Source organism: Octopus bimaculoides, chromosome 5 (assembly GCF_046866305.1).
Source record: "Octopus bimaculoides isolate indiv1 chromosome 5, ASM4686630v1, whole genome shotgun sequence".
Lineage (NCBI taxonomy): Eukaryota > Metazoa > Mollusca > Cephalopoda > Octopoda > Octopodidae > Octopus > Octopus bimaculoides.
The window spans coordinates 19,021,626-19,091,625 of record NC_142932.1 but is presented as its reverse complement, the minus strand read 5'-3'; the positions used below and the strand labels follow the sequence as shown (position 1 = coordinate 19,091,625).

At 35.1% G+C, this 70,000-nt stretch overlaps 3 protein-coding genes across 4 annotated transcripts; all 3 read left to right on the top strand.

Annotated features, from left to right (window-relative positions):
* The first annotated feature begins 314 nt into the window (after positions 1 to 314).
* Positions 315 to 8,846, top strand: LOC106877284 (S-crystallin 3-like). The gene is made up of 6 exons (XM_089352023.1): positions 315 to 541; positions 3,509 to 3,604; positions 4,823 to 4,938; positions 5,823 to 5,852; positions 6,859 to 6,966; positions 8,176 to 8,846. The coding sequence occupies exons 1-6, from the start codon at positions 409 to 411 to the stop codon at positions 8,338 to 8,340; spliced, it is 648 nt and encodes a 215-aa protein (XP_089208149.1). The 5' UTR covers positions 315 to 408; the 3' UTR covers positions 8,341 to 8,846.
* Positions 8,847 to 22,665: 13,819 nt separating this feature from the next.
* LOC106869775 (S-crystallin 3) lies at positions 22,666 to 32,591 on the top strand. The gene is made up of 6 exons (XM_014915635.3): positions 22,666 to 22,887; positions 27,663 to 27,758; positions 28,607 to 28,722; positions 30,343 to 30,372; positions 31,547 to 31,654; positions 32,202 to 32,591. Exons 1-6 carry the CDS (start codon positions 22,755 to 22,757, stop codon positions 32,364 to 32,366), a joined length of 648 nt encoding a protein of 215 aa, XP_014771121.3. The 5' UTR covers positions 22,666 to 22,754; the 3' UTR covers positions 32,367 to 32,591.
* Positions 32,592 to 52,679: 20,088 nt separating this feature from the next.
* LOC106869780 (S-crystallin 3) lies at positions 52,680 to 64,193 on the top strand. 2 transcript variants are annotated; one of them, XM_014915642.3, is made up of 6 exons: positions 52,680 to 52,908; positions 56,885 to 56,980; positions 57,747 to 57,862; positions 59,088 to 59,117; positions 60,655 to 60,762; positions 63,802 to 64,193. In XM_014915642.3, the coding sequence occupies exons 1-6, from the start codon at positions 52,776 to 52,778 to the stop codon at positions 63,964 to 63,966; spliced, it is 648 nt and encodes a 215-aa protein (XP_014771128.1). In that variant the 5' UTR covers positions 52,680 to 52,775; the 3' UTR covers positions 63,967 to 64,193. The 2 variants fall into 2 exon arrangements, with proteins under 2 accessions (XP_014771128.1, XP_089207985.1); XM_089351859.1 differs by lacking the exon at positions 52,680 to 52,908 and adding an exon at positions 56,660 to 56,792.
* Positions 64,194 to 70,000: the final 5,807 nt, after the last annotated feature.

Here is a 70,000-nt window from a genome sequence, read left to right as displayed (position 1 = left end):
CATCGTACCCACTTCCACGCTATCCCTTCAGTAGCACCACCGATATCACAATCGCAATTACCATCATCACCACTGCCACCACTACCAGCCACTACAACCGTCACCATCACGACCATCACCACCTATACTATCGCTACCATCATTATCGCCTCTACCACCGTCACCATTACCATCATCGCCGCAGTTCAAACAATAAGGGCATCAAGGTATGTTGTTGTGGAGGTGGAGGTTCTGATGGTGTGTGATTATGGCCATTAATGTGTTTCTGTTAAGTATTCCTCCCTATATAAGCTCGGCTCTGAAGCGAGACCAGTGTCCAGTCTACAAGCAAAGTCATAGATAAGCTCTTAGCTTTGAACGTAACCAATTCTTGAACCAATATCTAAATACCAGCGACCAAAATCAACCATGCCTTCCTACACTCTCCACTACTTCAACCACCGTGGCCGTGCTGAGATCTGCCGTATGCTGTTCGCAGCTGCTGGTGTCCAGTACAATGACCGCAGGATCGAATACTCGGAATGGGACAACATGAGAAACAGTATGTAAAAGTTTACTATATTCTTTGCATCCATTCTTTCACACACATACATGCAGGCACACCCACTCACTCATACCCCCCACGCACACTCACACACACGCACACAAAGTCACTCACGCACACACACGCACGCACACAAACTCACTCACACACACACACACCCACTGTTCTCGTGTATATATTTAATATATGTATAGGCGCAGGCGTGGCTGTGTAGTAAGAAGCTAAGCTTCTCAAGTACATGGTTCCGAGTTCAGTCCCACTGCGTAGCAATCTGAGCGAGTGACTTCCAATATCACCTCGGGCCAACCAAAACCTTGTCAGTGGTTTTGGTAGACAGAATCTAAAAGAAGCCTGTCGTGGATATATATGTACATAATTATATGTGTGTGTTTATCTCCCAATTCATCACTTGACAACCAATATTGGTGTTTTTTTTCTTCCTGTAACTTAGCGGTTCATCAAAAGAGTCCAATAGAATAATTACTAAGCATACAGTTCTGGGGTAGATTTCTTCGAATCAAAAAAACCCTTCTAGGGCGATGCACCAGCATGGTTGCAGTCAAATGATTATAAAATTCTATCTGTCTATCTAAAAAAATTAGATTCAAAGTGAATATGGTACTTAAGTTTAGACACCAGAATTAAGTATGGAATTATCCATACAATTCCAAAGTAAGGTGAGTAAAATCAAAATAAGCAACAAGGATATCTATCTATCTATATATCTATCTATCTATCTATACATATATACACTTACATATATATATATATATATATATATATATATATATATATATATACATATATATATATATGTGTGTGTGTGTGTGTGTGGACATGTTGTATTGATGGCGAATATTAACGTAGAGACACGTGCTAAATTGTCCTCTTGTTTTCAGACAATCACAGTACGTTTTTGATAGATTGTAATTCAATCTTGAAAGAATTCTTGATTCCAGAAATAATCCCCCCATCTCTTTTGATGCTGTTCCCAATTCCCATCTAGCGATTCAACTAGCGTCACTGTAAGCGAAAGTAATTGCAGTAAGTCAAGAATATGTTTTATTGTATTTACTGTATCTTAATTCATCATTACTATTATTATAATGTGAACCACTAGCCGTTGCGTGTAATTTCTCTTGCATCATATACATATATATATATATATATATATATATATATATATATATATATATATATATATATATATATATATATATATATATATATATATCAAGATACGTGGCTTAGGGGTTAGACAATTTCTCTCACGCCCCTACGGTCTTGAGTCCAATATCTGACGGTGCGTTGTGTGTCCTTATGCAAGACACTTGGTTTCCCGTTGCTCCAATCTACTCACCTGGAAAAAGAATGACTAGTATCTGTATTTTAATCAGCCAGCCTTGTTAGAGTCTGTGTCATGCTGAATCTCCCTCAAAACTACGTTGAGAGGGTACACGTTTGTACAACATTTACAAAATGATTAAGAGAGGCATAAGAAAGTGAGAAATGTTAAAAAAATCAAAATGTCCATAGTAAGCAGAGGAGTAGGTTTGGGTTCAGTTCCACTGCACAGCACCTTGGTCTGCTATCTGCCGTTATAGTCCCAGCCATGTGAGTGGATGAAAAGTGAAAGAAGCTCACGCTATGTCTGTGTGTTTGTGTGTATACATATTACTCTTAGCATTTACTTGCTTCAATCATTAGATTAGAGCCATGCCGGGGCACCGTCTTGAATTTTTAACTGAATAAATCGACTCCAGAACTTATTTTTTTAAACCTGGTAATTAGCCTCCCCCCCCCTCTCTCTCTCTCTCTCTCTCTCTCTCTCTCTCTCTCTTTGTATGTATAAAAGATGAAATGGGATTAAAAAATCTTGGCATATAAATACGTATGTTTGTTTGTATATATATATATATATATATATATATATATATATATATATATATAGAGAGAGAGAGAGAGAGAGAGAGAGAGATAGAGAGAAATAAAGAAAGAGACATACACACACAACATATGTATATGTATATATATACATATATATATATACATATATATATATATATATATATATATATATTTAGCTATGTGAGTGTGTTGTTACTGGGTTGATTTGTTCGACTAAACCCTTCAAGGTCATGCCCTAGCTTGGCCGCGGTCCAGTGCCTGAAAGAAGTAAATGATAAACGGTAAAATATACAGTAGATGTTACCATCTACATGTGCTAGAAAATGTTTTGTTACATTTCCCTATTGTAACAAGCTGCAGAATTTGATTTACCCAACACTATCGAATAAAAAATGATGTGAAATAATACTACCCACTTTGTATGCTTTATAAATTATCGTAGGCAAAATCTGATAAATTATTTCTGATGCAGCATTCATTAATTTTTCAACCTCCCAATATTATTAGACAAGGATGTAGGAAGCCTTATATCATTCATGCATTTTCCAAGTTGCAAAAGTGCTTAGCCTTAGTCGGCTTCCTACATCCTTGTCTAATGATATTGGGAGATTGAAAAATTAATGACTCTTGTATCAAAAATACTTTATCAGATTTTGCCTTAGACAATATATATATATATATATATATATATATATATATATATATGTGCATGCGTACATACATACCTACATACGTACATACAAACAAACTTACATATAAATATGCATGTAAATATATCTATTCTATTAATTACACCCTCTTTCTCAATTACAATTAGCTAAAATATGATGAACGTATAAATGTTTCCTTCATCAATTGCATAATACATTACCTGTGACAGCATTACAATAGTTGATCGATCGTCCCGTCAGTAATGTAACACATTATCGATTTTTCGCAGCTGCAAGAATTGCCCATATTATTTTATTCGCTTAAAGTAGACATACACTTTCATAACACATAACTTTCAATCAAACAGCTAACCTGTCATATGTATCAATGTTATGTTTTTTACAGAGATGCCATGCAACATGATGCCAATGCTGGAATTGGACAACAGGACGCAGATTCCCCAGAGTATGGCTATGGCTAGATATTTGGCCAGAGAATTCGGTGAGTGTTCTATCATGTATTCTATAATTGTATAATTGCCTGTCTGTTTGCCTGTCTGCCTGTCTCTTTCCCTATCTTTATATGGAAGTGTGTATGTGTTACAGTATATATATATATATATATATATATATATATATATATATATATATATATATATATATATATATATATATATATATATATATAGGCGCAGGAGTGGCTGCGTGGTAAGTAGCTTGCTTACCAACCACATGGTTCCGAGTTCAGTCCCACTGCGTGACACCTTGGGAAAGTGTCTTCTACTATAGCCTCTGGCCTACCAAAGCTTTGTCAGTGGATTTGGTAGACGGAAACTGAAAGAAGCCCGTCGTATATATGTATACATAAATATATATATATATATATATATGCTGTGGTTTACGTATATATAAATAAACACAATTTTATATCATGAATGTGTGTGTGAGTAGAAGAAGAACATATGAAGAATGATATGAACATTCGGCTAAAAGATGTGAACACATTGCTGTGTCTTGAAATGACTAGATTTGAGAGAATTTGTAACTAAATCCCGTACAAATCGCACCAAGCTACTCGAAAATCTGTGAATGCACATTCCCACAATACACGGAATAGCTACCCATGTCATGGACGGCACAATCAGGTACAGACAATTTACTGGAGATAATTATTTCTTTATTATAATCACTCTGAAAGCAACTGATTTAGCTCATAGATCTGAAATCCTTCAATTTCCTCTTAAAGTTAGTTTTGTCACTATCATGGAAAACTTCAAGGGCAATTATCGTAAGTTGTTGACTAAACCGCGCTAATCTTGTCTTTTCCCATCGTCATCTTCTTTTTAGTTCAGTAAAAGTTTGATACTCTCACGTTGTTTTGTCCGCATAATACTACAGGATAGTGCTTCACCTGAGGGTTTGAAATGCACAAAGAAGTGACTAAGAGCAATGTTTTTCGGTAATTCGAAAATAAATGAATATATATTATTTTATGTGTAAAATGGATTGTAATATGTACCAAAACCTACACCTTATTGCATGGAGTGATTTTGATAGAATTGTCAGGAATCGCAGGGTAGGCTTACTAGTTTTTAATATGCTATCATCATCATCATCATCATCATCATCATCATCATCATCATCATCATCATCATCATCATCATCATCATCATCATCATCATCACTGTTGTAAACATCATTGTGGTTTTATCTGTCCCAGGTTTCCATGGCAGAAACAACATGGAGATGGCAAGAATTGACTTCATCTCAGAATGTTTCTATGACATCTTAGATGACTACATGAGGATGTACCAGGATAGTAACTGCAGAATGATGGTAAGTGAGGTCGTAAAAGATCATGGTTGTTCTTTACTACAATACACCAAGCTGTTATTAAATCATTATCATTGTTAGAAGCCTAGCATAAGGAATGTTGTCAGGTGATGACATATATCTACAAGAAGAACAACACTGTCGGTAATACATCGGATAAAATATTGATACGGGAAAAGTGCAATGACGCCTTCAGGTTGGATGTAGCAAGTGATGGAATGTCTGTTCTAAATGTCATTTAGGCCGCATTGATTTTAGCTTCGTGTCTCTAACTATTAGTTTAATAAATTCTCGGGGCATGAGTTTTGATTTTGATATACTTACTCAACACCTATTAGTTTCAATATAAATTGAAACAGATTTAAAAAACAGTATTTTCTTCGGATAAAAATATCTTACTCCTCTATCTAGTATATTTTGCGTATTGTCTTAACAGAAAAATCAAATGAAATAACTGTGTATACGGTATCGTGAAAATACAGTAGCGATACCTTTTGAGATCGAATCTATTCAATGTACTGGAGTAGATATTTACAGCAACTATAGGCATTTTCTATGTTTAATATTCGGTTTCAAATCTTGGCACAAACCAGCAACTTCATGAGGTGGGGATGAGCAGATTACATCGAGCTCAGTGCTCAAATGGTACGCATATACGCAGTATTATGTATTGAGTTATATTAGTTCTCTGTATCGGGTACTAAACATGGCAGAGTGGACATCAGCATAAATTGAACTTATAACCTAAAGTCGGACGAAATGCCGCGAAGTATTTTGCCAGGTCACCACTTTAATTTTCTAGGTTTCATATCAGTCTTGTTGACCATTATTCTATATCTTTCTTGGCTATTTAAACATTTTAAAAAGTTATTTTTCCATTATTTCAGTTCCAGAGATCCCGTGATTTTGGATGTTCTGTAAGTAATATGGTTTACTACACTGCTTTTTTCGTCCTTGCTATTTAGAACAAGGCATGGATATTTATTTTGTGCTTCTAAGACATTGTATCTTTGACCAAATCATTTTTGCATATTTCTGATTACATTGTTAAAATCAATATTCCAGCTTAAGGCAAGAGGATGTGATCTAAGTTTCCTTCCCTGCTGTTTCTAGCAGAACAAACGACAACGACGAGGGCCACCTAAATAATTTTGGTAAATTATTATGCGTGGGGGGGGGGGGTAATGAGCTTAATGTTATATATATATACACATATATAACATAAAGAGCGTGCGCACTTTTCCCCTACAGAGATGCATGTATTGCCGCTCAAGTGCCATAAGTGATTTACTGAAGATATATCTGCAGAATAATTGTATGTTATGTATGTGCATATATACACGCGCATACACACACACACACACACACACACACACACACACACACACACACAGAGGCACACAAAAGGCTCGTGTAGGATTGGTTTCCCCGCCATTTTCACCATCGAAACTGTTACCAGTTAATATTAAGGCCTGGCATTGCCTCCACCCTCAATACACTAGTTTCAGACAACCTATAATAACTAGAAATACAGGGCATTATTTTCTAAAGCCATGCACCTTTTATGAGTTTCTTGTAAAGGGCAGTGAATTGCTATTTTGTTATGTTTTAAACTCATGTTTAAACATTGTCAGGATCAGTTAATCCTCTTTTCTGGTCAATAAAAAAAATTAGTATGTTCCATGTGGAAGATGTTTACTATACATGCTTACACTATTTCAATCTTGGCTTAATATATATATATATATATATATATATATATATATATATATATATATAACGAAATATGCTGTCCTGTATTGCATTGAATTATATTAAGTGTAATATATTAAATATATGTAAATAGCGATAATGTATGAAATCTAGGAATACATGGGTTGTGAACAGAAAATGAAAATATATTATTGAAATTTTTCTTGCTAGTCTGAGAAACGTATGAGATTTGAAGAGACCTGCCGCAGAATTCTTCCATACATGGAAAGAACTTTGGATATGTACAATGGTGGAAACCAATACTTTATGGGAGACCAGGTAATTTTCTTGTTTTCTTATTTTATTTACTGTTAATGACAATATACAGAAACTAAGCTTTATGTCCGGGATTGTTTGCGACAAAAGTGAAGACTTCTGGTTCATATATAACTTCAAAACAGAAGCTGCTCTTAATTGTTCTTAATTAGAAATTAGGTAGAATGTTATCATTTCTACGTAACTAAATTCTCAGTAACTACTCTGCGAATTTGTCATTTATGCTTGCACTTTTAAATTTTCCGAGAATTCTATATAACACTCGGGAGAAAAACAGCCATTCACAATTCAATATATTCGCCAGAAATACTGTATGTTGATTGAATACAACCCCAAAAAGAACAGATAATATAACTAATTTCGCACTCGATCTTACACATTGCATAGCTTTACACCTTCTTCCGGAGTCTAAGGTAGTCTAATTAAGCTCAGTTTGTTTATTTACGCAAGAAGCTAAATTATCTCCCCATCGAAACTGTTACCAGTTAATATTAAGGCCTGGCATTGCCTCCACCCTCAATACACTAGTTTCAGACAACCTATAATAACTAGAAATACAGGGCATTATTTTCTAAAGCCATGCACCTTTTATGAGTTTCTTGTAAAGGGCAGTGAATTGCTATTTTGTTATGTTTTAAACTCATGTTTAAACATTGTCAGGATCAGTTAATCCTCTTTTCTGGTCAATAAAAAATTTAGTATGTTCCATGTGGAAGATGTTTACTATACATGCTTACACTATTTCAATCTTGGCTTAATAGTTTAAAACCCACTGAAAATTTCTGGAAGTTAAGGAGATGGTAAGATGTTCAGTGCACACTACTAAATAACTTTGCTATATAGTTACGTTGGTTTGGGGTTTGTTTTCACGTTATGCTGATATGAAATTTGATTATAGATTTCTAGTCTAGAACTGGATTCAATTTAACCCACTCTATTTCTTGCTCCAAGTTTTCTCTTTCAGTCTATGTTACAAATACCTGATTGGCAAAATAGTAGTGTTGTACACAATCCCTGTGCATATTTAGTCATATTTATTTACATTCTGAAAAAAAACAAAAAACATGTGTTTTTCCAGGACCGACAAAATAACGAATGAGTCCAGTGTGGTATCAATATAATGAATAGTACCCTTTCCTTTATAACTGTGATCTTCTACCTGATATATAAAATGATTATTTATTAATTATTGTTAATATTTCTTGTTCATAGATATCCATGGCAGATATGATGTGTTACTGCGCCCTTGAAAATCCAATGATGGAAAACTCATCTTTCCTGAGCAGCTACCCAAAACTGATGGCACTGAGAGAACGTGTGATGAGCCACTCTAAGTTGTCTAGTTACTTGCAAAGGAGGTGTCAAACTGATTTCTAAAACAGCTAAAGAAGATTTACAATACTAAAATCTCAACAGAAACAAAGCAATCGTTATCAATAACAGCAATTGGATTGTGAATATGAAAACAAACCATAAACTTCAACCATACCAAAACAACAAAGAAGAAGATATATATAGTTTTACAGAATAGTTTTACAAAATATGTCAAGAAAACAAAATTCCTTCAGTCTCTAAAAGAAAAAAATGTAAACGTAAAATGTATGAAAGAATAATCACATAATTCTGAGGATCTATTTGTGAAAATAATTTTGTCGACAGAAATTATCATCACTGATTTGTTAGAATAGCGTTGACAATTTGACCTGCTACATCACGTTGACGATTCAATTAATGGTATAGCATTGTGTCCGAATATTGATGATATGTTTAAAATATGTATGTAAGGATTAGACGTTAGACTGAAAAATTCTATATAATATAAAATGCTGTTTGAGAAAAATGAAAAGAAATCAGAATAATAAAACATAATTTACTAAAAAAAATGTATTTTGTCTCTCTTTTTCCCGTTTCCTCAAGGACCTTACACACATGCGTGCGCATGCACACACACACACATTCAACAGATGTGCATATATATATATATGATGAGTGTAAAGATACTAAACACTTACAGCCGTTTCAACCACGAGGCATCTAAATCTTCCTAGTTATCTTCATCACGTCAGTGTTATACAGGGATAAACAAACATTGGACAAGGCTTCTTCAGAGAGTTCAAATATTAGGAAACTAACATGTGGGAAAGTAAGTTAAAATAATAGAGTTGGGTAAAGTAAAATAAAATAAAATAAAATAAGGGAGTAGACACAGTAAGGAATGGTAAGAACTTCATTTTAAGGTGTTACTATAATCTATGGTATTCTATGATGTAGTAAGTAAATAAAGTCTCTCCCAGGAGAAATTTCCACTGGCTGCGGTTTACATCGTATTTCCAGAGGTTGTTGGGCCCAAATTCATGGATACAAGCTTGAAACCTATACGCTGATTTAACAATAAGTATTAAACACACAGACACAGACAAAGACACAGACACACACACACACAGACACACACACAGACACACACACACACACACACACACATCACACACACATCACACACACACTAGGACATACACGCACACACACACACACTCTCTCTCTCTCTCTCTCTCTCTCTCTCTCTCTCTCTCTCACAGAGGCACGCACGCACGCAAACACAGAATATCAATCTATAGAATATCAATCTATTAGAAGCACAAACGAGAAAATGTACTCATAGGATACGATAGACTATTTATTCAGGCGAAAGTGGTGCATTGCTTGTTATTTTTGATCATTGATTGGCTAATCATATTTGCCACACACTTTACTTAATAGTGCAGCTTTCATGCAGAAACTTGTTCCTCTGAGCAATTACTGGTGAAGGCTGTATGAACGAAGCTTGAAATTTCAGGGTGAATATTTTTATATACGACTGCAAAGAGAAACCATTTTCTATATCCTCTTAAGCACCACAGATACTAGATGTCTGTATTAATTGAAACTGTTTGACCAAAAGAAAGTGGATTTCGGTGATCCTTTACTGAATACTACATTTTGTAGTTCATCGATTCCACCATACTTTAGCATAGAGACGCCGTGGATTAACGACGTAGAATTGATTCTTTTAAGGGACCTAAACGAACATGATAGTCGTGTTTATTTAGATATGCGTTCATAAAATAATTTCAGATAAATAGGGGAAATGACTAACCTATTATCTGATATCGATTTATTCAAGCAAGCTGTAATGGCCTGCTATAACGACCCAGTATGAAAACTAACTTTACATTAAAGCTAGTGTATACGGAGCAACCCATACAAAATAACTAAACTAGAAAGTGACATATTATTCATAACAACAGTGTAATAACTAAAGCTTCAGATGTTTTGAAATTGAACTGTTTTGGAATTGAACTGCGATATTATCATCCGACATTAACGGTTGTATAATTTCTAAAATGTCTTGGAATGAACGTAACCAGTTACTGTGTTACTCGTTACACAATTAACAACTATAAACAATTTATCTTTAATGGTGTAGACAATGAAGTATTATTGCGACAGTCATAAAGGCTAGGACACAAGGATCCCTTGTATTGCTAATTATATGTCAGTCAGATTTCTTTATATATTGTAATGTAATTAATATACCATCAGGAATTGATATTCTGGCATCAACAAACAGTTACATATACACATTTTTGTGTTATTTCGGATTTGAAGAGAATTTAATCTAAACAGTAAAGAAGATAGAGAATAGAAAAAAAGCTCCCATACAAAGCGTTTAGTTTCAATAGACATTCTAGTGTTTGAACTTAAGACGGACATTACTACTATACACAGAGTGTCAAATAACAATTGAATGGGACAATATCGATTATCAGTAATTTTATTCTGTTGAACTTCTGTTGTACTGTGTACATATATTGTTTACGCATAGAGAGAGTTTACTATCAGATAATGGGAGAGAGAGGGAGGAGAAGAGGAAAGGAGATAGAGAGAGATGGAGGGTCTGCATATCGGCTTGTTATCTAGAGACTGTGTTTACACTAGAAGTGCCTATAAAGAAATAATGTCTGCACACACTTTCTTTAAAATATGTTGACAACGCACACGGAGTGTCTACTTACAATTATTGTCCATACAAAAAGTGCTTCTACATAATTTGTGTAAATCATAGAGTCTCTATACAGCAAAGTGAATACATAAGGTCAACTAAGATTTATTGTCAGCATATAAGGTTTAAAAGCAAAACATATTTTAGCAAATTAAATGTTTAAATGATTATAATACTTCTAGTTTGTATCTACACATATAATCTCTATTTACAGGAAATTTATAAAGACATATTAAATGCTCCCACCAAAATTTCATTTCCATATATTCTCTGATGGAAACCTATAGACATAGTTTCGGATCTTTTTTAAAACGGGGGCCACATTTTTCATTAACGAAACACTTTGAAACTTGGAACACTGGTAGAATGTGTCATATAAAACATCTTTTTCTCTTAGTCTTCTTTAAAAAAAAAGAAATCCCTAAGTTATTCCATGTGAAAGTTGTCGTATTTCTGTAATTTCAACCAATCACTGACGTCCATTCAGCCGATATACATTAAGTGCCGACTACATAAACAAACGATTCTGAAACAATTAACCCTAACCCTAACCCTAACCCTAACCCTAGGGTTAGGGTTAGGGTTAGGGTTAGGGTTAGGGCTAGGGTTAGGGTTAAAGCAAATTTAAAATGGAAAAAGCAAATAAAACGAAGGTATGGAGATTAAATACGCTTTACATCGCTTAATCAGCCAAAGGAGTAAATGTAAACAACTGAATACTTGTCAGTGATTGGTTGAAATTATCGAAATAAGACAATTTTTTACATGAAATAAATTCGAATACAAAAATATTTTTCTGTTCTATAACACAAAATAGATAAGTATACGAAGTTTGAAAGTCTTTCCGTACCAAAAACACTACGTAAAACATTAATGAAAAATGTGGCCCCCGTTTTAAAATAGATCCATAGTTTCTATAAATAATATCAAAGCACCACACGAGAGAGATCGCAATTAAATAACGCCACACAACTGGTAACTATTGAATGTATTCCCTAACCATTCAAGGGGCTGAACCCGGAACGATGTGGCTGAGAGGCAAGCTTCTCAACACACAGCTACGTTTGCACCTATAGTAACAACAATATCGACAAAAACAAGGACAAGAGAGACGACAGTAGCAACATAGCAAAGAAGACAACAACAACGACAACTGCAATACAACTACAATAACAACAACCATAACAACGACAACGACACGAAAAGCCAATGACGTATCAGAAATAGCTGGGAAGCTGGACTGAAATCGTACTCTACACAATCAAAAGTGAAAGAACACTTTAGATAATGTAATCCTCGATATATAATATCTGGAAAAAAATGTCTGATAAAGCCGAGCTCTTCTTTAATGGCGCATCGATTATACTGCAGAATACCCGACCTAAATAAGGAAAAATAATGTCGTGGATGGCGCCGGGGAAATAGGAGTTTGTCCCTCTCTTTTAACCCAGCAAGTAAAAGAAAAACATATATAAAGAATGCATTGTTACTGTTTTGTTTCGCTTTATATAATGCAAGTATTGTGAACAATAAAAATTGTAGCATTGCAGTAATGTTTTTTTATAATTCACAGAGCTATTCTTTTTCAATCTTTTAATCATATGATGATCTCTGTTCTGTTGATAATAAGTTTGCCTTGCAACTACCTGGTTCCCGGTTCAGTGCCACAGTGAGACACATTGGGGAGGTGACTACTTTTGTGAGTAAAGTTGGTAGAGATAAATTACGTGGAAGATTGTCGTAGGTGCTTTACAACCACATGGCTCCGGGACACCTGATGCCAATGTCTTCTACTATAGACTCGACCAAAGTCTTTTGAGCAGATTTGGTAGACGGATATGTATATAACTTTCTATATGTGTCTGTGTCTGTGTTTGTCCCCGCTTCATCACTTGACAAACGGTGTTGGTGTATTTACGTCCCCTTAAACTAGCAATTCAGTAAAAGATAGAATAAGTACAAGGCTTCAAACAAATCCTGGGATCGATGTGTTCGACTAAAATCCTTCAAGGCGGAGATCCAGCATGGTCGCAATCAAATGATTGAAACAGTTAGAAGAATAAAAGAATAAAGAATAGACACACGCACATATATATACATACACATAGATTACAAATATGTATAGACTATATGTATATATACACATATATATAACGTACTTGTATATATGTCGATTTGTTTGACGAATCGATATGTATATGTATCGTGGTCGATTTGTTTGACTAATCCCTTCAAAGTGATGCCTTAGTATGGACGTAGTCCAATGCGAGTGAAAGCCTAAATGAATAAAAGAATGAAAAAATGTCCGTACTTGTAAATTCAGGAACAGGGGAAGATATACACGTGTTGTACAATGTATAACGTATTCTATAACGTATATCACACAAATGTGATTCAAAACTCTGTAACGTGTGCTATATAAAAAATTGCTTTCAAATTTTAGCAGAGAGCCAGTAATTTCTGGTGAGTGGTCAACTCGATTACACCGACCCCAGACCTAAGCTAGTATTTATTTTATCGACATCGAAAGGATAAAAGGCAAAGTGAACCTCAGTAAACTCGACTCGGTGGAATTCGAACTTAGAACATAAAAACGGACGAAAAGCTGTTAAGCATTTTCCTCTGGCGTGCTAACGCTTCTGCCAGCAAGCCGCTTCGAGCTTTATAAAATATTAATATTGAATGTTCTGAGTTATCACAAGTGTCACAGTGTTAAAGGTGAAACAAATCTGAAAAACCAAGATTTGCCATATAAAACACAATAGATATGTAATTGCATAAGTGTATAAACATATGTAATTACAATATAACCGAACGGCTTACAAGTTCACTTTGTAACCATGGTATTCTAATTTCCTTAAAGCTGCGTATCATCTCGGGTATTATGATATTTTTGCTTATTGCTTCGAGATGACCCATACCTTGGAAGAAAAACTGGGCAGACAGAAAATGTATGTTAAGTTACTTGGATGGAATTACTCTATAATTTAAAGGTTTGGACTAGTCAAACAATGTTACTGTGACAGTTGCGTTAAACATAACACTATCTCAGGAAGATTCGGCCGTTAACGTTCTAATTGAATGAACCTGGTAGTTCTGTTGAACAAGCAAAACACTTCATCCAAGCATATGTCATACAAGTAATGTATGGCCGAATAACTATGTAGTTCACCTTACAATCATGAAATTCTGGTTTCCATATCGCCGCGTGTCATCCGGGAAAGAGACATTTTTTTTTATTGCATCAGGTCGACTCGTATCTTAGAAGCATAACTGGGCAGACAGAAACTAATTACTAATTTTTCTAATTATCATCTAACTGTTAGAATAATCTAACTGTTAGAAGAATCTTTTTTGTCTAAATATGCATATGCTCCTCTGCGTTTGGGAATACTTATGAGTTTCCATATGCGTTTAAAAATGTACATGTGTTGACATTACATGAGAAAAACAGTGTATCAGATGTTTTGTTACGCATATTGTAAATTCTGATGATCGTAATCAGGAAAGATGAAACATTAGAAACAAGTTGAAATAGCCTAATAAACTATATTGCATCATAAATTCCAATTTACCGGAAGAAAGAAAGAAAGAAAGAAAGAAAGAAAGAAAGAAAGAAAGAACTGATTGAAGTTAGTAAAAATTTTGTTTTACAGGTTAGGTAAATCTTTAATTTATGGTTTAAGTTTTAATACTATTTTATGTTTCCTCCTCCATAATCTCACACTCATCTGATTAAAAATCAAAGAAAATAAATCCTAGTAACACGAACATATTATGTTAAGAGATTACACTTGTGGTTTATTAATGGCATTCTTAAGTTTTATCAATGTTCAGGCAAATGCAGGACATTGACCGACAATTTGTAAACATGTTTCTTTTAATCCTAATTTGCATTTTCATTACAAGCCGTGCAGATAATTTTTCTACATATATTTATCAAAATGTTTATAGAATCTCATCCTCGGATCTTAAAAATTATTGATCTTCTGTGATTTTGTACATGTGCTTAGGAATATATGTTTGTCCGTATGTGTTTAAATTTGTATGTGCGTGCTTCTCTGAGAATTGTTTCCTGAGAATTAAATGGTATTTTATCATTAAAATATATCACTTGTGTAGTTCTTAGACAAATCATGCAAAAACTAATTCCAATTAACTAAAATTAAGATTATCAATTAAAAATACACAAATTAGAAATTTAATTGCACAATTTATTGTTTATAAATGAAAATTGCCTTTTTTCATTGCCAAAATTTTCTGTCAAGCAAGAAGCGTAACTAGAACACCATCGGCGATGAAGGTTCCAGTTGAGCCGATCAGCGGAACAGCCTGCTCGTGAAATTAACGTGCAAGTGGCTGATCACTACACAGACATGAGTACTCTTAACTTAGGGAATCTCAGGAAGATTCAGCGTGATACAAAATGTGACAAGGCTGGTCCTTTAAAATACAAGTACAGCTTATTTTTAACAGCTGAGTGTACTGGAGCACCACGAAATAAAATGTTTCAATCAAGGACAGATCACGCCGCCGGGTATCGAACTCAGAATATCATGATTCTTGAGCCGAATACCCTAACCATTATGCCACACACTTTCATTATTGCAAGTCAAACAGAAAAAAGAAAAAAGCAAGAACGATGCAATATATTTTGAAGTTTAATATATCGTACACTCCACAGAAATTCGCTTCGTGTAACAATGTGTAACAATGAATTGAAATTCATAAATATAGACGAAACATTTGTTCGGTTTCTTTCTGTAGAATTGAAATGAAAGACAGCTTTTGCAGTCTGTAAGACATGAAACTGTTTAGTTAAATTACTAGCTATAATCTATTGGCCATTTATGTATCAAATATTCTTTAAGATATACTTAGACGAAATAACATTGACATCTGGCTACCGGCTGATTTTGCCCGTGGCTATTGAACAGCTCCAGTTACACCTGTCTCATTGTAAATAGAAAAAACTTACAAGATACCGCTCATAAATTTAATTAGCAGAAATACTGCATATTCAGTAGGATTTCTTTTTTCTTTCTTTTAGTAACGAAACGAAGGGAGATCTGACGGCTATTTGAAAGATATGATACAATGAACTCAACTCTGAATGGATGTATGACTTATATCTAATTAGTTACTACCAGACTGAGTTGTCATTATATTCTCCGAAGGACAAAAGAAGATTTGAGTTGAACATTTCATATAACATATTACTAGTTATTTACACAGCCCACACGCTTCCTTCAGCTGTAAAGTGCATCTATTTCAGATACTTGTTTAAGTAATGTAAAGTAAGTTAGCATGGTTCATTATTTTACTCACATACTGTTCATTTCTTGTGATGAGTTAGCTTCTACCAACCCTTGTACTGATAGCCCGATAGTCTGTAAACACGACCCACAACACCTCTCTCGAGACATGAATTATTAAACACGGCAAACAATAAATACAGCAAAAAGAGAACAAACTGTCCATTGATAATAATTATGCATTTATTAATCGAGCTGTTATTTGTATTTCATTCAAAATTGCTTATGCGTGTTTTCGAGTCCCTACATTAAGTATGTTAACGAGCACTTAACTCTATGTAGTGAAACATGTCTCGTATAGTAGCGGTAAAGACAGTATCATAAAATGGAAATGAGGAGAGTGTTGTAAAAAAGTGTAGTGTCGAAGTAATGCGATTAAAGCAGAGCAGGTTAAAGAGTATTGTAAAGATTGGTGTATATGGCATCGTAAAGAAAAATGAAATTAAATGTAAAGAACAGACAGACTTCAGGCTATAACATCAACAAACGCAACACCATGAACGATTTCCAGCTACGAGCCAACAACAGTTTGTATGAGCTAATACATACCTGCTAGAGATGGCAGCTTTAAAATTACAAAGTAATAGGTTAATGCCTAAAACGAAAATTGCATAATTATAGTTTCAGTACAACTTAAATCAAAATTTTACTTGATCATAACCGGCCTGAAAACAAACAATAACAAGAACAATAGCGACAACAACAACAACAACTATAACAATAACAACTACAAACATTAAACACAAATTTTAAGATAAACATATTGAATCTAAACAAAAGTTTTGGAAATAGATACGAGAAAAATCTCTCTAGCACAAATGTTAATTTGCCATTACAATCAATTTTTCATATTTCATTCCATTTTTGTAACCAAATGAAAACACTATAAAGGTAGCACATAAGTCTTTAATCAATATTCCAGTTATTTTATAAACCACAGGCTGTTAGCTTGTCAACAAAGTAATTATCTTTCCTAATCTGATGTCTGCTTAGTGTTACACAATGCTGCTCTTTTGCTATTGTTAAATTTTCTTGATTGTTTTAATCTCTGTAAATTTCTCTGTAAATTTTCGCTGCGGTGATGGTTTTCGGTCAACACATTCAAATTATTCATCCATATTGTATATTGTTACTCGTTGCTATAACAATAGAATTTATTGATTACTTTGATGTTAGTTATATATTCATTTGCGAAGTGTGGGCTTCAGCTGAAAATTAAATGTTGATTCAATTAAAATTACATTCGTAACGGGAGGATAATTCTTGTAAAGAAGAAAAACGGGAGACAATAATGAAACTATGTACTCCAAAATTGTTAAAAATTGAACGTATGCATGCAGTGAGTGAGTCGCATCTTTAGTAAGAGGAACGAAATCTTTGGACATGTTTCGGTATTACAAAACCTCTTCGGCGAAGTATATACTTAATCATACTCCAGCATATTTTAGTGGGCACCAGATTGGCTCTTGGGACAAAAATACTGATTGAAAACATTCACGTAATAATAGTTTAAAATGATAGGGTTGGAGGAAGAATGTTACAGGATATTTGACTGTTACATTTATCAAAGATTTATATGATGTGTTTGTAGACTTTTCGTTTGGTTACAAAAAGTGAATGAAACATTGGTTTCAAATTTTGGTAGAAGGCCAGAAATTTCGGAGAATGAGTTAAGTCGATTACTTTGACCCCAGTGCTTAACTGATACTTAATTTATCGACCCCGAAATGATGGAAAGCTAAGTCGACCGTGGCGGAATTTGGACTCAGAACATAAAAACGGACGGAATTTCGCTAAGCATTTTCCCTGGGGTGCTAACGAACCTGCTAGATCTAAGTGAAATATTAAAAATTGAATGTAATGAAAAAATATTGTAGAGATTTTGAGGAATTTGTAACAAGCAGTAGTATCACCAGTAACAATTTTCTCTACGACATTCTACGCAACTTAATTTACGGTATGTCTTAGCTCTAATAATAACTGCATTCTTTCTCTCAAGATGCCTGATATTTGACTGTTCAAAGATGACTAATAGGACTGCTCTTGAAAATCGACAAAATTTGGCATCGTGGTGTTATCAATTACCAGCAGCAAAAAGGGCTTAGTCTCCGGTGACATTTATTTTGACACGATCGCCACATCAGGGAGTGATACTCCAGGTTTATGAACCGCCCAAAGTCAGCAGGGAGAGTTACAAAGAGTGGACATCTTGTAGATCATCTTCATGGATTCATTTCTTTAGGCGATATAACATTAATGGATCTTTAACAGAATGTTGTTTATCCATTCTTACTCAATCAACGCCCATAATCAACATTTGCACTGGTCAAAAAGGATGAACATCCCTCTGTTAAACATCCATTAAGGTTATATCGTCTGAAGAAATGAACCCATGAAGATAATCTTCCTGCTGCCCACGGATACTACGGACTACACTTTAATCATCCCAAGAATATGGACTGTTATACTAAGAGACATGCAAATTGTGGAAACGCGCGTAGCAATGCATTAAACGTCAATAAATTCCATCCTCAAATTATTTTATTACACATACAAACACACACACACACACACACACACACACACACACACACACACACACGCACACACACACAGGCGCACACACACACACACACACACACATATATAAGTGTGTGTGTGTGTCTGTGTGTACAAACATACATCATACATACATGTGTCTATATGAACCATTCACTTTTCCATGTCTGCATGAATCTGACGGAATTTGTTGCAGAAAATTTTGTGTGGCTGGGTGCTTTTCCCGTCGCCAACCCTCATCTATTCCCAAGTGAATTTATATTTATACATGCGCAGACATCTGTTGCACGGAAGATTGGAAACGAAGGGCACCGAATGACTGAGAATGGCTGTAGCTTACAACTACCACACGATGTGAAATTATGAAGAGAATAAACCACACACAATCACACACAATATTGGGCGCCGGTATAAACATATTGGCCTCAACTGAGATTACAAAGCGCTGTGATATGCTTGGTATCTAGGCTAGTTCATATAACACCAGATTGGACTCCCATTTGAGAAGAACTGATGAGGAATATATGCATGTCAAATTTAGAAGAAATTAAAGACATCACCATACTTTAGGATTCTATATCCAAACCGATCGATGTCTCATACCAATAGAATAGACATAGTGGTGAGAATTCACATTGGTTATAGATCAGTCAATATGCAGCAGACTGCAACACCTCTGTAAGAACATTTGGCTACATTCCATAGAAGTCTCTTGGTTAGCCTGCCAACTTTGCAGCCCAACCTCGTATATACATATATACTACGGAATTGCACGCAGTTTCCATCTACAAAATTCCTTCACAAGGCATCGATCCGCCCAAGGCTATACTAGAAGACAGTTGCCCAAAGAGCGGCGCAGTGTATCTGAACACGAAACTATTTGGTTGGAAAACGAGCTTTCTAACCACAGAACAATGCTTACATATTAATGCTAGATTGAATAGGCTGACTGGGATAAAGTGTCTCAGACATAAGTAATCTAATGACATGAGAGGAACAACTGAATCAGCAGATAAAAGTATCAGTTTGTTATCAGGTGTTCTCTCGCCTCGTCTGTTCACAGTTTTCCTCAGTAGACTGAACTATAATTGAAATAATACCAGGAAATATTAGATGTCAATGGTAGAGTTGCACAAGATACTTTTCTATTGTAATGATATGAATTATAACTAACAATCCCCAGCGTTGCCCGAACAGGCATCAAATACACATAGATGTGAAACATAGGTACGCATATGAATGTATATACATATCAACATATTTACTCTCTGCATACAGGTAAACACTAGCACACACCCATTTATGTGTATGCGTATATGAATACTCTCCATTTCTTTCTCATTACATACATATATGATTATATTAAACACTACTTATTTACATACATACATACATACATACAGATAGATAGAAATGAATAGAAAAATACCGAAAAAAGGTTGAAAATGTGTCAAAATTTTCTTTTCTTTCTAATATACGTATATTCTATATGTGTTTATATGTATGAAAAAATATATAAAGATTCACTTTCACAGAATAAATGTTTTCGTTGAACAGTTTAACTAAAAATACCGGGTACTCGTGCTAGATTTAACGATTGTTTATTTCTAATTTATTTACAAACAGCTTGATGTATTAATGAACAGTTAACGACTTCGGGAAGTATAAACATTAAAGTTATTGTCGAGAGAAAGTTAGATGATATGGAAGAGCGGAAGTTATATTTCGGTAGAGAGTTAGCTGCATCATGATGATTTGCGCCGAGTATTAAAATGTTGGCATCATGAGTGCTGCTCAGTACTCTGTAGGGCTATACCACGTGATATGGATAGCTACAACGGACACTTTGAAATCGTGGCCATCGGAAATTGGCATAGCAGGCAAAACGAATGAACCAGTACAGTGGAATTTGTCCCCACGTCTTTGAGCAGGGCATTAGGCTCAATTCAGACGGCTATATGAATGTGTGAAAGACTGTGGTCAAACCCTAGCAAGAGAGGGTTGCTGCTGGAAGGCTATATGCATCGCAGCAGGATTCGGTCCTGTAAAGAGTCAGATGTGGTGATCGGAGAATTTCTACGACTTCACTAGTCCCGTGTTATGGCCTTCAAATACCTCCGATTCTAATCTCATGGATTACTATGCGGGGAAACACTGTTCAGAGACACAAACCACCAATGCTGAGCTTGTGGGAAAGATAAAGGAGATGTTCGAAGAACTTCTTCCCAGGGTTACAGTGTACAACGCTTGCGCCAGGTCCGCTATATGTCTTGAAGCCATGAAAGAATTTGAAGATGACTAATTTGAGTTAAATTTTTTCGCCGAGCCATAATCTAAATTATAGCTTTTGAAATTTAAAAATATATATATATGTTTTTTAATGTGATATTTTGTATTCTTTACGTTTTTTTGCAAACTGTCAAATTGCGACCAAACATCCTGAATGTTGGTGTACGCAGTCATAATATGAGTTTGACATATATCACATACATGTACATAAGAAATACTGGAGGAAGGAAAGAGAGAATTCAGGAATCACGTCATTTCGAGTGTTCTCAAGAGAATCAAGATTTCGTGTATACATTTTTGTATGTGTTTTACAGCTAAAAAGGCTGACCCTTTGAATTACAGGCACAACAGAAACAGGAAGTAAGAGTGAGAGAAAGTTGTGGTGAAAGAGTACAGCAGGGTTCGCCACCATCCCCTGCCGGAGCCACGTGGAGCTTTAGGTGTTTTCGCTCAATAAACACTCACAACGCCCGATCTGGGAATCGAAACGGCGATCCTATGACCGCAAGTCCCCTGCCTTAACCACTGGGCCATTGCGCCTCCACAACCGATAAATATATAAGCAACAAAACCAATACCAAAAGTAATTATTATGTGTTGGCCCATTCATACACACAATGAATTTTAAGTTGGGATATATTATAATTAGTTAGAGAAATAAAATATTTATATTGACTGCTCACTCATTCACCTCTTATTTCAGCATCCTCATTTGGTTTAATACTTAAAATATACTCGAAATTTGTTCTTAATTAATCTGCAAATATTAACCTGTAAATATTTATCTTAGTTTGTTTTATGTTTACTATTCCCCATATATAAAACCAGTAGAAAAAAAGGGCTCGGTTTTAAGAAACTTCTGAAACTATGGTAGGAGTAATATGGTCGAGAAGATAAGCTTAAGAACAGTAAACGATAGGTCAAAAACTCGAATCTACTATAACATTGTTACTTGAAATAATAAAAAAAATTAAATGATTAATTAAATATATTATCCGGCATAATCCTATATACGTAACAATCCTATAAAAAGGATTTTAACTGATATGCGTAGTCTAAGGGACCTGGATGTAACAAAAGATTCAATTAGAAGGAAATGACATCTTTGTTTCACGAAAATTATACCGTAAAGGAATGGAGACAAAATTTTCCAAAGTGCTAATTTTGTTTTTTAAACGTACTCTCTTTTTCAATACACTACCTTCTCGAAAGAAAGAGTGAAGGAATAGAAACGCACCCGGAGACTATAATTTGCTTAAAATTGATACAAGTTGAAAATTGAATTAGACGGAGTCAATTTGATCATGTCCATGGCAAGAAAAGAACTACCATTACATGTAGCTGCTATTGTTACAGGTATAATTATGACTTAATTCTGTAGCTATCATCAGAAATTCTTTATTCAACGATAATGATAATACATCTAACATTAGGACATTTAGTCATCGCTTGTAATTTCTCACCTCAGCTATATAAACGGCAGTTTTTAAACGAGCAAGCAACAGTCCGGTTCTCAAGCAACAAGACTCTTCACCTCCAATTTCTCTGATCGTTCCAGTGTCGATTAACACTAAAAACCAACATCAATCATGCCTTCCTACACACTCCACTACTTCAACCACCGTGGCCGTGCTGAGATCTGCCGTATGCTGTTCGCAGCTGCTGGTGTCCAGTACAATGACCGCAGAATCGAATCTTCCGAATGGGACAGCATGAGAAACAGTATGTAACACGTATTTCTTTCCTTTCTTAATGTTTTGTCTTCACCATTCGGTGGCAGATAGTCAACTAACAATTGATACAACTCGTTCTCTTGCTACAAATGTACTCTGCTTTCAAGTGTCGTTACTCAACGGCACTGTCATGCAGCTCTATGTACATGCTTCATGGTGGAATATTTCAAACGTGTAAGCAACGGTAGAATCGAGTATTTTATTAGTGTATTTTTCTACATTCTTCCGTTACTAGATAGACTTCCAATACATTAGTGCATGTATATGTACTGAATATTATTAGTAATATATGTAAACGAGGTCCCTCTAGGGAACTCTAAATCTAGAACGATTTTAGGTTTAAAAGACGCATACAGCTTAATTGCATCTTACAAATTCAGGTCAACGACACCCTTATTACAATTCCTATGATAAACAGCATAAAGCAAATCTAGATAACTCTTCGATTTCAGCCCAAATCAAGATTTCTATTATTTACTTTCATGGTTAATAAACCTTCAAAAGACATAAATATCGCAGATTCAGGTTACTACAAGCTCTAAAATATTAGGCGTTGTAATACTGTTGTCTCTGTCATTATTGTTGTCGACGATGTTGCTATTGTTATATTATTCAAGAAATAATTGCTGCATTCAATTAAATCGATTACTCGGTCAATGTTTCACAACCGGCCAACCATCAGACCATATTATATTGAAATTTCAACAAAAGCCGGAAGCTGACTGAACTGTGTCGGAGAAAATAAAGTTAGTGATATTTTTTCAGAACTCTTACATTCTGAGTTCAAATCCCGTCAAAGTCAACTTTCCATTTCATTCTTTCGAAATCGATTAAATACAGTATCAGTCAAGCAATCGAATTATGCTTCCTCTGTAATTACTAGTCTTGTGCCAAAATTAGAATGTAAGAATATTACAATCTCAACTGTGTAGCGTATAACGCTATTTTCGTGAACTGTCTGGCTAGAATACTGCTCCCACTATTGAGCGGTTTTCATAACCCTTGTACCGTAGGGGTTTGCAGTTAGCAACGTTACAGTACCACTGTGAAGTGGAAGAATATTTATTCACTCAAAGCACCAGGTTTGAATCATACACTGTATTGCTTTGTATGGCAAACATAATTCCAGTTATAACAATATAACTCCAGAGTAAACACAAAATTTTAATGGCCGCTTAATTAGATACTGCTTTATTATCTTCTAATTTTACCAATATTTTGATTGCTGAAATCCTTCTTTCAGAAAAAGTGGTGATAAACATCCCTTAGTATTTGTCAACGTCAGTAGACCATGAAACATATATGTCCCAACAGATTTCTCTTAGCGGTTAGTTTCTCTTACAAATATAAATAAACTATACAAGGCGCATTCCAGATATTTTGAGAGTTTTGCAGGAGAGATATTTATTAATTTCAAAGAAATACCAAACTTTAAACACTTTCAACATAGGATGCTCTGACGTCAATGCCACTAGTTGTAGCGTTGTAGCCACAACCTGAATCCTCCATAGAAGTCTAGGACCCTTGTCACAAGGTCTTTCATATTTTCCTTCAGCTTAGGGAACAAGCAAAAGTCACAGGGAGCAAGGTCTGAACTGTAGGGAGAGTGAGAGACAGTTTGAAGCCCATCTCTGTCAAGTAGTTGCTTATCAGGAGGAATGCAAGTGCCAAAGGCCAGAGCACCTGCATTGTCCTGGTGCGGGTGCTACAGACCTTTGCGGCGAAATCTTTTTCTGAAACCCCTGAAAACCTCCACAAAGTACTCTTTGAAGAATGTCTGGACAGAGGGTCAAAGAAAGGAACACCATGAGCTCTCTGGTGGACTTGTTTGCTTGGTTTCCTGTGCCAGCGATAAACAAATGCCTGACTCTTCCGAGTATTTTCGTTAGCAAACTGAAGCATTTCATAAGTTTCTGTAGGTTTTTAGCTCTATTTAACACAAAATTTTATGGTATAGCGAGCTATCAATTCGTCTTCACGTTCCAATATGAAACTACGAAGCGTTTTATTCTGATGTGAAACCAGGTAGCATTGTAAACAACTCGACATTCAAATATGTAAAATTAAAATATCATGTAGTTGTATTATTGGAGCAGTTCTTAAAGGGAGCATGAATTCTATTGCATGAATTTTGTACTCTATTTGAGGGTACTTTTAACCCTCACCATTGCGCAGCTAATTTAAGTTAGTATCAAATATTGTGCGTCCTCCCCAGTCGGAGTGTGCTTCCCATCGAAATACTAGATGTTATGATGGCGAAGCTAAACCTTAAGCTAAAATGTTTATTAGACACAAGAGTTTTCTCAAAATAGTTAAATAGCATCACAAAAAATACTCTCCCTACCAACTTAGATGTACTTTAACAGAATCACTAGAAATGAAAGCGTAAATGAACCACATTGAAGATCTGTTGCAAGCACCACCACTACCACCACCATAAAATAAACAATTTAACATTAATAATTCTTTTTAACTTTTGGCATGAAAACCGGCGGTTTTGAGGGTAAGGTCCAGTTGATTTCATCGACACCAGTACTCGACTGGTACTTACTTATTTAATCGACCTCGAAAGGATGAAATACGAGCTCGACGTCAGCGGCATTTGAACTCCGAAGTGTGCTAACGATTCTGCCAACTCGGAGGTTTTAGTTTGAAATTAATAATAATGCTGCAACAGTAAGTGATATACTAGTTGTCAATGTGTGTGTATATATATATATATATATATATATACATATATATATATATATATATATATATATATATATATATATATATATATATATATATATATATGCGTATATAGGTGTGTGTGTGCGTGTGTGTGAAGTATTCTAGATGTGAACCAGTTATAAAGAAATCCCTGTCGCATTGATTTCCGTAGCAAAAGTTGGTTTGAACAGAGATTTACTTAAAACTGAGTTTTTCATTTACATTAGATAGATGTTGTCTCGTTAGTGACAATCATTCTCTTATCAAATACCAAGAAAACACCTGCGTTTTGGGCAGTCAGCTTAGAAAACTACCGTTAATTATACTATAGCAGAACTTCTCACTGTATACTTACTACTGTATCGTACACATTTACTACTTACTATGTGATTGTGTAATTTGGGCATTAAATGTTGTCAAACAAAAAAGACCCTTCACTGGCTTACACCTCGCACTCTACTTTTAATCCAACTGATATTATTTCCTCATCTGCATTGTATATATGAAGAGACAGGTGATATTAGTGGAGGGGGGATATAAATTAATGTAAATTCTGGAAACAATTCCGTATCATATTCTCATAATAAAGCACACACAAATACATACAAACATATTTACACACAAAGACATACATACCCAACTATCTATCTATCTATCTATCTATCTATCTATCTATCTATCTATGTGTCTGTCTGTCTGTCTGTCTGTCTGTGTATCTACATATATATCTTGTATATACGTATGTATACATACATGCATATATGTATATGCAAGCATGTATGTATATATTATACATATATGTACAAATCATGCATTTCTGTCTCTCAGTTTCTCACTCACTCTCTCTCTCTTTCTATCCATCTCTCTCCATGGTTATCTATTTATTTATTTTTTTGCCAAATAAACCCACGCACTATATATTTGACCATTCCGAAATACAACAACATCTGTTTCAACACCCGATTTCATATCATTAATCTTGCAACAAAAATTGATAAACTTATATGAATATATATATATATATATATAAATATATATATATATATATATATATATATATATATATATATATATATATATATATATATATATATATATATATAAATGTATATATATATATATATATATATATATATATATATATATATATATATATATATATATATATATATATATATATATATACATATATATATATATATATATATATATATATATATATATATATATATATATATATATATATATATATATATATATATATATATATATACAAAATTAACACAAACTTTAATCTTCGTAATTTTTAGATATACTAAGCCACTGGTTTTAATTGATGAATATCCAAATTCTACCCTTATTATTTAATTTTATGTAGAGGAGCAATGGCCCAGTGGTTAGGGCAGAGGACTCGTGATCATAGGATCGTGGTTTCGATTCCCAGACCGGGCGTTGTAAGTGTTTATTGAGCGAAAACACCTAAAGATGCACGAGGCTCCGGCAGGGGATGGTGGCGAACCCTGCTGTTCTCTTTCACCACAACTTTCTCTTACTTCCTGTTTCTGTTGTGCCTGTAATTCAAAGGGTCAGCCTTGTCACACTGTGTCACGCTGAATATCCCCCGAGAACTACGTTAAGGGTACACGTGTCTGTGGAGTGCTCAGCCATTTGCACGTTAATTTCACGAGCAGGCTGTTCCATTGATCGGATCAACTGGAACCCTCGACGTCGTAAGCGATGGAGTGCCACCAACAACATTTAATTTTATATGTATATATACATACATTCATACGTACATACATATACATATATATATATATATATATATATATATATATATATATATGTATATATATACTTATAAACACACGCACGCGAGCACACACACAAACTCACATTTAGAAGCTAATGAGGTAATAAAGACAGTCGTTAAGTTTGTCAGTGGACATCGTTTCTTTAGCCATAACTGGTTTGACGTTTCATCACGTTTTCAATTAGGATTCTTCAGGAGCTTCAATTTGAGGTTGATATTCTATTTCTTAACTTTTTCAGAGATGCCATGTCACATGATGCCAATGTTGGAATTGGACAACAGAACTCAAATTCCCCAGAGTATGGCTATGGCCAGATATTTGGCCAGGGAATTCGGTAAGTCTACTCACGTCGTTTAACATATTATTCTCCCTTTCTCTTGTTGTCTGTCTCGATACCAATAATTTCAACTATGAATTATATCCATACATCTTTGACGGGAAGTATTATTTACTTTGTCTCCAACTATTTCAATATTTCTCTTTCCAAGTTTCAGTCTGCCTGCTTCTATTCCTCTCATTTGCTCTATCTATCTATCTATCTATCTATCTATCTATCTATCTATCTATCTATCTATCTATCTATCTATCTATCTATCTAATCTATCTATCTATCTAATCTATCTATCTATCTATCAGTCTGTCTGTCTTTCTGCCTACCTGCCTGTCTGTCTGTATATATATACAAATATACGTGGAGATGCAATGGCCCAGTGTTTAGAGCAGCGAATTCGCAGTCATAGGATTGCAGCTTCGATTACCAAACCGGGCGTTGTGAGTGTTTACTGAGCGAAAACACATACATCTCCACAAGGCTCCGGCAGTGGGTGATGACGAGCCCTGAAGTACTTTTCAGCACAACTTTCTCTCACTCTTTCTTCCTGTTTCTGTTGTGCCTGTATTTCAAAGGGCCAGCCTTGTCACACCTTTGTGTCACGCAGAATCTACCCGAGAAATACGCTAAGGGTACCCGTGTGTGTGGAGTGCTCAGCCACTTGCATGCCAATTTCACAAGCAGGCTGTACCGTAGTAATATACATACATACATGCATATATAATGTTCTACGCATATGTTAACGTACAAACTTTATATATATTCTCTTGTATGTAAAGATCAATTTGTATTTCACTGAAGAATCCAGTTTGTTTCGAGATATATTTACTTGGTACCCTATTCTTGTGTAGGTTTCCATGGCAGAAACAACATGGAGATGGCCAGAATTGATTTCATCTCAGACTGCTTCTATGACATCTTGGACGACTACATGAGAATGTACCAAGACGGTAACTGCAGAATGATGGTAAGTGATAAGTTAATCATCGACTATTAATTACTCCTATATCTTTAATGAAATTAAAACTATAAAACCATGGGAAGTCGTGTCCCAATATTCACATGCTATTATTTTTAGATTTATGCGATGTCTCAAGAACCAATGTTCGAATAAAGAACTATCTAACTTTGGAATGTTTTTCACACACACACACACACACACACGCACACACACACACGCACGCACGCACACGCACATACACACATTTATATATACAGGGCTGGCCAAAAGTCACCTGATAGTAAATCAAAACTATTTAATTCTAAGATATATTAACGTTTAACAACTGAATGAATTTAATAAAAGCATCTAAATATGAAACCTCATGAAAATAGTTCAAACTGAAGTCCTTGAGTGACACATTTTTTAATTCTCATCAATACAAAAGTACAGATAATATTTATGGAATGTTGATTTACTGTCGGGCGACTTTTGGCCAACCCGGTATAAGTTGATAGAACATCTAATGAGAGAATGAACGTATTGCCATGTATGTGTCGTAAATGAACAAGCTTCAGTTTTCGATTATAATGAAAATAGATTCTGATTTGAATACACTGCAGCAAGTCTGAGACAGCGGCAAATTTATAGGTCGTGAGACCGCAACAAACTTTTAGGTCGGCAGATGCCATCAATTCTAGTACTTGTATGGAGCTCCAGAAAAGATGAAGTGTAAAGTTGAAATCGGGGTGGATTCGTACTCAGAATGTTAAAAGATAGAAGAGATACCCCTAAGAATTTTTCACGACGTTCTAACGATCCTGCAAGTTTGCTACTCTTGAATTACGAGAACAATTAGAACTGGAAGAAGCGTATATTTTATTTTTGGAATATCATTCTTGTATATAAAAAAAGTTAACTTTACATAGGAAATTAAACCAGCTTATGATGGATTTATATTACTGGGATTAATACGAATCTTACATTACAATGATCTACTGGGATTAATACGAATCTTACATTACAATGATCTACTGGTAACTTATTTCATTGTGATTCCATACAATCGATTTACAGAGCTGTAATGCAGTTTACAATAAGACTTGTTTCAACTATCACTCATACTACAGATCAGTCTTAAATTAAAACGTGAAAGAAATACATGACATGATTATGCCTAGTTTATATCATATTTAAGTTTCTATTATTCATAGTATGTACTCAAATGTGTCAGATTCTTCTATGTATTTCTGTTGCAATTTAATATATAACCACATTAGTAAGTGTTTCACAAGCATATTTTATGTCATAATCAGTATTTTGTTTCGGTAACCTCATTCTCCTCAAACGAGAAATAAAGTCAGGATAATTTGATGCCATTCGGATCAGGCTTTAGAAACTCACTTTGCCTTGCCCAATGTAAAAAGCATTTCTCTCAGGTCACCTTTATTTGTCCCTCGTCAAAATTTGTTGCATACTCTTGTCTTAGTTTATTAAATATTATTGTATATGATATAGTTAATGGCACAGATATAATTCCAAATTATGTTATGACAGCGTATACTAAGTATAATATAATTTATGCCAAAACACACACTCTTCTGTACTCACATATAACATAAAGGATTCTCTTAATTTATATTTCAGTTCCAGCGATCCAGAGATATGAGCAGCTCTGTAAGTACACAATCGATTACCAATGAGTTTGTATATATCCCTGCGTGTATGTATGTATGTATGTATGGGTAGATAGATGGATGTACTAGAAAAGGCATGTATTTTTATACAGCATATTTAGTACTTATTTAGTACTATTTCCTACCGTTTTTTTTTAAGGCACTAAGATGTAATTTGGAGATTTAAAAATTCTTTCAGGCATATTGGGCGTAATTTGTTCCAACAAGTTCATTGATGTAGGTAGTCTCATCGAAAGAATTACAGAATCAAATTATCTCTGAGTATTTTTCGTTTACTATCTTCAGTATACTTAATCATTGAATTGCTAGATCCGATCGGATTTATTGATATACACACTTAACTTCCGTTAAAGTTCAGTCACATTTACACATGTTGCAAAAATTAAGACAACCTTTATTTTCTCTAAAAAAGAAGAATTTTAAAGACATACCTCTTTAGATTTTTCTGAGAAAATGTGAATCCTCAGCAGAATCTATGAAATAAAAGATAAGTGCCAGTGCTTTTTTTTTTTAAAGTTGGCTGAATCACCCAGGGTAAATTAGATCTAATGAAATCTTTCGAGATTAATATTGTCTTTTTTTTTATCACAAGAAAGAGATAAAAGTATTTGTAAATGCCATCATTCAAAATGGTAGAAAGTTATACTTGGTGTTATTGAATGGAGTTAATTATCTCCCCTACAAACATGTGATCTCGACGCAGATATAGTAACCAATACTTACCTAAGTGTTTTAACACAATAATAACTTTTAAAAAATGAAATACTGCCAAATGGTGAGGAACTGGTAGAAACGGAAATTTGTTTAACAAAATTACCTTCCCTGTGTAGTTGCACTCATTCCGGTTATAGTTTAAGATAGCACTGGAAAAACCTGAATCAATTGTGTCCAATACAAATCGCGCACGAATATGTGTTCATGTTAAATGTTACAATTTTCTAGCGTTCCTTAACTTATCTATTTAAATATCACTCTGTGGGAACTCGGGAATATAAAGCATAATGGAAATATCCCCCGCAGACATAAGGATCTCACATGACTGACTTGAAGTTATGAAAGAAATCATAGAAAATATTATCGTTTATTATAGAATGATATTGCCTAGAATGTAATTATTTCACAGTAAATACGATATCATTTTTTTGATATTTTAGTCTGAGAAGCGTATGCGATTCCAAGAGACTTGCCGCAGAATCCTGCCATTCATGGAGAGGACTTTGGAAATGTACAGCGGTGGTAGCCAATATTTCATGGGTGACCAGGTAAGTGTTGGCTCTTTTGTACCAAAGTTTAACTCATCTGATTTATAACTATACATCCAATGGAACATCCATCACTTCAAATGTTATATTCATATTCAGACAGAAACAAAACTATACACCTGAAGGTGTGTAATCTAGTTAGTTGAAGTCTTGGATATAAACTTTTAAAGGTTGACTCTATTGTGAGCAATATAAATGAAATAACTTCCAAAATCTGCTCTAATAATAATAATAATAATAATAATAATAATAATGATGATGATGATGATGATGATGATGATGATGATGATAATGATGTCGTGCACATATGGTTGTGATGCATGTGCCTGGTGTACCCTTATCAGATGGGTAGTCATGATGTGTATAATGGGCTTCGTATATTTTACCCCAGTGTCACTTTGATGGCATGGACTGCTCTCTCAATCAATCAATCAATCAATAATAATAATAATAATATTAATAGCTAAATATTGTTGTATACATTGGTTTTATGAGCCAAAGTGTCATTGAATTTCTAATTCTAATTTCCAAACTATATTTCTTCCAGATGACCATGGCTGACATGATGTGCTACTGCGCTCTCGAGAACCCACTGATGGAAGAACCATCAATGCTCAGCAGCTACCCCAAACTGATGGCACTGAGAAACCGTGTTATGAACCACTCTAAGATGTCCAGCTACCTCCAGAGAAGAAGTCGTACTGAATTCTAAAGCAACAAGTTACAGGCCCATTGTCTTGAACTTACTCAAGAAATACAGCTATATATTGAGTTCACTAATCGAAGAACATTTACTTGACAAGTCACGAAGTGTCATGCCAGATGTTGCATCGATTATGTCAACATATTTACCGATAAATCTTTTTGTGAATATTATTATCATGTGATATGAAAATAAATAAGAATGAATGTTTAACATTTGCTCATTTGCGATATATTTCTTCGTTTGTTTTTTTTGAGATTTTTGTTAATGTTGTTTGTTAATGCAGTGTATGTGTTGTTGTTGTGGCTTTCGAAATCTGCTGTGTTTGTTGTTGTTTCTGCTTTCGATATTTGCTGTGTTTGTTTTTGTCGTCGCTGTTATTTAAATTTTGTTCTTCGCTGCTTCTTTAGTTGTTGCTATTCATGTATTGCTGTTCGTTGTTGTTATTGTCGTTGCTGTTGATATTTTGCTATATTTGCTTCGAATGACTTAACAAGGGAGCATCTATGCAATTACTCGATGTGCTAAAGTTAGAAATCAAATCTTCCTCTAACTAAATCCTACCGTCTTTCAAAAGAACATCTAAACCATCTCTGTCGTCAGACTAGATAACATATTTTTAATTATTTGTTGCGCTGTTGTGTAAGCTGGATTGTTCCGCGTGGAAGAGAGTTTAGTGTTGTTTCTGTTGTTCTTCAGTCTCAAGTCTCTTCAAATGTGGTCGATCTGTGGTTAATAGCAAACCATATATGATCATCCTGTGATTTTGTATATCAAGAATATCATCGTTCAACATAACTCTTCTGCTTTATAATAATAGAATTTGATTTGACAGAGTGGTAGATATCGTAAACATCGTGGGGTTGATAAGATTTGCTGTTATGAAAATTGTGGCAGTATGTAAATCGACTTGGTTATTAATCAAACAGTGTTAATTGTGCTGATATTGGACAAACTTTTTCTAATAAATCAGCCAACAAGAGATGATTTCGTTAACTTGAAAACAAACTGCTAGTTATCCCGTCCATGATGTTAACACTGTATTATTTGATTCATGAAAAGGATGCATAGTAAATCAGCTGAAACACTAGTATATCGGATAGAACTCCATTTGGTATCCTTCCGGTGCTCGGTTCTCTGGTTTCAAATCCCACCGTTCTCAGATTTGCGTTACTTGCCCATTACTAGGGATCCATACCACTCTCTGTATGGTACTCTCTGTGATGTACCTGTAATCCAAATATCCACCGTTTTCAGACTGTGTTAAGAGTTTTCGAGCTGAGTAGTCTGTTAAGAGAATTTTGTCTGTGGAATACTCAGCCGCTTTGATCTTCATTTGACGTGCAGAATTTCAGTTGAGTGAAAATCAAATATTCATCGGCAGGACCGACGAAGAATATGCTCAATAAACTTATCGATATTCTAACAAGTTTATTACTTTGATTTTGTTAGTCTGTCATAAACGAGTATTTTTCGATCAATAAGAATTGATTTCCTTCAATTTAGAATTTGGAAATTATTTATTTATAGATGGAGAATCCTTAGATTTTCTTTTTACAAAAACAAACTAATATTTATTCCATATCATTTCAATTAACCTATTGTTTTATCACTAACCATATCCGTGGAGGCGCAATGGCCCAGTGGTTAGGGCAACGGGCTCGCGGTCATAGGATCGCGGTTTCTATTCCCAGAACGGGCGTTGTGAGTGTTTATTGAGCGAAAACACCTAAAGCTCCACGAGGCTCCGGCAGGGGATGGTGGCGAACTCTGCTGTACACTTTCACCACAACCTTCACTCTTAGTTCTTGTTTCTGTTGTGCCTGTAATTTAAAGGGTCAGCCTTGTCACACTGTGTCAGGTTGAATATCACCGAGAACTACGTTAAGGGTACACGTGTCTGTGGAGTGCTCAGCCACTTGCACGTTAATTTCACGAGCAGACTGTTCCGTTGATCGGATCAACTGGAACCCTCGACGTCGTAAGCGACGGAGTGCCAACAACAAAACCATATCCATAGCACCCTTATAATAATCACAAATATTATCAAATTCATGGTGTTTACTACAATCGCAACCAAATAATAAAATTATGACGATGACAATCTAAATAATTACAAAAAGCAAGACTGTTACCATTAACAGTACTAGAACCATTATTTCGAGCATCACAATAATTACTAACAGAACCACTGAGTTGACAGTTATAGTTGGCAGTGCCCTCCTCTACATCGTCATCATCTCCATCATCATCTTAATTATGAAACCCACAACAGTCTTGTTCAAGTAGGTAATACAATGAAGAGCAATTACCAGTTTTGCGACGATCGCTCAAAATCTATAGCCCAGCGAGCGGCTATAGGTTAAGGACCTAACAATACTTCTCTGAGTTTCCCTTCGCCATGATACTGTGTTTGTATTGTGAATTAACGTGGTAGTATCTTTGTCTCTCATTTCATAGGTAACCGTTGACTTATATATGAGAGCTTGTTTTTACCATTTTTGTAGGTTTAATTCCGACTACTAATTAACTCAAAGTATTCTCCTCACATAAATAGGTGAGGTTGGCCTGTTGAGTCACCCTTCAAATGGCTGTGAGACAGGTTGTACAGAGTTACGTGGCTCCAGTAGCATATAGAACCTGAAGTGTCCATGATAGTAATGGGTCCCAGGGCAGTGTGCTTAGTTAATTGTTGTTTGTCCAGTATTCTTAACAATAAGTAGATAACATTATGTGATATAGGCGTCACTAGTCGATGCACTTTAATATATTGACTATGTCTCTAGAAGGGGCTTTTAACAAAGGACATCCACATCTACCAGGCTTTTAGTAGACTATAAAGTATATATAGTTTAACGGTACTGTGTGCTTCAACAAGTTACATAATTACCAACAGTCATATTTGCCTATAGTTTTTTATGGCGCGTGTTAATTCATAATGAAATAAATTTGACCAGAACCCTTATATGATGCCCCAAAATTTGTCACAAAAGCCTGGGTGGACCAACTCACACAAATCTCAGAGTGTGGTAATGTTCATCGTATAAGTTTTACATTGCAAGGTGTCTAACTCTAATTGAAAAATTCAGTTCCAGTATCTATAGGTAGGCACAATAATGTGAAATCCCTGCTGTAACAACAAGATTATTATTTGATTACAATTTATAGTTGATTCGTTAATACAAACTATTGAGATTTGTAAATTCACTCAGTTTCAGTCATAATTGAGCTCATGCTATTACAATCTATCGTAATCAAAGGAAATGATATCCTTCATATTAATACAATTTCAGTGTAGATTAGAGAATGAATAAGCCTAAATATGAACGTAACGATTCAAATTAAAATTCCCTGTGCGTAGTGGTGAAAATCATTGTTCCTTAATCCCATATGATTCTTGATCAAACTGGGCTTTTGGGAGGTTTATCTGAGAAATGATGAGAACCTTACCATCTTAAATGACTTATTAGAAACATAATTCAGCCCACTCAAAACAGATCTTACCTGAACTGAATTATGTACGCCTGTATATGTATGTATGTATGTATGTATGTATGTATGTATGTATGTATGTAGGTATGATTCTATTGTTAATTTAGTCCCAAATCAGACATGATGAAACAGATATTTTTCAAAAAGCGTTCCCGTCAGAGTAGTCTCGTCTTTTTGTTTTAAATTTTGCTCTTCTATTTTTTCAAGATAGAAGATTGTGCTCTAGATGAAGCTTTAACTGCTGTTTCGAGCAGGCTGATATACCACGTCATTGGTTTCTGATGAGCGTGAGTGATACTACTGATGTTGTTTAGCCTCTGTTTGTTCTGTGCCGGTACATCTTATGATCAAATGCGTTCCAACAGTGAGCATCTAGGACTATATTATCAGATGCATCTAGGACTATATTATCCAATAATTTCTTCAATTTTAAAGCTATTAGACTATAAGTTGGTGAAATTTTGGCTGATATTTCTAGGAGGCCCAGCAAATGCCAAGTTACCTTCTCTTTGTCGTTTGCGTACATGTCTATTTGTGTATGTTCGTGTGTATGCGTATTTGTATTTGTTTGTGCGTGTGTGCGAGCGCTTCAGTTTGATATTTACTTCAGATGTTTGGTACCTTTCGCGCTTATACTTTTATACTTAAAGCAACTGTACAACTTTTTACGTTCTATGTTTAAATCACACGGGCAAGTTCGTTTTTTATCCATTCAGTGCTGATAGAATGACGTACCAGTTAAGTACGGGGTCCGATGGCATCGACTAACTCTCAGCGCTCAAACATTACTTTGCCTTTTAGACTAACATAAAATCTGTGAATCAATGAAGACATCAGAAACAATTATTTCTAGTATTGAAGAGAAAGAGGTTTGGATGAGAATCAACGCACAATGTTACCAGAAAAAAAACAAAAACAAACTCAAAGTATATAATCAAAAACCTGGGATTCTGCAACACAACAATCCTAATAATGATTTCAGATTTTATCCAAGTCCAACAAATGTGAGGGGAAGGGAAGACGATTATATCGACCCGAGTACTAGGCTGGTTCCTATTTCGACCTTGAGTGGATGAAGAGTAGAGTTAACCATCGAGGCATTTGAACACATAACGTAAAAAGCTAGAAAAAATGCTGCCCAACATTTTTGTCCTGCGAGCTAAGGATTTAACCAATCCACCACCATAACTGTGCTAATAATCTTTATTATTATAAGTACAAGGCCTAGAATTTGTAGGCAGAGTCTAGTCGATTACAGCGACTCCGGTGTTTAACTTTCATCAAAGTCGATCTTGGCGGAATTTGAACACTGAACGTAAATACAAACGAAATGCTGCGAAACATTTTGTCCGCCATGCATACTATTCCGCCACCTCGCTGCCTTAGCAGACTTAATGATAATTAAATACGTGTTTGTATGTTCATATGCTGTGAGAAGAATAAAAGTCTCATGATTCAGAATGATTGCTTCATCCATTTTGTTTTCTCAGTTTACACATCTATTGCAAAGAAGACAATCTCGTCAACGACAAATTTAGTAAATTCAACTACAGTAGTACATGGCACTAGGAAATTAACTTAGTAGCAACGTACCAGATGTTGATAAAAATGCTGCTCTTTGAACGATGTCCTTTGCACCGAGTCACAGTCTCTAACTTGCTACCGACGCCGTCAGAACTGCAGTGAAGTGGTGATTGCTCTGTTGGACACCTGTAATCAACGATGCTATTCTCCGAAAATTGGCGTGTAAAACAAGTAAATCAAATAGCAGAAGGCATCGTATCATATCATTAATACACGAAACAAATAATGAAATTAAAAAAAAACGTTTCTCTCCCGTTACCTTTACTAAGTACACTAATAGTTATTAGTACTCTGTTTTTAAAATTCTTAACATAAAGAGTACTTGATGGCTAATTGGAAAAATGGCTAATTGGAAAGATGGCTAATTGGAAAGATGGCTAATTGGAAAGATGCATATTAGAATTGATGGTTTTTCTCCTGATATGAGAACTTGACATAATTTTTGTATAATTCAATGTGGAGCATTTTTACACTATTCAGATAACAACGTTAGCCATCATATCTCTATATAACCATTATATCTTATCTTTTCTAATAAATCTATATAAGACCTATCCAATGTTAACATTCTCTCTTTTTGAGTTGGCATGTTATTATCTGAGGGAATGTCGTTTCTAATCTATTTCTAGTTAGAGTGTTAACCTGATGACGTTATCTTCTTGAACCTGGTTAAGTTCGGATCATAGCTCGTAAATATTTCAGTTACGAAAAATCGTTTTCGAAAACAAGTAAATTAACTACATAGGCTGAAATATCTTCTAACAAGATACATTCGAGGTAGCGGCCCTATGTTACGATAGTGCTTTAGAAAATATCGTCAAAGACTTACGTGTATATGTATTCAGTCTTCACTCTTAGGAACATAAATCCCGCAGTATTAACTGATTTACATGTCTTTAATTGTTAAACATAAATCAGCAAAACTTCCCGACATGAACAAGTAAATATTTTCTGAATATTACTACAGTAAAAATATAATTTACACTAGAAGCCATATGAGACAAGCTATTGTTGTACTCCAAATAAAAATGAGCCCTCTAACACACAAAATATGAAGACCAACGTATATTTTTAATACATATGCAAAGACAGCCAAGTAAGAATGTTCATCCAGTAGTGCAACTGCAGATCTAAGCTTGTTGAATCTGATCAGTCTGCGTAATATAGGAATGGAAGAGAGTATAAGTAATATGTAATCTACAATGTCAATTTGAGGTATATTGACAAAAACTATATGAAACCATTGTCTATTGGTATTTGGTGGTCGAAAGGGTGCAACATCAACTGTAAAATACAACGTGGAATACTAAGTTGTTACAGATAAGACAATGATGATGATGATGATGATGAAGATGATAATAATAATAATAATAATAATAATAATAATAAGAAGAAGAATGATAATAATCATAATAAGAGGACTACATGGGGGAAGTTTAACACGTGAGAACGATAAATCACTGCTCCGAAACTTATCCAAAAACATCGGAAATAAAGATATCGCATTGAGCCAAAAAATAGCTGACAAAGGGTTGGACTATATCCGAGTAAGAAATACTCATTGAAATGTATTTCTATCTTTCCAAATATAATGATGTATTTTAACTTGATACCTCCACTACCCGCACAGCGATCGTAAACACACGTGTTACATCAAAATCAAACCATCTTCGAACCCCAAAACACCATGTACAAAAAAATTACAAACAGATTAAATAACACCGGTATTATTACACCCAAGAATAACAACCGAGAAGTGCGTACTGTAAGCTTGTTACGAAAAAAATACGAAGATCTGAACGTGCAAAACAATCTGACAACAGAAATAAACGAACCGGTACCCTACGAAAACGATGACCGTCAAAATAAAGGACCGGACGTTGTTCCTCATGTCCCGCAAACAAAACCAAAACGGCATAAATGGACACGTGAGGAATACATTTCGATACTATACGCCTATTTCACAGCAGTGCTCTACCCAAAAAACGAAAACGCAACAACACATACATATAAAATATGGAAGAAAAATAATGTAAATAAAGACCTCGATAAAACAATGAACCCTAACAAACTAGCTAACATAAGAAGATATATTCTAAAAGCAAAAAAAATATCAGAAATAGAAGTAGAACAATTGAAAGGAAAAATACAACAAGAAAATCTATATACTAGTCACACAGCAATGCCAAATAATAATATAAACACTGAGATAGCAAAACACGAGGACAAACGTAACATTTCCTGCAAAACGAAGTAAACAAAAATCAACAAACCCAGACCGTAGAGATGTATAATAGTGTACAAAAAGCACCAATCCAGAACACCACAGACAAACATATGAATGAAAAGGAAGGCAAAACAAATCTAAAGCCTGGGAATAACGAAGGGAAACCTAATAATTACGATACTATGAAAATGAGAATAACCAAAGAACTGAAATCCACAGATCTTAGAATGGACCACAGATTATATCTCCCAAAAATCAAAATAGACAATAAAACAACATCAATAATAAATAGCATAAACCTGGCCATCACGGAACTAACAACCACAGAAACAACAGGCAATATCACTGAGCTAAATGACATAATATATGCGGCAGCCACTGCAGCCACAAAAGAAGCAGGATACTCACTCAAACCCATCCGAACAGGAGTTCTACCACCCAAACAGACCTTGTGGATAAATAACATCCAGAACAAAATAAAAAAAAGAGAAAATATTTATCGATTCTCAACGAAATTAGTAAACAATCAACACAACTAAGTAACAAGAAGAAAACAAAAATACTGTACAAATACAGCATCACAGAAAAAGACTTACCTGAGGCAAAAGAAAAACTAAAGCAAGGCATCCTTTCCAAAGCACAAAGGATCCGCCGGTATGAGAAACGCCAACGTTTCTTTGAACAAAACAAACAGTTCAAATCCAACCCCAAAAAACTCTACCAAGAACTGGGTAAAAATAAAATAGACATTACTGCAGCACCAACAGCAGAAGAACTAGAGAAATTCTGCAAACAAATATGGTCGGTGAAGCAACAACCCCAGAAAAGACCATTAAAACAACGAACTTAGCACCTGAGCAACTCTGGGCCCCTATAACAACTGAAGAGGTCACCCAGACACTGCAAAAACTAAGCAACTGGAAGGCACCTGGACACCACAAGATCCCCAATTTCTGGTTAAAACACCTGCCAGGAATGCATAAAAAGCTGGCAGAAAACTTTAACAACATACTAGCAGAGCCAGAGACAATGCCTGAATGGCTCACAAAAGGGAAAACCATCTTAATCCCCAAATCCACGGAAACGGAGAAACCACAAAACTATAGACCTATAACCTGTCTCCCTACGATCTACAAAGCCTTTACTGCAATACTATCGCAGAGATTGAGTAAACACCTGGAAAATAACAACCTGTTTCCAGAAGAGCAGAAGGGATGCTGCAAGGGCTCATACGGCTGTAAAGATCAATTATTGATCAATAAAGCCATAACTGAAGACAGCCGCAGAAAGAAGAAAGGCCTCAGTATGGCCTGGGTGGACTACCAAAAGGCCTTCGACAGTGTTCCCCACACGTGGATTCTGGAAACGCTAGCCATAAACAAGGTGGCACCAATCATTATAAAATACATAGGGCACTCAATGAACAAATGGCAAACAGTGCTACAGCTCGAAACAAAAGAGGGACTTGTGAAAACGAAGGCCATCCCCATTAGAAGAGGAATATTCCAGGGAGACACGCTCTCTCCACTCCTGTTCTGCCTGGCACTCACACCTTTAACAGAATTGCTAAATAGAACTGGATGCGGTTACAAATGCTACGGAAAAACAGTCAGCCACCTTCTATATATGGATGACCTAAAATTAAATGCTAAAAACGACAAAGAGCTAGAAACACTACTACAGACAATACACGGCTTTACCAAGGAAATCGATATGAAATTCGGATTAGAAAAATGTGCCAAAGCAACCCTGAAAAGAGGAAAATTAGTTAAAAGCAGCAATATAACACTAGATAAAGCCAATGAAATAAGAGAACTAGACGAAAGCCAACCATACAAGTATTTAGGAGTCAATGAACTTGATAGGATACAACATACACAAATGAAAGAAAAAATAAAGAAAGAGTACTATAGACGACTTAGATCAATACTAAAAACAGAGCTCAATGCTAAAAACAAGATAATGGGTATCAACACTTTAGCTGTCCCAGTTATAAGCTACAGCTACAACATCCTTAACTGGACACTAAACGAACTATGTAAAATAGACAGGAAAACAAGAAAAATAATGACAGGATATAGGATGCACCACCCAAAATATGACATAGAAAGGCTATATAAACAACGCACAGAAGGTGGCAGGGGTCTTATACAGCTAGAAAACTATTATAAAATAACCACCATAGGACTGCAAAAATGCCTACTCCAAAAGCAAGGGAAACTAATACAAACAGCCACAAAACACGAGCAAAGCAAAAAGCTGTTTTCAGTATTTAAGGAAGCTGACAAATACAAACAAGAAATCAATCTACCTAACAAATACGAAGAAGAAGAAGAAGAAACAACAAAAGCTATAAAACAAATGAAATCCAAACTAAAACTAGAACAGCAACGAACCATGATAAAACGATGGCAAGAAAAGCCCCTACATGGTAAATACTGGGCTAAACTAAATGCGAAAGAAATAGACAGAGAAAAATACCAGCAATGGCTGGGAAGCTCAGGACTCAAAGCAGAGACTGAAGGATTTTTAATTGCTGCACAAGACCAAAGCCTCCCCACCAGAAATTACCAAAAACACATAATGAAAAGAAATATAACAAGTAACTGTAGAATATGTGGAGATGGACAAGAAACAATAAATCATATTATCTCTGGCTGCCCAGTCCTGGCTAAGAAGGAATATATTCACAGACACGACAGAGCTGGGACCTATATACACTAGAAGCTATGCCAACACTATGGAATAACAACAGAAAAAAGATGGTATAAACACACGCCAGAAAAACTCACAGAAAACGAGAAAGCAACCATACTCTGGGATATGTCAATACAAACAGATAGAGAAATTAAGGCAAAAAGACCAGATATAGTTGTCAAAGATCATGAAGAAAAGAAATGCTTTCTAATTGATGTATCAATACCAGCAGATGACAACGTTTCTCTAAAAGAAATGGAAAAACTTTCAAAATACAAAGACCTGGAAATAGAGATAACTCGAATGTGGAATCTAAAAACAGAAACAATTCCTATCATAGTAGGTGCCTTAGGTATAATAAAAAAAATATTCAGACAAATACATAACAAAAACACCAGGACTTACAAATATATGTAACATACAGAAAATTGCACTACTGGGTACTGCACACATTCTACGCAAAACACTTTCAATACAGTAAACATAAGAGCACCACAGCAAACCACAGCACATACCCAAGGCGCACAGCGCTGCGCTCGGTAGTGAAGTGAAAGCACGTTATAAAAATAAAACTACTGAACAATAATAATAATAATAATAATAATAATAATAATAATAATAATAATAATAATAATAATAATAATAATAATAATGAACTAAAGAAATGTTATTAATGAACGACGGAAAAGTCAGTTCAAAGCTCACCGAAATATTTTGAATATAATATAAAAGTTTGTTGGTAGATATGACCGTTTTGAAAGTTGCACGTTAACAATTTGGAAACAAGACTTCCCTTTTGAATAAAACAAGTGGATGGAAACATTTCGTATGTTCGATGAGTATGTCCGTTTCTGACTCTTGTAGTCACAGAAAACGCAAGCTTACATGGAGCATTGCCTACTACCAATGTTGTAGCTTTAAATCTTAATGAGTTCGCCTTCTTCCATCTATCTTCACTCTCTTTGCAATTGTTACTTACTTTTTGAGAAATTAGACTTTTTTCCACTAATAGCAGTTTTACTGATAATATTGGTTAGCTATGAAATATATCACGTAGCTACCCAAGGGAAGCAACCTAAAAGCTCAAAAGTACATACTCTCCCGACATTATAATGCATACTCTTTTACTCTTTTACTTGTGTCAGTCATTTGACTGTGGCCATGCTGGAGCACCGCCTGTATAGTCGAGCAAATCGACCCCAGAGCTTATTCTTTGTAAGCCTAGTACTTATTCTATCGGTCTCTTTTGCCGAACCGCTAAGTTACGGTGACGTAAACACACCAGCATCGGTTGTCAACCGATGCTGGGAGGACAGACACACAAACACACACACACATACATACATACACACACACACACACACACACACACACACACATATATATATATATATATATATATACATATACGACGGGTTTCCTCTAGTTTCCGTTTACGAAATCCAAGGCTTTGATCGGCCCGAAGCTATAGTAGAAGACACTTGCCCAAGATGCCACGCAGTGGGACTGAACGCGAGACCATGTGGTTGGTAAGCAGGCTACTTACCACACAGCCACTCGAAATAGCAATTTCCAAACACCACCAATTAAATGTTTACACTTGTGCAGTTATTGAGTACTCGATGGTCCCAGCTAATATGCATAACTAAATACCTACATACATATATACATACATACATACATACATACATACATACATACATACATACATGCATACATACATACATACATAACAAAAATCTCTGCCAGATGTTATGGGATAATTTGGTAAAACTCCAAACTAGTGAGCTGTAAACCACGGGTGAAATTATTTGGCAAACCTATGTATAATGAAAATGGATTTCAAGAGAACTGAGCGGAAGAGAAACAAGCGCAAATTTGAAAGCAGCCTTATAAGTTTTCGAAAGCTACGTTCAACCAAGTTTAACTACCTGCGAATGTTATTGATGAAAGGATCATACACTTCTTTATGCAAACAGGTCGTAAAGTCTTTTGTGAAAGCTAGGTATAAGTGGGAATCTAGTAGCGGATGAAGTGTTCTAAAAGAAAATGCCAAGTCATCTTTAAAGTTTCTCTAAGACTATTAAATCCTAGAATCAATATTTCTGAAACCTCATTAGCAACATTTTAGCCTTATCATAACTGTCTCATTGTTAGCACACCTGATCCAAGTCGAAAAATGTTACTATTTTATATGTGTGGTGTGCGTATTTTAAAAAATACATTTGGTATTTGGGGCTTACATTTGGAATATTAAATTACCAAACATATACTCAAATACCTCAGTCAACTTGCAAATATAGGCATGCATGCATATATACACACACACACACGCACACACATATTTGTATGTATGTATGTATGTATGCATGCGTGCGTATATTTGCAAGTTGCAAGAGGTATTTGAGGATATGTTTGGTAATTTAATAAACCAAATGTAAGCCCCCAAATACCAAATGTATTTTTTAAAATTTGCGCATAATCTTTGAATATGCCTTCAGCTTGAACCTCTGCTTCAATGCAGACCGGAATCGTTTACATGCCTGCACTAAACTGGCATCGTCTGGAAAGTGGTGGTCTTCTTTGTAATGGTATAGTTAGTTGTAGTTCATGCCTCTTCTGCTGTCATTCTTATCGATCTACTATTTTTCCTACATTTTCTATCCATAGGGACTTGTGGGTTGCTATTTCTAGCGATTCCCGTGCCCTGTCGTATGGAGGTAGAGGACTGTGATGAAATTGCTGGTCCCTCCAGTATTACCATTCCTCACTACATTGTGCGTCATACTTGAGTTAGTGTTCGAGTCTCTTCGATTATTAAACTATTCCTGTTCTGTCTATTCTAGTCAATATTCCCGTTAATGGGGTCGTTTGTCCTGTCTAGACAACTATCTTCGTCGGTCTTCTCGCGGTGTGTACTGCTACGATTAATTCTAGGTTACGTGCCAGACATTGTGCAGATTCTTTTCTACTCTAGGCACAAGGCCTGAAATTTTTGGGGAGGGGGCCAGTCGATGAGATCAACCCCAGTATGCTTAATTTATCGACCCCGAAAGGATGAAAGGCGAAGTCAACCTCGGCGGAATTTGAACTCAGAACGTAAACAGACGAAATACCTATTTCTTTACTGCCCACAAGGGGCTACACACAGAGGGGACAAACAAGGACAGGCAAACGGATTAAGTCGATTATATCGACCCCAGTGCGTAACTGGTACTTAATTTATCGACCCCGAAAGGATGAAAGGCAAAGTCGACCTCGGCGGAATTTGAACTCAGAACGCAGTGGCAGACGAAATACCGCTAAGCATTTCCTCCAGCGTGCTAACGTTTCTGCCAGCTCACCGCCTCGACATTGTGTATATCGACTATTCTATGGTATTTGCTTGACTTGAGGGAGTGTTTCTCGATCGCAGTGTAAAACTGCATTGGAAATTATTTATTCCCCGAATCCAGCATTGTACCACAGAGTAGTCCTGGAATTTCCATTACTTTAGGCGTTATTATGTTTGGTATAGTTGGTAATGTTAGGGCCTTTCCTTCCTCAGTGGTTGCTATCATCTTGTCCGAGACTCTTGTTATCATGTTTATAATGTTGTGCATATCTGTACGCCAGGGGTAGTTTTTTTCACTTCTAAAGTTCAGCATACTATCGATTCTGTCATTATTCTTACTAGGTAGTTCCAGCCACGATTCCTTCGAATTTCTATCGTTTTCACTACTGTCCGAGTTGCATATTTATTTGGGTGTATCCTATATATTTTTCCCTCTCTTTTCTTTTCTTATTGTTTTCTCTATACTGTTATTGGGTTTTATCTGGTAGTTATGGTTATTTTTTCTAGTGTAATTTGTTATTCTTCGTGTTACCTTATACTTATATATTTTAGTTTGGTTCACTGGGTTGTACACTAATTTATCTTTCTATCCTGCTTCCTCTAACGCTCTGTTATAGCATTTCTCGTTTAGTTTAAACATCTCTTCATTAACCGAGAGTCTATATATGCAGGCAGAAATGTGTCTAACTATGGACTCAGTTATGCACTTGCTGTAATTACTATTGAAGTTTATGTATTTTAGATTGTCGTTGGGTTCGTGGTATTGTTTGAATAAGCCGGTACTTAAATCTAATGAAACATCTCAGAAGTTGACTACAGTATGTTCATCCTCCATTGAGATGGGTAGCCTTATACCTTTGAAGAACTTGAATAATTTTTTTTCCACGGCACAGAGTATGAGCATTTGCATATGCAATCGGGCATACTTTTCTGTGTAGATTCGTTCTGGGTGTTTCAACCAGCTTGTTTCGAAGTGAACTCAAGTGAGTTATTTGTCTATTGGCTAGCGTTCAGGAGGAAGCGAGGGGAAGTTAGTTTGAATCTGAAATCCGATCTGGTTGGAAAATTGCATGGTTGGCCTCAGCTTCACACCCATTGTCTACCGAATTCAGGATTCTATCTAATTAGGTCAAAGATTATTTTTATCGTTTTAACAGGCTTATTTGTGTATTGTAATAAGGGTGAGTGTTTTTATATATATATATATATATATATATATATATATATATATATGTTTGTGTGTATGTATGTATGTATGTATGTATGTAATGTATATATATGTACGTATGGTTATGGGTAAAGACACCCTCGGTCATGAATGTCCATGGGATTGCCCCTAGAATGTTACCCTCCGAGGAACAAGTTCGAGCAAGGTTGTTTTATGGAAGGCCAGCAATCACCCATGCATACCATCTCCCCTCTCCAGGCCACTGATGATATCCAAGGGAAAAGCAAAGGCCGATACAGCCTGGCACCAGTGACGTTGCAACTCATTTCTACAATGCATATATACATACATGTGCGTGTGTTTGTTACCAACCATTTGGCAACCGATGATGTTTTGTTTACTTTACCTTCTCGTAACTTAGTGGTTCGTCAGAAGAAAGTGCCAGACTTAAGAATTTCCTATTGGGGTCGATTTCTCCGACTAATCTCTTCAAGATGGTGCCCTAGCCTGACCACCGACCAATGACTAACACAAGTAAAAGATAAAAGATTGTGTCACATATCTGACGTTCATATATTTATATACGTGTCCTGCAAATGCTGATGTGTCAGTAAACGAAAACCACAATAGATTTTATAGGGAAGGTCATTATATAATAATCACGCAATATGTATGCACCTAACTTATATTGAATAAACCTTGTATACTGTGATTTATGTTTTATCGTTACAACTCTAATACCATAATAATATTAATATTGTATGTGTATATAATGCTTACTGCAATATATTCTGAAAAAATACACAACGAACTTGGATCAGAAACTACTCAGGCAATGTATGTTGTAACACATATATTAATTTACTGCATCTATGTTAATTTATTGCATCTCATGGGGTTCAGTTGCAGGTTATTTATATTCAAAATGCTATCCTTTTAGACGGTACTGACACTGTGGTATATACATGTATACATGCTTCTATACATGTGTGTGTACATTTATGCGTGTGTTTCTGACTGTTTATTAAAACAAAAGTTGACAGTGTACTCCGAGTTTCATCCCATGCTACTGTTCAGATCTGATTATACATTTTAACTGGCCAATGAAAGTCTATATCAGACAATGTTTGAACTATGAAACATTTTTTTTTACATGTTTTCTAACTCTTATATTACCACACACACACACACTCGCATACATTTTGAACTTGTCGATCGATTTCCCACGACTTCGAAGATAATGTAAAATGTAAATTTCTTCAAGCTATTGTTTTGAATTTACTTATAGAATGTTGTTACATTTCTTCGGTAAAATAATCTCAAGGGTCAAAGCATATGAAAAAGGTTGATTAATTTGGCATGAAATTTATAGACGCTGGTATCAAATTCATTTGAAAACTTATTCAAAATAATTGCTTTCTTCGAAGCTGTAAAGACAAACATAAAATAGAATGTTACATACGTAGATTTAGAATGGAACCAAGTTCTCCTGCTAAAACTAATCAGAGAATAGGTCAAAAGATTATAGTATTTATCTGGAAATACAGAAAGACGCAGAATAGTCGAAATGTGTCTTACTACATGTAGAGAGTTCGAGAGATCGTATCTTTCTGAAAGCAATGAGTTGTTGTAATGTATGTATAGAGTAAAAACCAACTGCAAGATTCACAATGTATGTATATGCTATTAGAATTTAAATTTCTTTAAAATTGAGTTTCTTCAAATTTAAATTTTAAGTTCAGTTTTAATTACGACCAAAAATTATTCCTTATCATATACTAGATCGTTTTCAGATTTGAAAAGATCTATATTTGTCTTTTCATGAAAAAAATAATCTCTTTATAATCTGGAACATAAAAGCGGTGATAAACTTGCCAGAAATAATATCGTAATATAAATATATAACACTTCTCAAAGACAAAATGACGACAATGGACTAAATTAAATGTATGGACCGTTGGATTTAAGAATATGTTTCAATTATATAAAATATGAAAAAAAGAATCAGAACTGAAGAGCCATTTTCCATTGGTACCAAAAATAGTTTATCTGAAATGGTAAGGTATATAATAAAGTGTGCCATTTGTACAGAGAAAAACACTTCAGATGCAAAAATTGAAATTTGCTTTTAATAATGGCATCATATATAGGGTGTTACCCTCTACCAGAAAGTAATAAGAACAACAGAGGAATAATATACTAATATATAACACGTGTACTGGTTTGAGTATATTCACTTTCGTTGACACGGGCACTCGCACACATCGAGAAAGTCTATATGAACACCATCATTTTCGTGGCACAAAATGATGCGGCCCCATATCCTGTGTGATAATTTACGAAACTGTGCTTTGGTGATTGTTGCAAAGGCTAAAAAAACAGCGTCTTTCAACTGTTAGCTATTGTGGTATCGCTCTTGCGAAACTTACTCCTTGATAATAGAAAATTAAAACAATATTTACAGGTGGTGACAAGACATATCGAACCACTCTGTAGTTTAAATTGATTCAAATACTATTTTGTTAATTATATCCTGTCATGTAACTCTATCGTGACATCATCAAACATCACAAGGCAGATTATATTATCGTATATATATGTAGTACTTTGAAAATTTGCAAAAAAGATACCTTAAAGTATCGATATATTTTGCCATCGATTTTTTGCAGATGTCACTCACGCGATATTTGATTAACGGTTCCATTCATACATAGCTAATGGATGCAAATGCAAACCTTCCGTTTAACTATTCAGTGCATTCGTGTTTTGACTAGTGAGCTCTACACCAAGACAGTCCTTGTTTTCTTATATAATTTATGCTATAGGGTCAGATCACTGTTCCATTAACTATAGATGTTCAAACAAACTTTAAATGAATCAGTATCGTAAATTCGTGAGGGCCTGCTTAGAAAGATTTTCATTCTGCCCTTCATTTCACTAGCTCACTAAAGAATTCCTGAGAATAAAATCTAAGATAATTTCAATTTAATAGATTCTACGCCTATAGTATCGACTGTGATACGATTTCCCCTAGGGCTGCTCATATCAATCCAGTTCATATAAAATATGAAAAGGAGAAGGGACAATGTGACCTCTTCCTCCATTCCAGCATGCACTTTGAAACGTATTTCGTGATTCAAATACAAAACCAGCTTGATGCTTTGTACAAATACGACCCCCTACCAAAGTATGCAATATGAAAGGGTTTCAAATTTGTCGCATGTGTTGATAAAGAGCGCATTCAGATCTGAGAGGGATCTGTTTGAAATATATATTGCATTCTCTACCCGATGATGAGATACAACCAACAATAAACCTGCTACTTGTTCCAAGAGGCGAGGTATGGGATCACAGAAGATTTAAATTAACATGATTATCTTTTCTGCTGCGTACTAGTATTGTAGTTTTCTCTATCTGAGTCTATGATAAAGCACTTCATTGCGCATCATTCGGAAAGAAGGGAATATCTTTAATATTGTTTACTTATGATCAATTTTCTTCCTACATTTGTTTACCGCATGAATAGTTCTCTGCATTGAGAGATTACAGCTACAGTAATACGGATATGTTGGAATGCTGCTTGGAAGAATCGCAAGACGGATTCCACAGCGGAGTCGATCGGCGGAAGAACTAGGGCTAGACCAAGAGCGAGGTAGGTGGATAATATACTTAGTCAAAAATGGCAATTCTGTCAGAAATCCTAATGATGGTTTCTTCTCAAAGAATCCTACGCAGGTGTTGCCTGAGACTCTAACACCACGAACATCTCAAACACACTGTGGATGAATAGTTTAAATACAATCTTTGAGACGCTTTGCCTTGTTTGATAGAATGGAAAAAAGGAGAGGGTTTCTCATTTGGGAATCATTTGCAATTGGGCACAAAAACAAGAAAAGTGAAGGAAAGATTAACCAAAGCGTCTCTTCGTGGTTTGTTGAGTTGTAAGTAATAAAATGGAAAATGAATGATAGAAAGTTTGACACATGCGTCAGTAGAAGTACCACTCTACCAGCCTGCATTCACAATAATGATATGGAGGGATTTCCGAAGTTTAAGAAGTACCAAGTGGCAAGAATCAACAAAGTTCTTTAGCAATTTCCGAAAGAATGAAGCTTGCAGCGAAAAAGGCTACTGTCGTAACATTTTTCAGGGGTTGATTGGAATTGTAGCCAAATGCCGTTACATGAGGGTGAGTACATACACATGCACACGTATATAACCATATATATATTATTTTACAAGAAAAGTAATTTAACAGTGACATCGAAGTCACTTTCTATATTTTTGTTTATAGTATGCTAAATATCTATTGTCTCTCGAGAGTTTATCATATATATATTGCATTTCCTGTCTGAGTTTCCAAAGGGGCCAGTTTTCATTCTACTAGAGGGGGTGCAGTTAATAAATGTGTGCCAGTACTTCGACTAGAAGCTACCCTAGAATGAATGATTGCACACACACACACACACACACACACACACACACACATATATATATATATGCAATCATTCATTCTAGGGTAGCTTCTAGTCGGAGTACTGGCACACATTTATTAACTGCACCCCTTCTAGTAGAATGAAAACTGGCCCCTTTGGAAACTCAGACAGGAAATTCAAGATGAGATTGAATTTTGAAGCAAGTTTAGTCTGTCACTCTATTTTTGCCAACTGTCTGCTGCTAATGATGATAGCAGTGACATTCTTGGTTAGAATAATGATGATGATAATGTTAATGATGATGACGATGATTATAATGACAATGAGTATGACGATGTCTGCCATAATGAAAGAGACACTGCTCTCCGGGTTGTCAGACACGTAATGCAGTGCCATTCCGGTACACTAATCTGCCAAAATCTGAACAAAAGCTGAACCATACTGGCATCAAATCAGAAATGCTCCATTGTTCACCAGTAGTCTACACTGAAACAAATTACCTCAAAATACGGACATGCATAGAAATAGCACCCACCCCACTGCCATACACACACACATACATTAGCACATGTGCATAGAACCCCCCTCCCCATAGACACACACAGGCACACACTCATACGCACTCACACGCATACACACACACATATGCACATGCAGACATAGAGAGAAAGACTAAGAGCGGGAGACAGATAAATCGGTATCTTGCTATGTATTCATATATGCATTTGCGTAATTTGCGTGCGTGTTTATGTGTGTGTGTGTGTGTTGCTACTCAGGCCAGACTGAAATTGTCTTCAATTAGAAGGACACAGTCACAGACACCCTCGAACATGCACACGCATTCACTGTGCACATATACATGTATGCGTTTAGTGTAATATATACGTAGCGTATATATATATATATATATATATATATATATATATATATATATATATATATATGTGTGTGTGTGTGTGTGTGTGTGTGTGTGTGTGTGTGTGTGCACATAAAGAAAAAGAGAAAGAAAGAACAAGAGAGGGGTAGGAGAGGTTAGTACAAATGGACAGACAATTTTTTTTAACGTTTTTGCTTGTCATTGTTTTTGTTGTAGTTGTTCTGGGTGGCACCAATTGTTAGAATGTTTCATTAAATTAGGAATTAGCAGTTATTTATTTCTTGTTACACCTGTAATGAGCGGCAGTTGAGTTAGGCATGTGTCTATGTCAGAGAGAATAAGAGACAAGAGAAGGAGTGAGAGTGATCGAGAAAGAAAAAAGCGGGAAATATAGAGAGGGAGGGAGAACTTTAAACAGTTCAAAGAGAGTAAATAGTTGAGGACATTTAATTACTGCGAGTAATTGCAGTTTTTCCTATATAAGAGGAATCTGCAGTTCTAAGCAGCACCACTAACATTCATTTGATCTTAGCTTGTGGCTCTACACGGCTCTCCAGTTAAGTACACCGTTGAATTTACAACATCATCCAACAAACATCAAACATGCCTTCCTACACTCTCCACTACTTCAACCACCGTGGCCGTGCCGAGATCTGCCGTATGCTGTTCGCAGCTGCAGGTGTGCAGTACAATGACCGAAGGATCGAGTCTTCAGAATGGGACAATATGAGAAGCAGTAAGTGCTTATTTGTTTTCTTTCATTCTTCTTCCCCTACTCGGTCATGCCAAAAGCGAGTGTGTGAGCAATCTCTGATCTATTAATTTCAATTGCTCATCTCTCAAATAACATTTTATTAGCTTAAGAAAATAAAGACACATTAGTGCATTATGTCTGGGAACAGACGAGATGGTCATGGCTGGAATAATTTTGAGTATAGATCTGCTCAGTGAAAACTCATCTGCATTTAAGAAACTGTCTTAACTTTTAATTATTTTTATCTTACTACTGGAGAGTTGGAAAGGCTTTGTAGTAGCTTCCGTACTTACTCTACGGTTTTGAATAACACAGAGACGATTCAAGACCAACATGAACAAAAATACATAAATATATGCCCGGAGCGTGTTGGAAATGTCCGTGTCAAATAACGACGGAGTCAAGCTCGATTTAGTCTGACCTGAAGATGAATAAATGAATACATATCTGAAGAATGCCTTAGCAAAGTTGAAATTTTTGTGTAGAAAATTTACTATTTAGTTGTAAACTGATCTATCGTAGGTTTATATTGTAAAGTAGCTGTCTGATATCTCATCGTATATCTGCTTAAATACCACCGTCTCTTTCTTTTTGTAAGTTAGCCCAGGCAGAAGTGAAATGTTCTTGACATTTGCATCCTTTGAGAGAACAAACAATACCACTATCTATGCAATTGGAAAATATTGATGTCCATCTCCTGACATGCATCATGTGCTATAATGTGAGACAGTATCACTTCATTTTGGTTTTAAGTTGCGCAAGTCCAGATTTGCAAATCAAATGCAACCAACTTCTTCATGTCAATCTTCTACAAATTTAAAAATAGTTCAAGTCTTATAAGCATAACCATAAATAAATTAGTCTTCCCTTTAAACAGGGCGATAGTCTGACTCCCGATCGCTTATCGCCATTGAAACCTAAATCAAACTAGCCTTCGTTTATTTCCCTTAGAATTTTAGAAAAGGAAAAGAAAGGCAAAGAAATGAGATTAAATATAAATAGTGGTTCCCTATAACGTGTTGCTTAAAATCAAAAATTAAAGAAAGAATTGGAGCGATGGTTTTGAATGCAAAGTGCATGATGCCTGAATGTCCTTTAATGTTACGCAATATATATATGTATATATATATATATATATATATATATATATATATATATATATATATATATATATATATATATATATATATATATATATTTATATATATATACATATATATATATATATGTTGTGAACTTCTAGCATGGAAATAATCTCTCTGATCCCACCTAAATTGTATGGAACTGGGGCGGTCATTATTTGGAAAATTGCCGCCATATTCGTCGCTCAAACTCCGTATAAGTTGATCTTGTTTTTGATAAACTATGATTGACTGAATTGACTATAATTTTCTCAGAAGAAGTATATGGTCTGAGCTAGTTGAAAGTTGTTACCATAATATTTATAGTATTGGGAAAAATATGCTACGTGTAGTTTAATTTTTCACTAATAATTTATTTTTTAGGGAAGCGAGGCAGCTGAATGATTCTGGTAAGCGCCAAGATATTTATAGGCTGGGATATCAAATCCGTTGAATATGTCTCATTGTATTTTGATCCCTAAGGCTTCCATAGGTTAGGTTTGACATATATGTACACTTAAATACACAGGTCTGGGGAAGTTGTTTTTTTTTAATACTGGCAAGTGCACATGCGAGCAAGCTTTTCTCTTCCATAGCCCCGATGTTATTCAACATAAAAGCCTGAGTCTTCGAGCTATTACACTAATGCCAGTGTCGTTGCTGCAGGCTTTGCCAGCAGAACTAACACAGTCGGATAGAGCAAGTAATGTAAATATTTTTTTCCGATGCTCTTATGTTGCTGCCAATCCAGTGCCTTGAATTGCTGTATTTTTAGCTATCCCAAAAGGACGAAAGGATGACACGGCATAATGTGTATTCAGACTGAAGAGTGTCAGAACAAATAAGACGTAGGATTCTACCCAACAATCTAATGACTCTGCCAATACACCGTTACCATGTATTCTTAGCAAAACACATTAAGACTAACATATTCTCAGCTATGTCTACCAGCTCGCTTTGGGATATTATTTGCATTAAACTCACAGGCCACTAATGTCTATTCAAGGTGTCACAGACACCAAACACCCTAGCTGAGGCATGATCAGATGTTATTTTAACTCCTGTATCTGTTATGGTATGCCTATAAAATACACACCGCTGTAAATTACTATCACAATTATATAACATGCAGCAGAAACTATAATATCCACATTATTTTTTTAAACCTGCATTGATGTCATTAACGGTTTTATCTTCCTCTCAATCTTTGATGAGATTTTTCTGCATTTAATACTTCTTCCTAATCTATTTAGCCCCCCCCCCCCCACTTTTTTTTTTACTTCGATCCCTACATTTAAGGCTTATTTAAGGCTATATTATACACCAAGATACTTAACAAAGACTGCAAAGAAAATAACCGATAAATATACAGCATTCTTATTGCTTATAGCGATAGCTCTATGTCTAGATTGAATATCGTACACCATAGATACAATGAAGATACATAGAAATGATGTCAATTTCGAACAGTTTTAATGGGAACCAGACACATAGCCCTCTCCCTAAACTAATTTACCAGCATTGTTAGGTGCTACATTGATATCGCCCTCGCGTGCTATAAGTGAGTGTCATACATATTGGAGGTGACGTTTCTCGTCGAAATGCTATTTTGCAAATAAATTGTAATGAGCTTCTTTATACTGCATTCTGATAAGTAAAATGATCAAATCGTATTAGAATTCAATCATGAACACCCGCAAATTTTCTTTTGGTTTAGAAATATCCTATTTAAGCATAAAAGAAAAATAATTTTCAGTAATATTAACATATTCTAATACTTATGCGATAAGACTTCAGATAGTTTATTGTGCCAGACTAAATATATTATTCTCATATGTATACAAGGCATAAATGCTTGACAGTAGATAATTTCAGCTGTAAACCTTCTCAGTTCAAACTACCCTCAGAGCGATTTTCTTAAACATTTTGCCGGTTTTATGAATTTAAAAGGGTATAAACTAGATTTTATTTTGAAACCGCTATAAGAAGAGCAGTTGTATTTTGAAAATCACCGTTAAACGAATTTAAGAGTAGTATATTTTGGGGGGGATATTTTCATTTGCCCCCATATAAGCAAGTGGAGCAAATTAAAAGATAAAAGAAAGGAATTTCTCGATGTTTTTTTATTTACAATTTAATCTAAATATATGGAATGTGAAATTAAAAATGAAACCAATTTTGAGGTAACTGCCAACAAGCTGATTCGAAACCATGATGATGATTGTGCTCGATAGAATGAAAATATAAGTAAACAAAAATAGCTGATATTAAAAAAAAAAAAGAATGATTTCAAGCCTTCTAAAATAGTTTTAGTAGCTGTAATCATGAGGAGTTAAATATAACTACACATACGCAAAATAGAGATAAAGATATTGGGCAGCACAAACAGTAAATGAAAGCATTTATCTGCATTATTCCCTTTCTTTATGTTCAGTTTCAAGTCTCACCAGGATGAAATATGAATTTCATCACTATTTAGAGGTCTGGGAAGAAAATTGTAAATACGGTATATCAGAATCATTTCAATTACCTTCACCCTTACACAGATTTATGGCTTTTTGCCAACGTCAATAAGTGGTGAATGCACACACGATTAGGCATCAGAATAATAAGTTGTGATATCTGTTAATATCGCTTTATATAAAAAGAATTCAAAAATACCTTATCTTTCATACATCCATGCTCGATAAAATTCATTACGAATCAAGTACAGGGATCAATGTATTTGTTCTTACACAGTATTCCGTGAGTAACTTTGTACATCGAATATTGTTATGCGATAAATCCTCCTCCTCCTCGTCACTATTATTATTATTATTAATATTGTTTCTTTGCAGAGATGCCTTGCTCAATGATGCCAATGCTGGAACTGGACAATAGGACCCAGATTCCCCAGAGTATGGCTATGGCCAGATATTTGGCCAGGGAATTCGGTAAGTGAAATTATAATTGATTAAATGAGAATACTTGTGCATAAACGTTAGAGTATCGTTTTGCACGCGTGTGTGTGTGTGTTTGTGTGTGCGTGTGTGTGTGTGTATGTATGCGTGCATATATGTATATACTGTTTTTATAGCATTATATATACTTCGACAACCGATTCCGAAAGCGAATTATTCGACTTTCTCTCGAAAGATTTATACATTCTTATGACGCCTAATGAGAAGGTAAAACGCATGAAAAGAAAGGAGTGTCTTCAACATCCTCGATCTGCATCGACCATCCCGTGCGAGTTCTGCCCATGACTCTTTCACCAAAGACTTGGACATGAAAGTCACTTTCGACACAAGCATCAGCCGAGAAGACTGGATGGAAACTGACGAACCCAATGCACGGATACGAGCTGGAGCCGACGATATATTGATGTCTTTCTGTTTGTTCTCCGGGCATTGCTCGATAACTGGTTTCGGTTAATTCAAAGTCCAGTGACTTAGTGCTGCAGCAAAAAAAATAAAATGATAATAATAATAATAATAATAATACGATTGAATAAGTAAGTACCAGATTGAAGAATAATTAAGACTGAAATAATGAAGACGCTCTCTCGGCATGTCGGCAGCCCAACGACAGAAACAAGTTAAAGAAAAGCACAAGATATAAAAAGAAAGACTTGTATAAAATTGTCTTCAATAAAGAATTAAATGATAATATCGTGATTTTCTGAGATATTAAGTTTGTTTTATTAAATAAACTTTCCAGGATTCCATGGCAGAAGCAACATCGAAATGGCCAGAGTCGACTACATTTCAGACTGTTTCTACGATATTTTGGATGACTACTTGAGGATGTACCAAGATGGCAACTGTAGAATGATGGTAATTATTGAAAATTACAACCTATTAATATCCATCTATTCATTCTCCACTTCATCCATCTATCTATTCAACAACAATATCTTACGCCTCGTCTATCTCTCCCACCTCTCTGAGTATGTGTGCATATATATATATATATATATATATATATATATATATATATATATATATATATATATATATATATATATATATATATATATATATATATATATATATATATATATATATATATATATATATATATATATATATATATATATATATGTATATATTCGGTTATAATGTCTTACGTTTAAGCTGGTTCCCATACATTTCCCTGAGAAGTTTACATTTTTAACATCGCCGATTCCCATGGATCGCATAAATTGTAATTCTTCGAAACATATGACGAAATAAAAGTATGCAGTTATAATATGCGTTTCATTCCATTCATTAAATATATATATATGTATATATATATATATCAAATGAACGAGGGAAATGGAAAAATTAAAATTAGCAAGAATCTTTATTGAACACAGTGATCGTTTCGATCAATCCTGCATCTGTCCCTTACGGATGGGATACTATACATCTAGTTGCGCTACATTCATCAATACAGGTTGTCTTGTCAGATGTCTGGCGTGAATAAAAGATACATTACTCAATTTACTGAGTTTTGCTTGGCATGTTGTGGTCGCCCGTGGTATGTTGGCTACGCTGACATAGCATGGAATATAAGTGAGATAAATATCATTTAATGTACGCAGAATTTTGAAAAGCGGTATTACTTGATCCATGAGACACAATAATGTGACAGATTATATAGCATATATCGTGGAATGTTCTGTCGTAGACATACTTGACTTGAGAAATGTCTTCCTGTACAACTTAGATGATTTGGATTAAATATGCTACACATTAGTTCATAGCCTCCATCTAATTGTAATCGACATTTTCTGAAATGTTGCCTGTTCTGTCATGCACCAGATGTTAAAGTAACGATGTGATCGCAGAGCAATTTGATATGAAGTGTTTTCCTAAAGAATACGACTCACTTCCCGGTCCTAGAATCGGAACTATGATCTAACACCCAAAACGTTTGATCAAGCGCTATCTATCTATCTATCTATCTATCTATCTATCTATCTATCTATCTATCTATCTATCTATCTATCTATCCATCCATCCATCCATCCATCTTTCTATATAATTTACACAGTTTTAACGTTGCTTTTTGCAGTTCCAGAGATCCAGGGAATCAAATGGATCTGTAAGTTTGCTCTTAATTATTCTTCATTATCAGAATGTCATGTTTTTTTAACATAATAAAATTCCAAAAGTATTCTTGACATACAAGAGTGAGTGTATTTGCATGCACGTGCGTTTGTATGCGTATATATTGCTGGACACTGATGAAGAAAAGTGAAAGATTGCATACGATTTCTAACGCGTGTATTTCATATAAAGTACTGAACACTGTAAGGTTTTTTTTTTACGTATTCTTATATCATGGTTTAAAAATTTTCATAGTCAGTCAGATACTCAAAACAGTGAGTATTATATTATGAATTTAATCCCATAAACTCCAGCTAATGTTACCGAACGGAGTCATGCCGAAGAACCTTCCATTTGTGAATAAATTAACAATTGTTGGCGATCACTGAATGAAACATTATAGCTTGTGCTCTTTGATTCCCGAGGCCTGGCCTGAGCACTGCATCCTGTTTAAGGTTTCACAAATGGTATAATGTTAGTTAAAAGATGTAAAGTTATATACCCAATACATATTGTATGATTTAGTTAGTATCTATACCCGACATATTCGATTTTAAAATTTCAGTCCCACTGCGTGGCACCTTGGGCAAGTGTCTTCTACTATAGCCTCGGGCTGACCAAAGCCTTGTGAGTGGATTTGGTAGACGGAAACTGAAAGAAACCCGTCGTATATATGTATATAGATATATGTGTGTGTTTGTGTGTCTGTGTTTGTCCTCCCACCATCGCTTGACAACCGATGCTGGTGTGTTTACGTCCCCGTAACTTAGCGGTTCGACAGAAGGAATCGATTGAATAAGTACTAGGCTTACAAAGAATAAGTCCTGGGGTCGATTTTCTCGACTAAAGGTGGTGCTCAAATGACTGAAACACGTAAAAGAGTAAAAGAGAGAGAGAGAGAGAGAGAGAGAGAGAGAGAGAGAGAGAGAGAGAGAGAGATATTACTTACTGAGCTATAACCGCTTCACTGGCTGTTTTAGGTAGTTTGTAATCTACACATAAGTTAAATGACATACTTGAATTATAAGAATATGTCAGTTTCAGGAACAGTCAACAGTAAATGGTAATATTATTTCAAAGGGAAAAGATTAGGTCAATGCCAACAGTTTTTTTTTCAAAGGAAAGTAATTGTTAGAAGATAAGGGATATAATTCATGGTTAAATTAATGCCCTTTGATGATGAACTGAAGCAATTAATTCTTTTCAAAAAACATTACTAAAGGAAAATGTTTACTCCTTGTGCATCTAGATTTGTCTTGGAGTTCTTTAGGGTTAAATACGATTTGCTTTGAACTGAATTCTACCACATGATGCTTCAGTGTGTGTCTGTGTCTAAGATTTTTACCCTTGGTCTATATTGTCATGTAACCAAAGTATTTCTAAGATTTTCTTCTTGGAGTTTATTCTGTTATATAAACGAAGTATTTGCCATTCTTATGACGTCAACTATATATGAATGTGTGTGCATGTTTGTGTGTGTATGAATGTATGTATGTATGTGAAACTATAATTTCCTTTATAACTTTTAACAGTCTGAACAACGCATGAGATACAGGGAAACCTGCCGCAGAATCCTTCCCTTCATGGAAAGAACATTGGAAATGCGTAATGGAGGCAGCCAATTCTTTATGGGAGATCAGGTTAGTAACTAACGTTCGTTGCCTGAATTACACTATTCGCTAATCTTCCCCGTTCTTATAAAGACTTACTGACTATTTCACTGTTATAAAATTAATTTGAGTAAGATTGGTTACACTAAGCTCGCAGTGCAAAGTTTCAGAATGCCATTCGGATATTTTCCCTTTCTCATTATCTTCCTGGCACTGCATTTCACCCCTGGACAAAGCTCTGTGCGTGTGTGGGGGGATATTAAACAGATTTCTGAAATACTATAAACCAGATTCTTGAATAGATATCAAATAGATTGTTGGCTGAATATTAAGCATTTTGTACCACGTTGGGTGGAACACTTTGTATTTTGTATGATGGGTCTATTATGGTAGGTAATTTATGTTTCTTAAGAGAGAAGTCCATTGAGATGAAAATGTTCAATGATATGAAGAAACACCTGATAACATTTCTGACGGTTGGGAAGGCGGCGAGGTGACACAATCGTTAGCACCATAGGCAAAATACCTTGCGGTAGTTCATCCGTCTGTAATTTCAGAGGTCGATAAAATAAGTAGCAGTTGAGGAGTGGTGTCGACCTAGTCGACTTAACCCCTACTCAGAAATTGCTGGCTTTATGCCAAAAGTTTTAACTAATATTTCTGATGGTTGGTGTGTGACTGTCCATTCGTTGTAGTAATCTTCACACACATTAATCAGCTATAATGATTTTCAGAAAATGCTGGTACACTATCTCTAAGTATTCACTCACATTTAATCATCGTAAATATTTCTTAGCTCGAGTAGATTTTCTTATTGAGTTTACTACGTAGGTATTCTCTCTGTAGTTCTTTTAATGAATTCTTTTAATGTGTCTCTTCACAATTTATTTCCTCAATATGTATTGTAGCAAGTGAAAATGACTGTTTTATCATTATTTATATACTTTAAATGTTAGCGAATATATATTTAGTGAGGGCTAATATTCTCATCCAAATTACTACAGTCTATCAATTTTCATATCTGGCGATTTAATTAGCTTCGGATAGCACTGACTGTAATATTCCACAGTCAATGCATATATAATATATATTTACATTCGATACATATTGATTAACTTCGCTACATTATACTGAAATTCATACCGAAAATAATGAACGAAATGTGTTAGTAGAAATTAAATAAGGGAGACAGTGAGAGTCTTTTGTTTACATGTTTATAAGCAAGGGTAATACACAAACAATAGTGGAGGCGCAATGGCCCAGTGGTTAAAGCAGCGGACTCGCGGTCATAGGATCGCGGTTTCATTCTCAGACAGGACGTTGTGAGTGTTTATTGAGCGAAAACACCTAAAGCTCCACGAGGCTCCGGCAGGAGATGGTGGCGAACCCTGCAGTACTCTTTCACCACAACTTTCTCTCACTCTTACTTCCTGTTTCTCTTGTGCCTGTAATTCAAAGGGTCAGCCTTGTCACACTGTGTCACGCGGAATATCCCTGAGAACTACGTTAAGGGTACACGTGTCTGTGGAGTGCTCAGCTACTTGCACGTTAATTTCACGAGCAGGCTGTTCTGTTGATCAGAATCAACTGGAACCCTCGACGTGGTAAGCGACGGAGTGCCAACAAACAAACACAAACAATGGCTAAAATTTGAAGATAAGAATTTACTATTTTATACGTGAGCAATATTTCAACAAAATATTATATATTACTGAGCAAACTATTATTCTATATTGTTGCTTCAACCAATGTACAACCACACAATTATTAAATACCTATTTGTAGCGAGCTGACAGAATCGTTTGTGCATCGGACAAGATGCTTATCAGCATTTTGTCCTGTCGGTTGTCAGGATTGACTTTGCTTTTCATCCTATACGTGTCGATAAATTAATTCTGTTAAGTAAGCCTGTTCATTGATGTCCATGTAATCGACTTCACCCCCTCTCAAAATTGCTGGCCTTTTGTCTAGAGTAGAAAGTTGTTATCATTCAGTCACTGCGCTGTTCGATGATTTAGATACTCTCATTCTCTATTCAAAATTATTCAATTTTCACTGAATCACCGAAACATAGAATGTTTTTGTATACCATAAAGAGAAAATAATTATAGCATTTCACTCAGAGCTTTTCGGCGGAATAAAAAAAAGAAAAAAAGAAACGACAAGTTTATAAACATGGCTGATCTAACGACACAAACATTTATTTCATTTTATGAAATTTAATAAAGTAAATGTTAGCGATGACACCCATCATTAGTTTTCAGCAAAAGAGTAGTTGTTATTTTTATCAAGCGCAGCTATAGCTGTGTGGTTACGAGGCTCACTTTGCAACTATGTGAATTCAGGTTTAGTTGCACTTCGCAGCTCCCTGGGCAAATGTGTTCCCCTATAGCTTTCGATTGACCAATGCCTTGTGAGTGAATTTGGTTAACAGAAACTGTATGGAAATGTATCGAAGGTGGAGAGCTAGCAGAAACGTTAGCACGCCGGGTGAAATGCTTAGCGGTATTTCGTCTGCTGCTAGGTTCTGAGTTCAAATTCCACCGAGGTCGACTTTGCCTTTCATCCTTTCGGTGTCGATATATTAAGTACCAGTTACGCACTAGGGTCGATATAATCGACTTAATCCGTTTGTTTGTCCTTGTTTGTCCCCTTTATGTTTAGCTCCTTGTGGGCAATAAAGAAATTAAAAAAACTGTATGGAAGCCTGTCATATATTATATGTGTGTGTGTGTGTATGTGTGTGTGTGAGAGAGAGAGAGAGAGAGAGAGAGAGAGAGAGAGTGTGTATGTGCAAGCCCATGTTCTAGTGTTTGTCCTCCCATTGCTTGACGACCGATACTGGTTTGGCGGATTTATTTGGACAAATCGACTCTAGTACATATTTTTTAAAGTCTGATACTGGTACTGATTTTATCGGTTCTTTTGCCGAACCGTTAGCTTTCGAGGAAGTAAACAAACCAATATGGCAACAATCTAATGTTAAAAATAAATATTCATATTATAGCAATCATACTATCATGCGATCCAAGGTATAATGATATTATATTATAATACTTTGTTATTCAGATGACAATGGCTGACATGATGTGCTATTGCGCTCTCGAGAACCCACTGATGGAAGAATCATCAATTCTCAGCAGCTACCCCAAACTGATGGCACTGAGAAACCGTGTTATGAACCACCCTAAGATGAGCAACTACCTCCAGAAGAGATGCCGCACCGAATTCTAAACTGCCTTGAGAACACCCGAAGAATACATTCTTTATGATGATGATGATGTTGATCAGTAAAGCAATGCATATATTATTGGATCCCAATCATGTTTACATGGTCTCAGAGAATCTCAGTGTCTATCTACCCTAGTATTTGTCCCTGTTCCGAATGTGTTTCAATGTAAAAATATATATTTGACTGTTTGATTTGCTTTAGACAAATTGCAATAAAACATTTAAACCTATATTTTATTGATCTTTTAGTTTTGATTTTTAATCGATTTTAATGTAATGTTACATACTTGAAGACTGATTGATCCTCAGACAGTATCGATCCTCAGACAGAATCGATCCTCAGAACGTCGGAGAATTAATTGCCATGCAGTACTTGTACCAGTAACTTTGTACATTCTGATTTCACATGCAAAAGTGATTCATTTTACTTTTTATTCCTTTTTTCTAGAATTAATAAAATACGTACCAGTTATATACTGGGATAGATTATATCATGTTCCCTTTCTCTCTCTCTCTCTCTCTCGTTTTCTCATTCTCTCATGCTCAGCATCGACTATTCTACGTTTCAAGAAGAATGGAGCAAACTACAAAGCTGAATGGTCCCTCTACGAAACGTATTCTCTGAAATAACCGAGTTATGTAAGTTAATAAGTGTAGTAATGTACAGTCGTATACTTAGTGGTTCCTCCAAAACTTGTTCAGTAAATATGGCGAAGTTTAAAAGGATATAACAGGAGTGAAACATATCTGGGGTTGTTTCCATTATTTGCTGACCTAAAATAATGTCTAATAACAACTAATATTGTAATATTACTTTTCCTTACTGAAACAATTATTTCTAGTGAGCTTTTTCATGTTAACTGCATCAAATAAGCTAATATAATTTCAGCCATAATATTACAATTATTTTCACAAAAAATAAGACCAACAATTATAACAACATACCAAACTAAATATTGAACAATATTACATATAGCACACATTACTTAATAAGTTTAATAATACTTCAACAATTACAGTTATGAATTATTTAATTATCTAAAAACATGAACACATATCCGTAGAATTATATTAATAGTAGAGAGCAATGTACGACTATGTGACTGCTCTGACAAAGTGTCGGTGAACTATAAGCATTAGATCCTAACCACATATATTATCACAAAATATACGAGAGTAGAAAAAAATGAATGATAATTTCATTGCAAATATTTCCTTATATATACTGAAACGCTTTGAACAGCACGGATCTTGCTATAACTTTGTGGAAAGAAGCGATTGCTTAGTGATCTCTTGTGAAAACTGTTTTAATGTTCGCTTTATTCTCATTGAAACGCGAAAAAAAAAACGCAATATCATATATTGATTAGAAACAATAGTTTTTAAAATAAGTAAAAGGTCACTCATTTTTGGATAAAGGATATATCGACTATATCCGTATCTGTACTTGAATCATGCTTTTATTTTTCTTTATCAATCACCTGAAGAATTAAAAGAGAAATTGATGTCGGTGACTTGAGCATAGAAGTAAATAAATAACGTTAGGCATTGTATACACTATTCAATGCATGTTGCCAATAACTTTCGCTTTGATCTTCGAAAATCGTTGAAGTTAAAGGCTGTTTCCTACAGACGTTGCTCTTACCCTGTTTCATAAATGCAATATTAGGTCATTAGCCAAGCACATATTTGACTGCTGAGAATTTGAACGGTTGTTCTAGAATATGAGGATATTAATGAGAGTTCAACACTAGACAAATTAAATAATCGAATGCTAGCTTTTGTCTGCTTGAAAATCCTGTCATGTATAGATGATTTATGTCCTGAATGATTGTTCTACAGACGGGATATTCTGTCGATCAATAAAATTTATGATCAAATGTTCAATCAGGTCTTCAGTTCTACTATTCTGTTCCTCGACGTTGAAAATGTATTGGTGTCAAAATTCACAGCCATTTTCGTTTGCTGTTCAGTTTGACTAAATTTTGATACAGAACATTCCTCGTAGAAGTTCCAGCTAGTTAATCATGATGTTTCTTAAAATCCTAAAAAAAAGTTAGCAAGATTTTTAACTCTGCATTAAGTTTATGGATGGCAAAATATTTCATAATTACGCAACGATTAAAATACAAGGTGAAACGCACATTGTGTTTATATCATTGTGGTTAGAATAATTATTTAAAGTAAACGTACTTAATGCTGTTATAATCTCTTAATATCATGATGTATATATTGGATAGTGCGAACAGTATCTTTATATTTGCTCTTGGTTCAGTTTAGGTCTACAAACGACATAACCCTCAGTCTGTGCGACATATGGATAAAGTAATAAAAGGTTATTTGGATGTCAAATTACACTTGAAATTTTCTGTCTTTATCTGAAGTTATTTTGGTGTCTTGATTGAACATATGATTAAAAAAATAGAAAATTTGAAGTGAATAGATTTCATAACTTGAAATCAATAAAGTATTTATGTAATATCTGATCGAATGATGATGATGATGAAGATGATTATGATGATAATAATGATGATGATGATGATCATGATCATGACGACTATGACGACGACGAGAACGCCGACCAAGTTTATGAACATGATGATGATGACATAAAAATCTCTCAAAGAAGGCTGTTTGAATCAGTCATGGAATAATTGTACGTCACTCGAGTAGCTAAAAATAGTAGTTAAATAAATAAATCATATGCATGCAATACTTGCTGGAAATTTTAAAACCACTCCAGCTTTGATCAATAACAATCATTTTTTGCGTTCAAGACTTATATTTTCAATAGTAAACTTTTGCAATTCCCGAGTGTGTGCTTGCAAATCTTTTCTGAACAAGAAGGTTATTGGGGTATTTTAAACATCAAGATATGCCTGGAAATTACAGTTTTTGCATATACATGTGCAAAAAATTACACATATGATCAACAGTTGCCAGCACATCATATTACAGAATGAAAGCTGCTCAAAATCGTACAGTCATGGGTTCGTTCCTGACGGTGCGTTCTCTCCTTGAGCAAGGCACTTTATTTCATATTGCTCCAATCCACTCACCTGAGTTGTACCTCTATTTCAAATTGCCAGCCACGTCACATTTTGTGTCGCGCTGAATCTCTCTGAGAACTACGTTAAGGGTATGCGTATCTGTGGAGTGCTTAGCCACGTTCATTTCACAAGCAGTCTGTTCCGTTGATCTGATCAACTGGAGCATTAGTCATTGTAACCAATGGCGTGACAGTTGATATATTTCAAAGGAAAGAGGTGCAGGAGAAGAAGACGTGTATTAGTACTTGCTGGAGGGCTGTCGAAAAGGTGTATTTTCTGCAGAAAAGTGGAGCAGGCAGAAACGTGGTGGCAGGTCGTATATTGTATAAGTGAGACTTAATCCCGGGCATTAAAAGAATGAGCAGAAGAGCCTCCAAGGCAGATAAGAAAGAATCTAGATGGCTGTAGCTGAGAGGATGTGATCGGATGGGTCAACAGTATGGTCTTTGGACACAGACCTAGACTTGTACACACTAAGTCGGACCGCTTGGATGACGGTGCATATTGTAAAACCTGAAATACCAACTTCAGGATAAAACACTGATGCTATATTTAAGTATGGCAGCTGCAGATGTATCTAAAATTATATATATGTAGTATACTAAAGTCATATACAATAATAGCTATTGGACAAATCTGCTCTGGGAGAAAAATATGAACAAAGTAATTTTTATGTTGGGTATATTTATACATTTCAATCTAAGTAATATTTGTAGAATATTCAAAACAATGGTTCTGCTAAATGTAAATACAACCAGACTGATTGAGTTATTTGGTACACGAAACAAATTCTGTATTATTGTAGATAGTAGCTCCCCAGTGCATGCGGAAATTTTATTTACCATTAATGAGAAAGGAGACATTTATGGTCAAATACTTTGAAACTTAGAACTTGTCTAGACAGGTAATAAATTTATATTTTACCAAAATATCACTCAAATTTGGCTAAAATTTTAAATGTTTTAATAATAATGGGAGTGCTGGCGTTTTCAGTAAACTAAACACGCCGAACAAATCATATTCTATGAATTCACACAATAAGTGGAGCATCGAGTATATACAAATATTTTACCGAAATTCAACAAGCTACAGATTTCTATTGTAGCAACGTAAATAAATTCCAATGCATATATGCAGATTTGGGAAACTATATATACACTGACATAGACACATAATGAACATACACGTAGTAATTCATATGCGTAGAAAGCTACATTTATATACGTGCATATGCATGTATATAAATCATTTGTATTTAATCATTTGTATGCATTTAAATGCTTTCTGAAATCATTTGTATGTTTTCAAATGCTTTCTGAAATGAACATACATTTCATTCTAATGGATCTCAGGAAGCTATGAGTTGTTGTACAAACACTCAACTGTTACTGCAATGTACCGTACAATGGATAAAGCTATAAGCTAATCAAGCTGATTTCTTAATTCTTGTTCCTTGCTCATTCAATAATTTACATTACGCTCTTTACTCACCCAGTACTTTATTCTATAGCATGTGTAGATTGAGTTCTAACTACTGGCTATTCATGTCGTTATGCCTAAGCAAATTCATTAGTTTATGTAGTCGGGTGTATGTATGAAGAAGTGTGATCTATTCGTTAGAAAGTGGGTGGTGCGTTTCATTTTTGAGCAAAGCACCACATCTGACGTTGTTTAGTCAGCAGTGTGACAGCATGTGGTTTATAAGAACAAATAATAGTCTCATTGATGCAACGATATTGAAAAGCAAATATATATATATATATATTCATATATATATATATATATATATATATATATATATATATATATATATATGCATATATATATATATATATATATATATATATATATATATATATATATATATATATATATATATATATATATATATATATATATATGCTTTATTAGAATTAGAGCTTGAGCAGACAAATTTCGGGTCTTGTGTCAAGAGTAGAAAAGAACATTATTATTAATAGTAGCAGAAAACGGTGAGCTGGCAGAATTGTTGGCACGCTGGACGAAGCACTTACCGGTAATTCGACTGTCGCTACGTTCTGAGTTCAAATTTCGTCGAAGTCGACTTTGCTTTTAATTCTTCTGAGGTCGATGAATTAAGTACCAGTGAAACACTAGGGACGATGTAATCGAGTAGCCACAAAGTTAAGGGCTTGTACCTCCTGTAGAAAGGATTACTATTATTATTATTAGTAGTAGTAGTGTATCTGGCAGTCCTTTCAAGCAGATAAGTATCCAACAGAAAAGAACAAAACATATATCAAAATTTCTTGTTTCTATTCACAGAGTGTTTCTGTTTAGATTGAATACATTTATCAGTAGATGACTGAAGCCTTCCTCTCCAGAATATAGAAGAAAAAAAACAATAAAAAACAAAACTTTAGTGTAATTGGAATCTAGTGATAGTCTGCATCATCCCTATCACAAAAAAGCACATAATACAATAATGAAATAAGATAATTTCTCTGCTGTTGTGCCGTGAGAAGGGGAAATTTCTTAAGTCTCAAGACATTTACTTGCGAGACCTGTGACGGTGACGAAGATAAAGGATTGTGGAGATATACTCGCATTTATCTACGTTTGGGTTTATATATATATATATATATATATATATATATATATGCACATACACAAGTGCACACACACGTATATATATATATATATATATATATATATATATATATATGCGTATGTTTGTGTGTGTTTATATGTGCATAAATATAGACTCATATGTATTCATATTATACGTGAATTTATGTATGCGCGTTGTTATATACATACACATACACACACATACCTACATACATACATACGCACACACACACACACATATGCATATATGTATATGAGGAAAGTAAAAAATTATCCGCACTTTCGCCATAGCATATCATCATTATTATTGTCACACTACCTTCTGCGCATGCGTGCCTGTAGTTGGATCTATTGTTGTTACGTGATCGAAATTTGGG

Coding starts and splice junctions, on each gene's coding strand:
- LOC106877284 (XM_089352023.1), top strand. CDS start 409: ATGCCTTCCTACACTCTCCACTACTTCAACCACCGTGGCCGTGCTGAG. Junction 4,939..5,822: donor ATAGTAACTGCAGAATGATG/GTAAGTGAGGTC, acceptor CCATTATTTCAG/TTCCAGAGATCCCGTGATTT. Junction 6,967..8,175: donor AATACTTTATGGGAGACCAG/GTAATTTTCTTG, acceptor TCTTGTTCATAG/ATATCCATGGCAGATATGAT.
- LOC106869775 (XM_014915635.3), top strand. CDS start 22,755: ATGCCTTCCTACACACTCCACTACTTCAACCACCGTGGCCGTGCTGAG. Junction 28,723..30,342: donor ACGGTAACTGCAGAATGATG/GTAAGTGATAAG, acceptor TTTATATTTCAG/TTCCAGCGATCCAGAGATAT. Junction 31,655..32,201: donor AATATTTCATGGGTGACCAG/GTAAGTGTTGGC, acceptor TATTTCTTCCAG/ATGACCATGGCTGACATGAT.
- LOC106869780 (XM_014915642.3), top strand. CDS start 52,776: ATGCCTTCCTACACTCTCCACTACTTCAACCACCGTGGCCGTGCCGAG. Junction 59,118..60,654: donor CCAGGGAATCAAATGGATCT/GTAAGTTTGCTC, acceptor AACTTTTAACAG/TCTGAACAACGCATGAGATA. Junction 60,763..63,801: donor AATTCTTTATGGGAGATCAG/GTTAGTAACTAA, acceptor TTTGTTATTCAG/ATGACAATGGCTGACATGAT.